The sequence below is a fragment of the Hetaerina americana genome, unplaced genomic scaffold (genome assembly GCF_022747635.1).
Source record: "Hetaerina americana unplaced genomic scaffold, ioHetAmer1.1.p SCAF_39, whole genome shotgun sequence".
Lineage (NCBI taxonomy): Eukaryota > Metazoa > Arthropoda > Insecta > Odonata > Calopterygidae > Hetaerina > Hetaerina americana.
The window spans coordinates 3,160,443-3,230,917 of NW_027286974.1; the positions used below are offsets into that span (position 1 = coordinate 3,160,443).

The 70,475-nt window shown below is 39.5% G+C and overlaps 1 protein-coding gene and 1 long non-coding RNA gene across 2 annotated transcripts; both read right to left on the minus strand.

Moving 5' to 3' along the window:
• Window positions 1-13,787: 13,787 nt before the first annotated feature.
• Window positions 13,788-17,975, minus strand: LOC139691728 (uncharacterized). Its single transcript, XR_011701673.1, has 3 exons — window positions 17,735-17,975; window positions 17,382-17,552; window positions 13,788-13,844 (listed from the first exon to the last, which is right to left on the minus strand). It is a non-coding gene; the product is annotated as an uncharacterized lncRNA (long non-coding RNA).
• A 24,623-nt stretch (window positions 17,976-42,598) lies between these two features.
• On the minus strand, window positions 42,599-59,454 carry LOC139691721 (uncharacterized). The gene is made up of 7 exons (XM_071589572.1): window positions 59,210-59,454; window positions 58,855-59,025; window positions 56,927-57,148; window positions 56,233-56,475; window positions 51,772-52,014; window positions 49,852-49,975; window positions 42,599-43,721 (listed from the first exon to the last, which is right to left on the minus strand). Exons 1-7 carry the CDS (start codon window positions 59,345-59,347, stop codon window positions 42,778-42,780), a joined length of 2,085 nt encoding a protein of 694 aa, XP_071445673.1. The 5' UTR covers window positions 59,348-59,454; the 3' UTR covers window positions 42,599-42,777.
• Between the last annotated feature and the right edge of the window lie 11,021 nt (window positions 59,455-70,475).

Below are 70,475 nucleotides of genomic sequence, written 5' to 3' on the forward strand. Positions count from 1 at the left end.
GGAAGAAGGTACTCAGAGATGAAGAGGGACTTGGATGTAGAGTGGGATGTTGGATTTTGTGTTTTGTTAGGAGTAATAAAATATTTATTTGGTAGTTGTGTGCATCCAAAAACCGATAGATTACCAAATAATAATAATGTAGAATTGAAGAAGGCTTTTGACAATGATGATGGCTTCTTCTATCTTGAACAAGATGTTCAAGATAGAAGAAGCACTTGGAATGGACTACAACGGCAGAAGAATAATTCATCAGCTCTACTAGAATCAGGTTAGAACAATGCAAATGAAAAATGGAAGGAAACTAGGTGCCAAAACAAACTAAGGAGTAAGACAAGGGTACAAACCTCTCGCCAGCGAATATCCAACGCATACATCTATGGAAGAGGCAATAACAAAAGAACCACCATAATTGTGTATATCAAAGGAGTAAAAGGATAAATGGAGAAGAAATGAAGAAGATGCTGCAGCCGGTTTGCACAGATGACATCCCAGTAGTGGCTGAAACGTCAGAGAGAGAGAGAGAGGAACTGCAGGCAAATCTATTAAGTGCTGTGGACAATAAGGTACTTCGGGGGATAATATGATATGAGCATCAACACGAAGAAAACTGAAAATCCTTGTGTATGCGGAAGAGAGAGGCTGAATGCAGGTATATCACAAATCAAAGGGACGAAACTATTAGAATCGAGTGGAATCATCATTGATCTACATACATACCTGGGCAGCAGCAGTATTAGTGACATGGGATGGAAGGCGTTCGACCGACATCAGACAAAGAATAACTTAAGGTAAGAATTCTAATTCATGAAGAAGAAAGAGGCGATTACTACTATGCTATTCAATACTTGAAGAACAAGGAAGCACATTAGTCAAGGCTTTTGTGTTTGAGTGTGGCGCTCTATGGATTGGGAGACTTGGAACATTGGAAAAGTGGACAAGCGAAAGAATAGAATAGACGTCTTTGAAACAAAGTGTTGATTATGAGAATGCTGAAGATATTAAATGGACAGACAAATTGAAAGGGAACGAGGAAGGATGTATAAAGAACAGAAGGGGATAGGACTACTATAACAAAGAACACTCTATATGGCAAAGAAGAAATAGATAATGGATTGGAGGCACATAAATGGATTGATTAAAGAAATGGTGTAATAAGAAGGAGAGGACATCCCACGAGGAAGACCAAGAGACATGAACATTACTTTGGATACGAATTAAGAAGGACGTAAAACAGATAAGGTTATAATTGAAATTAATAATTATAGAGTAGAATGGTGGGAGGGCTACAGTAAACCAATCATAGGATTGAAATACTGAGGAATTTATGCCTAAGGATGTTAAGAAAATGTTCGCGAAAACTTAGTTATGGATGAAGTTATGTATGGTATGGAGACATGGATCGTTTGAAGCAGAATGGATGTGGTTTGGATGATATGTAGAGAGGAAGGAAGTATACAGAGAATAATAGGGGCATATTGCACAGTAGGATGTCACTTTGCGTTTTTTAGGAGAGAGAAGAGAATTGTTTAATTGTTTCGTGTCCATTTTAAAGGTCCTGTCTCAATAAAAAATGAACAACAACTCCCGATACTTTCACTCGCCTTCCATACAGTTATTTCTTCGCGAAATTTCAAAAGGCCTGTGATTGATCATAAAGGTATGAGATTCGAGAAACATTTTACACCTAATTTATCACAAATAATGCAACGAAATATTTCGTTTTAGGCACAGATATTTTCTTCCTTCAATGTATACAACTGACCTCGTGTCGATTAGTTATCCAGACTTTCGTTGCAGGATTGCACTCCTTTTGAATGCGATTGTAGAACACAAACAAACACTCCGCACATCTATGCTTAAACAGCCGGAATTCCGTAAGCTTCTCCATGCAGTTACAACAAACCAACCAGGGATAACGAGCATCCTCGACAACCTATTGACACATTTAAAAACAAATATTAACAACAGAATGCTCCCAATGCCTTTATAAAACACATTCTGTCCAGAACATATACACCGATGAAAGATTAATTTCATCCAAGAGCTACAACATTCATTGATTCAAAAATATGAATCAACAAACACACTTACCATTACATTTATTAAATCCTCTATTGTCTTTTCCAACATGAACTCCGAACGAGTGTTCTCATCGAAAATATTTACCAGCTGTCCACCACTGTTTAAACACAATCTGCACACCAAAATATCCATTTGATCACACATTCTGGACCATTAAATTTTCGCCGGATGATTGACTAGACAAATTAACGTTAACTGTCAGGATTTCTTTGACATGTTACGTGAAGTAGCATTTAAAAAACTTATTACCCCCACAAATCTTCACTTTGTTTACGACTAATTACGCTCGTGAATTTCATTCGTCTTATGTTTTCTTTATTCCTTACGTATAGGGTCACCAAATATGATCGAGTCGTAATCACGCACAAACTCATTTCTCGTGGTAAATCATGCATCAATCATGAACTGAGCGAATAATAAGGGAAATTAACATTTTCTTTGACAAATTTGAGCTGATGGAGTATCACATGTTTCCTTAGAACTAAATTTGACAACGAAAATTACTAATTAATCAATTCGTTAATTTTTTTCTAAGATCGGGATCAAAATACTCACTATGTCAACTTAGAAGCATGATTATCAATTTAAATATGGACTGTCAGTAACATCTATGAAATAACATACACATATCATGAGGTAAACTGTGAATATTCTGTTCTTCCATGGCGGTAGCTTTCAATTTAACGTTCAAATCATTCTCGGAGCAATGACTCGGTCCGGCTCCTTTTAATATTTGAAACTTTTCATGAAGTCTGTTCGGATTACCGTGAACAGATTCGAGGTGTAATTAATCATTTCTTTTTTCATTGATATTGTAGCATACACTTCTGTTTAACTCGGTTTCAAGCCGGTATAGGAATTTTAATTCTTTGGCCTCAATCGCGGGATTTAATTTTTACTTAAATCTCTCTCGACTACAGCATCCCTGAGAATAATTTGTATGTGTTTAAATGTTTATCATAAAAAAAATAAATAAATCTAATGTGAAATTGCTTATTGAATTTTTTAACAATTTTACTCACGTAATATTTTATATTTTTACTTCTTTATTCGCCTTTTCAAGTTTCGAACATCCGTTCTAAAATTTCAGTTTTCTGAGATATAATTTGAAACAATCCTAATCTAAATAAAACAGTTTCTGGCATAACTTGGTGGAAATTATTCATGTTGAACTAAAAATTAAACCACTCGAATTTTCCACGTAGAAAACCTTTATTTACGACCTAGGTTTCGTTATGGTATAACATCATCAGATAAAAATACAGGTAAAACACAGTATACATACGATATATCTCTGGAGGGAGGGAGGAAAGCAAGGATTGATTGTGGTAGGAAGAGGGGACGGAGGAGGAGGATTGGTAATATTGATAAATTAGCAAGCTGGGAGAAGGAATTAATACAATTTCGAGAAAGGTTTCCTTGGCATCTAGTTAGTTGGCAGAGGAATGGGAGAATGGGTAATGCGAATGGGGAGAACAGTACTGGGTAGTTAGTGCGGTGATTAAGTAGCAGGCAGGGAGGGGTTACTACAATGTTGAAAAGGTTTTCCTTGGTATCAGTCTAGTTGGCAGATGGGCGAGGAAAATACAATGACATGGAGCATTAAGGGTAAAGAAAATCGTTGGTCAAAACATCCCCTCCGTAATCCATGCGCTGAAGTATTTCTAATTGCTCCAGTACATCGAGGCGGTGACCTTTCTTCTCAAAGTGCAGGATTTCGGGGATTAAATCGCTGCTGTGACCACAGTCTCTCGGGTGTTTGGCGAAGAGTGACGTGGAGATGTTTTTACTAAAGCATGCTCGGTGCTCCTTTATTCTCGTCTCAAATCTCCTTCCCGTCTGGCCTATGTAGGTATTCAATTGCAGTCTTTGCAGAGGAGTTTGTACACACCCCACTCTTGTGTATGGGTTTAACTTGGTCCCTCGAGTGGCATAACAGGTTGATTAATTTAGATTTATTGTATTAGGCCAGTCTCACCTTTTCTTTTGGGAGGATTCTTCGTACTTTTAATGACAAGAGGCCAAGAAAAGGGAATCTCCACGACTGTGGCTGGTTTTCTGCAGATGTGGAAGAACTATACAAGGCTAACTTAGCTAAAGGGGATAGTTTCTTGTGGTAAAGTTTATTAATTAACACTTCTCTATTCCCATTGTTCACCGCAATCTGTTTTATGATGCTGAGTTCTTTCTCGAGTGTTCTCTTTAGACATGGGGATAGAACATGCTCTGTGTACCATGGCGTGGAAAGCTGATAATTTTTTAGAGAAGCAGTGCCTAGAATTATGGTGAATGACTTCGCCTCTGTAACACTTCTTCCTGAAAATGGAAAAATCAAACCTATTGTTTTTAATTGTAGTAGCTAGGTCTAGAAAGTTGAGGGATCCATCTGCTTCTAATTCCTTTTAAAATTTTATATGTTTATCTCTAGAATTAAGGAAATACAAAGAACTGTCTAATTGTCTGTCCGATCCCATTGAGAAGCAGAAAACATCATCTACACATCTTTACCAGCAAAGGATTTTCTTTATGAGGGGATTCTCTGAGGACGATATTAGTTGCTCGAAATTGAAGGCCTAAACATAGGCCTGCATTGCAATCAGGGCACCAGTACACTTTGACCCTCCATTATCTTATGCTGAGCTCACCTTACATCTTCTTTGGGGCCTGGACTTCTTCCCGGTCGGCCGTATGTTTTAATTGAAGTGCCTCTTGACTGAAACACTCTCACTTGAATTTTCCCTATCACACATCCAATACTCACTTCATTTCCTCAGTCCAGGTGTTCTACTTAATTCTCTACATTATCTTCACTAAAAAAAAGCATCTTATCACTTTTGGAATCCATTTCGGGGGTTAATTACAAGGTTTTTTCTAACTTCTCTTCCTCAAGAAAGAAATCTAACAACTTAAACTGTGGATGGCCATGAGGTCTTCTGCCCTCACAACTGTTATGACGAAACAAAAATGAAAGAATGATGCATGAATGGTTACAGAGTAATTAGAAAGGGAGATCAGTTAAAAGAATCAAAATTTATTGCAGTTATCATTACAATTGCTTAATAATCTTCGAAATACATTCCTCCTGCATCGATACACTCTTAATTCGTCACCGTCTGCCACTCATCAAAAGCCCACAGCTGGAAGTCAATTTCCGGATAATACTGTTGAGAGCCTTTGTCGTCTCTGCTTGTACCGCACCTTGATGGAGTCCAACTGATATCCTTTGAGCTCTATTTTATTTGTGGAAACAAGATTAAAGTCAGGTGGAGACGTGTTGGGGCTGTAGGGGGGATGAGACAACGTTGCCACGCCGAATTTCGTCAGCAGCTGCTGTCTGTTTTTGTTCCTCGCTCAAGACTTTCGGCACCAGCTTCTCATCGCAAAACACTTTCCTCATCGCAAGATCCTCTGTTACAATGGTGTGGATAGTTACGAATGAAAGGCCGGCGGTCTCCTCACTGATAAAGGCGATGGTTAAATGGGCCTGTGTCAGTGCCCAAAACCTTATCCATTTTGGCCACCTGAGCATCGGTTCAAGCACCGCGTCGGGCATCCAATATGGTGCTCGTCTTCGATGAGTTCCCGGCCTTTATTAAACAATTTCTGCCACTCGAAAACTAATGTGCGGCTCAAGTCATGTGCGTAGTTACAGTAATCGCACATTGAAATGCAGTGTCATTCAGAGTTCTATTATTACTCAGAGAACTATTGAGTTTCAATCAAACTCCATTTGTAATTTGGTGTGGTTTTAAGCTATCATCCCCATAAGCCTTTTTTAATTAGTTCCGAGGGTCTCCGATGCAGATTTCCTGAGTTTAACACTGCACAGTGTTGTTCGACCGTGTGCTCCATATGCTGGCGTGACGACAGCACAAACAATCACACGACACCACAAACAATCACACCACATCACAAACAATCACACGACACCACAAACAATCACACGACACCACAAACAATCACACGACATCACAAACAATCACACCACATCACAAACAATCACACGACACCACAAACAATCACACGACACCACAAACAATCACACGACATCACAAACAATCACACGACACGACAAACAATCACACCACACCACAAACAATCACACGACACCACAAACAATCACACGACATCACAAACAATCACACGACACCACAAACAATCACACGACACCACAAACAATCACACGACACCACAAACAATCACACGACATCACAAACAATCACACGACACCACAAACAATCACACGACACCACAAACAATCACACGACACCACAAACAATCACACGACACCACAAACAATCACACGACACCACAAACAATCACACGACACCACAAACAATCACACGACACCACAAACAATCACACGACACCACAAACAATCACACGACACCACAAACAATCACACGACACCACAAACAATCACACAACACCACAAACAATCACACGACACAAAAATTCACCTCCTGTCTGAATGCATGCCCGGAGACGACTGAACTTAAGTGCGCCTGAGTGGTGGAGGACCCCTTTACCGAGCCAAACGGTCAGACCCTCATCCAACGTTCCCCGTTGAGGCTACAGAGGACCAGTCACGAAACTTACTGCACGGACCCTGTATGTTGCCTCAGCAGTCTTTGGGAGATGTACCAGAAAGTGTAATGAGAGGAATTCAATCGTTCATTATCTGCGCGTGTACCTTGCTGTGGTGTCTTATCAGGACGCTTTTATGTTTAAATGTTTTCGAACAAATGGAACACGTATGCCGCCTCTCCCCGGAATGCGTCAAAGTGTGAATCTCAAGCTGGTATTTGCGATTGAACCGTTTGGAACAAATTGGACATTCGTGTGGCTTCTCCCGAGCTTGCGCGTGTATACGCAGATGCGTTTTCAGTGATTTTTTTAGCGAAAATGCCTTTGAACATATCTCACACTTGTGATGCTTCTCCCCGCTGTGCGTCGATGCGTGCCTTTTGAGATCGCCGCTCTGACTGAATGCCTTTGCGCATACATCACATTTGTACTGTTTCAAACCGTTGTGTATCATCAAATGTCTCCTTAAATTCGCCTTCACCGAGAACGACTTCGCGCAAATCTCACATTTGTTCGGTTTAGCACCCGTGTGCGTCAGCATATGTCTTCTAAGATCGCCCCTGTGCGCAAAACCCTTCAAACAAGATGCACATTCGAATTCTCTCTCACCAGTGTGCGTCAATATGTGGACTCGGAGTTCACTCGGATACTGAAACTGTTTCGAGCAGTACTGGCATCGGTGTTTCTTTTTCACGGCGTGAACAGATGCCACATGTCCGTCCAGATCACTTTTGAACTCAAACACCTCCGAGCAGACGTCACAACCAAACTGTTTCCCGTCCGCAACGCGATCACGCATCAGGTGAGCTCTGAGAATATCCCTTTTTGTAAATACCTCGTTCGAAATTTGACACATCTGTAGAGGATTCCCCCCCTCAGCATCCTTCCCTGTACCATCTTGTCCCTGGACACCATCTGAAACAGTTGGAACAAGCAATGGGTTAGTCTGAAAATTACCAGTTTTGGACTTTTCCCCTTGTATATAGTGGAAACTTCCCCTAATATTTATTATTATTATTATTATGAAAAGTACACATGTGTTGATAGACAATGTTGGGTGGCACACAAGTCCCAAGTAATCACGAGAGATAATACATAAAACCAGACTTCAAAGCAGAAATCTCTTTAACAAAACAAGCATATCTCCATCCCATTTACATATGTTCATCAGCAAGAAATAAAAAAGATAAATTTTTAAAAAAATTAAGCTATTACATATAATACAATACACCACACATCAATCAAATTATTACATATATTCCTTACATCTTTTCTTATAAGTATACACTCTGTAAGAGGAAAGGGCTCGAATATTTTGGCAGTTAAGATTGTTCCAATCAACAATTGTTCTATTTAGAAAAGAAAACTTTTTTTTAATTTGTTCTCTGTGCCCGGCATTTTATCTTAAATTTGTGGTAATTTCTCCCTTTTGGAATTCGGGTTCCCCGCCTCTTTCCACGAGGGGGTGACCCAAAAGTAATGGAAATTGGGCTGCAGTGGTCGGGAGCATGAATTGGGGGAGACGCCTTTATTCGGCCAATCGTACATCAGGCTCATGCCAACATGCGTCAGTATATGCAGTGCTGTCGCTTTGACTGGATCGGTATATCCAATGAGATATGTTTCAGTGAAACAACTGTTTTCATTGCGGCAAAAAACATGATGGCGGATTATATCAAGAGCAACAATGCACTGCAGTGAAATTTTGTATTCTGTCGGGGAAATCAGCCACAGAAACTATTGTAATGCTCAAGACTGCTTATTTTGGAAGCTGCCCTAAGCAAAACCAGTCTACCAGAGTGGTTTACACGTTTTGAAAAAGGTGAAAGGTCAATTGAAGACCAACCCCCATTCAGGCCGACCTTCAACATTAAGAACTGAAGAAAACATGAACAAAATCAATGCCCTCATTCGTGAAGACCATTTCAGAACCATTGATTAACTCTGTGAGATGTCTGGAGTGTCACGGAGTTCAATTCAGAGGATTCTAGAGCAGATCTTCGACACACATATTTTATATACATATATATATATATATATATATATATATATATATATATATATATATATATATATATATATATATATATAAATATATATATATATATATATATATATATATATATATATATATACTCATATATAGAGAAACAGATATAAGGAAAAGGGATAGGAACACATATAAAGGATGAACACAATAGAGGTGGGGAAGGCGGAATCGAACGGATCACAAGAGTAAAAATATTTCCTTGACCGGGACTCGAACACCGGATCTTTCCACTTGCCGTTGGGGGGATGCTCTTAACCACTTGAGCTATCGAGGATAGTCAATTTACCCTGAGATCCGTGGGTCTAATATGTCGCCAAGCGCCCCGATTCTTTCAGCCAAGAGATGGCGTCAGGGGGCAGTTTCACCCACCAAAGGAGAAATAGACACGACACAAGAGGAAAGGACAGTGGTTTAGAACTCATACAACATCATACAGGAAAAGAACAGTGCGTTTCGTGGCACGCATAGCCAGAAGAAAGAGATGAGCCACATTGGCCAAATACACATTCACACACAAAATTGCATTGAATGAAGTTTTCAGAAATGAAAACCCTTTTTAATTATCTATGTTGGTTTTTGTCACTCGTATATCATCCACTGTATATTTATGATCTTGGGGAAATTAAAGGCTGATAACATTTTCTCACAAAGGAATCAGAAGTAAATAGTGGCCATTTATGTAAATGAATATATAAATGGACATTTATATTAATTTAAAATATATATATATATATATACACATACATACATATATATATATATATATATATATATATACATATACACATACATATATATATATATATTATCAGGTGTATTCAGAAAATAACAGGATTTTTATAATTTTGCGGGTTTGGATACTCCAATTGCCAAACTGTTTTTCATTATGTTAGTATACATGTCCCTGAAGTATGACAAAATTTTCAGTTGTGTTCAATGTTTACTTTGTCTCTGTGGCTGCAGCTATAAGGTAATAGATGTGTTTTTTAATGAAATTGTGGCAATTTTCGTTTTTTAAAACATATGGATCAAAGTAGTTTAATCATATTTTGCATGAAAATGAAATAAAGTTTAAAAAAGTGTTTGAAATTTCAACAAAAGGCCTGTGGTAATAATATATTAATGATGCAATGAAACGAAATGGCTTAGTAAATGCTCAGCTCCATCTTTTAAATCAAATTGGGAACTGCATGCCCCCAAGTGATTCAATGCATGTTGAGAGACAATCGGGAATTCTGACAGAGAGAGAGAGAGAGGGGATGTGAGACGGTTGATCCCCACCAACAAACAGTTCAACATCACCAGAAATCATTCCCCTTTGACCAGGGATTTTGAATCCGATTCCCTCAATTTCTGGTCGAGTGCTTTAGCCAGTAAAACTATCGAGGTGCCCTCTTGAACTCTGTTCCTTTAGAAAGCCCCCAAAAATTCTGAATTCAAGAGAGGACACCTTAACCCTCTTAGTGCGGCGGGCCGATATATCGGCTTTCGTATCCCTGGCGAAAAGTGCGGCGGGCCGATATATCGGCTCTTGCGTAGGCTTTTGTTTAAATCGTTGTAACTTATGGTTTTTTCTTTAATAATTTATGGTTTCTGTGCTATCGATAGGTTGAATTCCATAGAATTACGTAATTATTTTTTAAATTTTTTATTAGCAATTTTAAATTCTTTTAAAAAAGTATAATTCTTACCATAATTTTTCGTTCAGTTTTGTATATGTCAGGAAGCTCTGCCTAATTGTCTGCTCGTTTTTTTTTATGGTCTTTCCACTATGAGAGGCCACTGAAAGGCTACTAATTAATCTGTGATCATCTGATATCTCTTGAATGTGTTATGGTGTTGATATATAACTGATTATTCAGACTTTGTTGATACGATGGAAATGAGAGCACTGCTTTGTAATCATTTTGGTTTCTCTTGCCGTCCATCCTATCTAATCATTTGCGTCCTGTGTATTGGATTACATTGTCAGCAGTTCTCTGTGAGTGAGAACTTTGTTCTTTTCTGCCTTTAGATTGCAAGGACATTGCCGCAGTCTCAAGGAAAGGGGAAAAGTCCCAATTTGACTAAGGTGAGATCAGCCTTTTTCGATAAAATCGAACTATGCAGAGGCTGACAAAAAAATTTGCAATTCACTGGTTTTTCTTTATTTATTTATAATATTTTCTACATGTCTTCTTGATTCTTTATTACATTTAAATATCGTAGTTTAATTGAAAAATGTTTTTAAAATAATATTAGTTTTGTGTCTAAAAATCGAAATATTATTGCTAAAAAAATATTCTTCAAATTTATGATACTGTAATAATGACATTTGTTATTCAGATGATGTAAATGTATTACATCATTATTAACTACAATATTATATTTTAAAATAAAAAACTACATATGGATATCTAAACAAATAACTTCATAATGTTTTTATTTCTATGGTGATACATTTTCTTAAATTACACTTCGCACTTCTCACTAAGTACCCCTGGAATCCCCGCCGCACTAAGAGGGTTAAGATAGCTTAACTGGCTGAAAGAAATCAGACTGGACATCAAGAGAGATCCAGGTTCAAATCTTGGTCAAAGGCAAATGACTTTCACACCCTGAAATTATTGTATTGAAATGCAACATTAGTGGATGACTTCGTTAAAAGTTACTGTATTGTGGCATCTACCGCAGTTTCTTTGGAATTTGGGTATAATATAAACAGAATAATTGTTTAACAGTTGGCTCTTTAACCGCGTGGACCGCGGCATGTCATGTACGACTATGAATACCAGTGATGCTGTATGTATGGTATTTCATCACCTGTTCCGGCATCTACCGCAGTTTCTTTGGTATGACCAGAGAGTTAAAAGTGGCCCATTCCTTACCTTGTTCCTGTGACAGATCCGCTCTCAGGCATCCTTCCTCCTGAGGAATATCATCTTGACACTCTTCCTTAATGTCCACTTCCTCATTGAAGGACAAGCGTAATTCTCTGTCTTCCAAAGGTCCCTGGAAGATCAAAGCCATTACAAACACGAAAGATATCCAGGCAAAACACCCAGCAAATTCTCCACCAATATTCCCACTTTGAATTGGAAATTGTAAAAAGCTGTACGTTTCATATTTAAATCCGAAATAATAATATTATCATGCACCGGGTGCGTTCCAGAAGTAATGCAATTATTTTTTTCAATTTAATTTATTGAATAGATTTGCTCAAACTCTTAATGTTCTTCAAAGTACTCTCTCCTTGGGCCTCCACTACACATTTATTCTAACGACTCTGCCATGGTACCGGTATGTGCCCTGGAAGCCATCTTCGGGGACCTCTCTCGCTAAAGGTCTTCTAGTCACAGAACTTATTAAATCTCTTTTGCATGGACGAGGGGAACAGGATTGGTGCAGTGGCTATCATACTGGCTTCCTACCCGGAGGGCTTGGGTTCAAATCCCGGCGGTGTTGAGTATTTTTCAGTTAGGGTATCTCGATCCCTACTAGAGGTCACTTTGAGTGAGTACGCCGTCCGTCGGATGGGACGTTAAACTGTGTGACCCCTTGGCGCCTTTCATTATTAGAGTAGGCTAATGCCGACGCCGGGTTTCTCTCCACCCTTCAATCCTTTCCCGTCCATCCCCTGTGGCGCAAATGACCTCGACTGTCGGTCACAGCCTCCCCTCAAAACTACTACTACTACTGAATGGACGAAAAACATGTTCCTTTTCAGGGCTCTCTTAATTCGAGGGAACAAAAAGAAGTCGGAATTGGGTCGACATCAGGACTATATAGATGGATAGGGCGGGGGAAGGGGTGGGGCAGCCCTGTTGGCCTGACCTGGTGTTGTTTGAAACTAGGAACTAGCGGACTCATAGTGCATTGCGGCAAACACCTTAAGGCACACGCTTCGCGCACACTTTCCTCATCAATTCTAAATCTTAAGTAATAATTAAGAACACACGACTGTAAGACGTCATGTGCTCAGTTCAACTGGCACAAACCATCTTCATACTCAATCGACGGTCAGAGTCCCAACATTTGTGTCGAACTCTGTTGTCCAGCATTGTTCGTCGGTTTTTGCTGGATGAGCATTGGCTGTAAACAGAGAGCGTTGTTGTTCATTGTGGTCCTCTTATTCCTCCTGGCCCTCCTTAAAGAAGGCATTCTTTAAACCACCTTGACGCTTGAGTGAGAGTACGAAAGAGCAGAGTCCTCCCCCTTAAGTAAGTAAATCCTCACCAATCATTTTGCAACAGTCTCCTCAGCTCAAGAGATTTCTTTAAGTTTCAAAACACAATAACTTAAGTGTAATCGTTTAACTTTGCTCGACAGTGGATTCCATTTATTATTTGTGACACGGTCGGTATGCAGAGGTTCACAATAACTGATGTCCTGTCGCTTCCACAGATTGGAGAGCACTGAGACTGATTTCGTGGCAAAGTTTAGCAAACCTCCCACCACCTCCAAGTGGTTTGGTTTTACTCAGACCAATAGGTGCGGAGCAGGAAATGCATTTGCATTACTTATGGAACCCGCCCTGTAAGTTAATGAAAGCTCTTGCCACTCGTTCTAACCAATATGGTGTGGAATATACACTAATGGGTGCCTATATCAATACTTAAGTTTTCATAAATCAAGCCTATTGCATGTTCAATTACTGAAATAATTAACAATTTACGATTGCCCTGAATAGATACAGGCCAGTACTTTGTTTGCAAACTCTAATCAATGACATTCAGAAATGTATGTCTGTCCGTTCTTCTGAAATGCATTCATGAGAATGCAATGCTTTGGGTCGAAGAATGTGATCTCATTTCCTTATCAAACATCGTCCCTCATTGAAGCGGACACCTCAAAAGCAAACTCTGGATTGCACTGACAGATGGCCAATGCCTCTCCACCTCAACTTCCACTGTGCACTCACCATATTCCCGACTTCTTCACTGTCCGACCAATGGCTGCAACCCTCCTGCATTGATGGGACCATTGAGGAATCATTATCCCGTCCTGGAGATTCAGAGCACCCACTGGCAGTGTCAACCTCCTTCTTGACAACAATCATGTCATCTCGGACATCCACTGCCGTCCTGTCAACAGCCTCACTGGCAATTGGGTCATCACAACACTCTTTCTTGATTCCACTGGGCAACTGATGCAAAGCGTGAAAATGTTTCCAATTTATCAACATTAACATTTAAGAATAAGAACAACAGGGCAACATATTCATCTAGACAAACTTTTTAATGCGGGTTGAGGCAGAATGGATTCCCTAGTTTTCAAAAAATCACTGAATGGTGCAAAGGTGAATTATCAGAGTGGGAGTAGTGGCGTTAGCTGGCTGAAACAATGCCATTTTCAGTTGTCACCATGAAGTGGTCTACAGGGTCGCACCCAAAAGTGGTAGGACTGATTTTCTCTGGCGCGAACGGAGCGGTGGATGGGGGTCTGCCTGGCAGGGTAACGTGGAGGGGGCTCTTAGCAACAGACCGACACCAACCTCAGTTGACTGCGGGCTGTCGTTGAGTGAGGACACCGTTTTTAGTGAAGCACGTTTTTTGTCCGCGTCGAAAAACAAAATGAATCTGAATTTAGAGCAACGTTATTCTGTGAAGTTTTGTGCGAAACTCGGGAAGATGGCAACTCAGACCCTCGATATGATCAAGCAGGCTTATGGGGACACTGCCTTAAGCCGTTCCACAGTATTTGAGTGGCACAAGTTGTTTAAAGAGGGTAGGGAGCTCGTTGAAGACGACCATCGCTCCGGACGGCAAGAACCGACACGAATGTGGACAGAGTGCGGACACTGCTGAACACAGACCGACGCTTAACCAGTGAAGAAATTGCAGACCAGTTGGGTCTGTCTGCATCCAATGTCCAACGCATTATTTCACAGGACGGCGTTGCCACGTTGCCGCACCCGCCCTATTCTCCCGATCTGGCACCACCGGACTTCTTCTTCTTCCCCCTGATGAAAAGACAGCTCAAGGGACGACGTTTTGACTCGATAAAGGCCATTCAAGAGGCTTCGACGAGGGTCATCAACGGCATCCCCAAGGAAAATTTCCAGTGGATGTACGAGGGGGAATGGGAGCAACGTTATACTAAGTGTGTAGCAGCTCAAGGAGCATACTTTGAAGATTATTAAGTCGATGTAAGTATATCGCCAATGAAATTCTTGTAAAAAAATCAGTCCTACCACTTTTGGGTGCGACCCTGTATAAGTAAAAGTAAGCATATAAATTTTTCAAACAAAAAGAATGCAGAAAAGGAAATTTACACCCTCTTTGGAGAAAGAATTCCATGTACCAGTCAATGCAAATATTTAGGCATTTATTTAACCAGGGATCTCGGGGTGGGGAGTCCAAGTAGATAATTTGACAACACAAGAGGCATTTAAAGTATTGCATTGGGCGATGAGAAATTAAAAAAGGAAGTAGCGTAGCCACAAAAAAGGAAAATAAGCATTATAGGCCACTAAAAAAGTCAGTCCTACCACTTTTGGGTGCGACCCTGTATTATGCATCAAGGATTTGTCGTAGAAACATCCTTTAAGACCAATAATGGTATGGTTGCAAGGCAGAGGACACTGTTGTCTAGCAACCAAGGTCACTTTCACCTCTCAGGCACGTTAAACAAGCAGAATTATCATTACTGGGTGAATGACAACCCTCGCAAACTTCACCCTAAGACCTCTTGTCATATCCCTTAAGTGACAGTTTGTTGCGTTGTGTCCTCCATAGGCATTATTGGGCCTTACTCTTATGAATCTCAAGGTTCAACTGTTACTCTGCGCTATTGTGTGATGCTGGAGAACTTTTTACTCCCCAAAATGGGAGAGTATCTTGATCAACATAGGAAATGGAATGTAGAAGCATTAAATGGATTGACAAAGAAGAAGTATAAGCAGGCTGTAGAGAATATTTTATGGATGAGGGAAAAGAGCTGAGTACTATAAAGGAAAAATGGAAATATATCAAAAAAAGGAATTACCAAAGCCAATATCTAAATAAAGGAACAGTTAATTTGGAAAAGGACAAGGAAAAAATGGATCACTAATCATTATTATTAGGTAATCTACCGGTTAAGGTAGGTTTTTGGATGGACACAACTACCAAATAAATATTTTGTGACTACTAACAAAACACAAAATCCATCATCCTACTCTATATCAGGTCCCTCTTCATCTCTGAGTACTTTCTTCCTCCCTTCATCCCGTCCAACATCCCTATCCTGTTCCTTCCCTTTCCTCTTTTGCCCAACATTCTACCCTCTATCACAGTCTTCAACATCCCATTATTGCCAATCAATACCCCCTTCATCCACTTTTCATCTGCCTCCTCCTTAGTAACATCTCCCAACAAACCCATCTCTTCGCCCACCATACCAAGTACTTCCTCATTTGTTTTCTTCTCTGTCCATTTCACCTTCTCCATTCTTCATCCCACACACCCACATATCTACAATAGCCTCCAGTCTACGTCTATCCTCCTGCTTCAATGACCACGTTCCCATAGCCACACACATAGCTACGCTCCATATCAAAGTTTCTGACGAGTCTTTTCTTAACATCCTTACTCAAAGTCCCCGTCATCAACTCCCTCCTCCTTATAAAGAAAGCCTCTTTGCCTAATAGTGCAATTCTTCTCCTTACGTCCCTACTACTTTGACCGTGTTGGTCTCAAAACACTTCCGAGATACGTATAAACTGTTCTTCCAGCTCTAGTTTTTGCCCTCCTATTTTAATTCCAAAGAAACTGCGGGAGATGCCGCAACAGTAACTTTTAACGGAGTCATCCGCTAATGTGCATTCCAATGCAACAATTTCAGAGTGTAAAAATCATTCGCCTTGACTGGGACTCGAACCCAGATCCCTCAATATCCGGTCGAGTGCTTTAGCCACTTAAGCTACCGAGGCGTCCCGGTAGCTTAAGTGGCTAAAGCACTCGACTGGATATTGAGGGATCTGGGTTCGAGTCCCAGTCAAGGCGAATGATTTTTACACTCAGAAATTGTTGCACTCCTATTTTAATGTTTAACTTAGCCTTACTCTTTCTAGAAAATCGCATAACCTTTGTTTCATTAATATTGATTCTCATACCATATCTGTCGCACTGAATTATAAATAGTTACATAATAAACTAAATGTAAATATTACTTAAATAAAAAGAAGCATTATGAAAACGTTGTACGAGTACATGGAAAGCCTAAAGAATAAGGGTGATATTGGAGCACTATACAGGAAGGCAGACTGATTGTTATTTGTCCAATGTAATTGACGTAATACTTTTTGTCTTAATAAATAAATGGTAAAAAAAAACCCTGTCAGGAAGTTAGAATGGAAATTTGTTGGTTAAATTTTTCATTATAAAAACAATTATTTTCTCCGAGTCCCCATGAGTTTCATTGTAAGTTCTGGAAAGTTAAAGAAACTGCAATTTAGAAACATTAAAAAACCATTCTCTCGTAATTAATTATCCGAGGGATTAAAATTCAGAATTGCAACGGTTAAATCGTTCCCTTTAGGAAGACTGAGTATTTTCGCCACACATTAAATAATTGCAATTGATCTCAGTGACACGGGATTGGCTGTTCTGCAAATCAATCGATTAAGATGCAACAAAATATTCATTTTAAGCAAGAGATTTGTCCGTTACTGTAATTGTTTAATTTAATGGTTACAACTGACCTCCTCTCGATTGGTTATGCGGTCTTCCGTTGTAGGATTACATCCCTTTTGGATGCGATTGTAGAACACAAACAAACACTCGGCACATCGACGCTTAAAAAGCCGGAATTCCGTAAGCTTCTCCAAGCAGGTAGAGCACACTAACCAGGGATAATTTGCATCCTCCACAACCTATTAAAATATTTCGTAAGCAGACATTAATAACAGAATGCACGAAACTCCTTTTTCCCAAATATCAACATACTCTTATAAAACTGTGTACGAAATACATAAACCAATTACTAATTGATTTCACCAAAGATTTCCTATAAACATAAGTTGAAGAAGGAAGTCATACATAGAAAAACACTTACTTTAACATCAATTAAATCCTCTATGGTTTTTTCCAACATGAATTCCAATTTACTATCCTCGTCGAAAATATTGATCAACTGTCCACAACTGTTTAAACACAATCTGCAAAGTTCAAATTCGGTTTTATCACACATTCTGAACGTTTTAAGGTACTTCAAAGGATTGGTCTTCGAAAGACTGGACTGTCGAACGTTAATAGAATAATGGCATCTTTCACAATCAACTTGAATTAGTATTAAAAGTTACTAACAGCACTGACACACAAAATAAACAACCTAACAGCTGGGCACTTGCATTTCATGTTTCATCTGTTCCTTTCATTTGACAAGATCTTTTGATTTGAAGTACATCGATTGATACATGGATACGGGTCACATATATGAACGCATTTCTCGCGATGAATCAGATGTTATTCCGTGGCTGAATAAAGGAAAATCCCAATTTGTCTTTTTTGAGCTATTTATGAGCTGATGGAGCTGTACAGGCATCCATTGATATTAAATGGACTTCGAAAAAATTAATCATAATGTACTTGTTCCGTTCCCTTTCGTACGTTCAAGTCAAGGATTTGCAATGGCCTAGTTCACGTATTCAATATAGAAGAAAAAACAATGAATTTTTACATGCATCTTCTGTCGTAGCTAGAGAGTAATATGTAAATATTCCAAGTACTATTATGCCACAAATACTCCACTAATGCTATATTGTGATTCTCTCTTTCAAATTGATTCGTTCATATTTTTTGATCCATCGCCATATTCAAATGACTCATATGGAGAGAACAGAATACGGTGGAAAAACATAGAGCGCGGTAAAATCACTTGTGTTGTGGATTAATGTTGTGGTTGTAATGTTTTTGTATGTCCTTACTTATAGGTGGAAGGTATCACAATTTCACGTCATATTGTCCATTGCAACATAAAATGTTCAAAGTGGGCGATAAAATCGAGCTTGAACTCTGCAGATTGTGTTTAAGCAGTGGTGGAATTTTTACAAATGTTTTCGACGAAAAGATTCAATTGGAAATCAATTTGGAAGAAACTATAGAGGATCTATTAGGTGTAAAAGTAAGTTGAGTTTTATGAGTAACGTCTTGGTTTTTAAATTATGTGTGCTGTAGCTCTTTGATGAAACTTACCAGCAATCGCTAAATATACATTCCGTACGCTATTGGCAAAAAGTATCGTGACAACTGGACAAAAGGAGTTCTGAGCATTCCGTTGTTGATGTCTGTTTTTTTAAATATTTTATTAGCTTGTGGACGATAAAAGGTATTCCTGGTGGGTGTGTTCTGCCTGCGTGGAGAAGCTAACGACGTTTCGTGTATTTAAACGTCGATGTTCTGCGTGTTTGTTTGTGTTCTACAATGGCATTCAAAAGGAGTTCAATCCAGGAACGGAAGACCGGATATATAATCGAAAGGTCAGTTGTATTTGTTGAATTCCAAAGATATGTGTAAACAAGACATCATTTGCCATACAAGACTATTTCAAAGAAATTATAAGTTATTGTATCTCCAATTCCCTGAGTTGTGAATGATATGCTGCTATACACTTCATGACATCTAAATTTTGATCAGATTCGTCAACTGCTTCCGTATTAACTGTGCGAACTGATTATGCTGTTCCTAAACCTGTGTCTAACAATAATATACATCTATGATCTAACTAATACCGTAATGAATCACCCTAGAATAATTTTCCATGTATACCTGCGTGTATTTTGTGGTGTCTAAACCAAGTGTTGGTGATGACTAACCCCTGTCTCCTCTACAGAACTCAACTGCTTTCTCCCCGCGGTCATTTCTCGTGCCTAAACCGTAATAGTCCCCCTCCTCATCACCATCTCTTCCTTAGCCTACCGTCGCATTCCAATCCCCCATCACTATCAAATGTTTCCCTGCGGGAACACACGCGATTATGTCCTCTTAACTGTTCGTATAATATCCTAGTAGTAGTAGTAGTTTTGAGGGGAGGCGACCGACAGCTAAGGTCATTTGCGCCATAGGGGATGGATAGGAAAGGATGAAGGGTGGAGAGAAACCCGGCGTCGGCATTAGCCTACTCTTTACGAAAGGCGCCAAGGGGTCCGCAGTTTAACGTCCCATCCGACGGACGGCGTACTCACTCAAAGTGCCCTCCACAAAGCACCTCAAGTAGGGATCGAGATACCTCTGAAAAATATTCAACACCGCCGGGATTTGAACCCGCGCCCTCATGGTGGGAAGCCAGTACGTTAGCCCCCGCACCATCTCGATCCCCTATAATATCCTATCGACCTCTTCTTCCTTATGGTTGCTCGGTGGCATGTATACCTGAATAATAACCAAGTTCGTCGGTTCTGTTTTTATCTCACTACTAGTGATATTCTATCCGTTGCTTGTTCTATGTTTACTACCCTTCTTCCTACGTCTTTATTCAATATTAAGGCAACCCCTCTATGGTTCTCATTCCCTCCGCTGTATATTAATATCTATTAATTACCTACTGCTCCCCTATATGGTCCATGTCTGCCCTATCTAACCTTAATACCCTTAACACGATAACTAATTTTTTCAGTAAAATTGTCAAGTACAGAGTCCCCCATCTTTGGGACTCGCCCACTGAATCACTCCTTTCCTCGCTCTCGATTTGTAATCTCTCCACTCTACGTCTAAAATCCGATTTAAAACTCATGCATAACACCCTTAACTCCATTAACGACTGCCCTGAACTAATTTCCCTTATCAATTTCAGAGTTCCCCCCCGAGTTACCCCCGATCACTCTTTATTCCACCAACCCGTTCCCAGATTGTCCCTCACCAAACGTTCCCTTTTCTTCTGTCTCCCCGCTTTACTGAATTCCCTTCCCAAAAGCATTGACCCCCTCTCACTCCCAGCCAACACATCTATAAACCTTTCTCTGACACATCTCTCACACCTCCCTCAATAGTATAGTCTTGTTGATGTTTGTATGTTTGTGTCCTTATATGTTCCTGTTATACGTGTCACTGTAAATTGCCAATCCTGCTGTATGTGCACAATTTTTACTAAATAAATAAAATAAATAAATAAATAACCTATTTACCCTCTGCTGTATAAACTATTGACCCTCTGCCATTATTTAATTCTATTGTGTGTGCGTATTTTGTCTTAGTTTCCCAGTGGGATGAAGGAAGAGGTTGTTGATGAGGAGGAAATCGAGGTTGAAGACATTGACGGGTGGACGGTGGTTGTCCGAGATGATGCGAGTGTTGTCAGAGAGAGGGCTGACAATGACAGTGGATGCTCTGCTGCTGTGAAAAATGATACTTGCTCGTCAATTGTCGAATCAATGAATGAAGAGGATAGTTATTGTTTGGACGATGAAGAATCAGTGCAAATTGTAAGTATTAATTATTCATGACATGAGTGTAATTAGCCATTGTATATTAAATGCAGGGTCGTTCAGAGTTAAATTATGCAGTTTGAATGTCACTCGATTTGCAATATTACTCGGTAACTTGGCCTCGGTCATTATTCACTTCAAAATAGTATTTCTTTTCCCTTACAAGAGTGTTAACAGACAAACTTTTGCCAGAGCAGCCAAGGAGCTCTCTCTGGTAGGTGGATACCAGGATATATATAAGGGTAGTCACTCCTTCTCTTATTAAGGGTGCCGTGGGGACTGTAATAGGTGGGGTTGGGGAATAGTTGCGGTGCCATTTGCCAATAGAGAAGGTTTTCTTCTTCTATATCTTCGCAAAGAAGACATACACACTCGTTCATTTAGACTCTTCTCTTTTGTTGGTCGTCTGTCCAAAGACATTAAGGAAACATGACGAGTCTAGCAGTGTGGATATTTTTTGCATTGCCAAATTGTCAGTGATAATAATGGCGTGTGAGCTCTCTGACTGTCTTATCAATGTCTATACGATCTGCGAATCATGCAATTACACGTACCAATGGTCTGATTTCAGCACCTCACACACGGGTCAGGAAAACCTTTTATTCAAACCTTGTAGCAAGCTGGGATATCTTTGTTAGATGTTTTAATTTCTTTTATGTATATATATATATATATATATATATATATATATATATATATATATGTATATATTAAACAGCAATAAACAATATAGAAACACATAAAAAGATCACTCAAACATTATTTCTTGATCATTTCAATGGAATTCTGCTCCGTCTTCATCGGAAGAAGTAAGGTAATGACTCATGTGTGTGTGTGTATATATATATATATATATATATATATATATATATGTATATATATATATATATATATATATATATATATATATAGAAACAGTAGAATGAGTATTTATTGGCAGTTTGGCGGGATTTCGTCAAAAATCACAACACTTCCTCCAACCTTCTCCCCAATTGCCCCTCTGTCACCTTCAAACGTCCCGCCAACCTAGCAGATATCCTCAAATCCACCAGGCCACTCTCAAAATCCCCTCACACACCCAGAGCCATACCCACTCCATGTCATCAAGCAAGATGCAAAACCTGCCCTATTTTCACCACTCCACCCCACTCCATCCCACCATTCAACTCTCTCCCACCCTTCCCCTATTCCTCTTGCACTTCCAAGAATGTTGTTTATCTTCTTACCTGTAAACTCTGCCCGTCCTTTTACATAGGCCAATGTTCCACACCACTTAACATTAGGATTAATAACCACCGCGCCTCGTGCAATCCCTCCTCCCCGTCCGCGGGTCTCCCCATCCCTAACCATGCTTCCCATCATAATACCCCCTTTAACAAGTGTTACAATGTTTCCGTCCTAGCGTCCCTTCCCACATCCGATAACCCTATAGAATTAAAAACCCTTGAATTGGCATTCATTTACATCTGTATGGCCTATCAGCATCCGGGCCTCAATGTCGTTCACTGATGGGAGTGGCCTAAAATTGTTACTTCCACCCCTTCCCTCTCCCTTTCCTCTCCCCAACCATTCCTTTCACCCCTCCTTCACCTCCCGTTCTCCCCTTCCCCTGGCCCCCTTCCCTTTCTCTCGCACCCCTCACCTCAACAATTCCAGCAGTCATTACTTCTATATCTTCAGAGGAAGACGGATTGTTTCCGTCGAAATATCAAGAAAATACGTGTGAGTGTTCTCTTTTTTTGTGTTTCTATATTATGTGTTACTGTGTATTGTACTATTCGGCACTTCCATGTTACGTCTATGAAAGCATATATATATATATATATATATATATATATATATATATATATATATATATATATATATATATATATATATATATATATATATATATATATATATATATATATATATATATATATATATATATATATATATATATATATATATATATATATATATATATATATATATATATATATATATATATATATATATATATATATATATATATATATATATATATATATATATATATATATATATATATATATATATATATATATATATATATATATATATATATATATATATATATATATATATATATATATATATGTGGGTCGTGGTAGTCCAGGGGGTAGAGTGTTGGACTGCTGACTGGAGGGTCCCGGGTTCAATTCCCAGACAAGCACTCAGGGCACCTGCAGCTCCACCCAAGCTATTTTATTTTATACATATATAAACACAGATGTAGATTTTTAGAATATAGAGACACATGGAAAGGACACTCACAATATGTTATTTGACATTTCGGCAGCACGGCTGTCGTCTTCAGAATGGCGTTCTCGGAGGGAAGAGCGGAGAGGACATTTGTGGGGGAGAGGAGGTGGGGGAAGGAGAGGTAAAGGGACCAATAGGAAATGAACAAGGGGGTGGGAGGGGATATGTAGGCAGCCAATTGATGCATTCAGTGGGCTTGGTTCAGCCTGGGCGGTTTGAATGATTGGGCCACCCAGATATGCGCCATCTCGCGGGTTCTCCCCTCTCTATTATACTAGCAGATTTGGGAAGGGGGTTTCAATCACCAAAACGGAGAAGCAGTCTTCAAAAGATTGATTGTGGGAAGCAGTGTGAGTAGGGATGGGATAATTAAGAGAGGTGGGAGATTTGGTGGAATATCGGTGGTTATTCATGCGGAGGGAAAGTGCGGTCGTGCATTCGCCCACGTAGAAGGCAGGGCAGAAGTTACAGGAGAGGAGGCGATATATAATATTTTTTGTGGCGATAACTCCATAATACTATGGTAATTCCCACTATCCTTCCATCTCACCTCTTGGAATAACCTAAAATATCTATGTTTCCTCTCATTTTGTTATCTTCCAATTTCTCTTTTATTTAAACATGTTCCCAACATTCCAAGTTCCTGTCCTAACTGGTCTGCTCCATTTCTGTGTCTTCCATGTTCTCGCTTTCATTTTGCATGGATTCAGTGAAATGATGAGTCCATTCTGAAAAACCCACCTCCTAACATTAGACTCCCAAATAATAGTACGTATTTAATTGATTTTGCACGCAACCAATTAAACAACGGTCTGTTTCTTACTGTTAACACTTGTGTTTTGAAATGAATGAATCCAATATTTGGCGGAAGTATTATTTCATTTTTTTAAATTGTTTGGCCCAAAGATTTCGTCCCATTGTGATAATCCTAATTTTGAAATGTTGAACACCCTCTGTTTAATTGTATTGCGTGTTTGTGTTTTGTATTAGTTTCCCATTGAGACCATGGAAAAGGAAGTTGATGACGAGGGTATTGACGGTGAAGCCATTGACCGGAGGGAAGTGGGTGTCCGAGATGACGCAAGTGTCGTCAAAGGGAATGCTGTCGTCGCCAGTGGGTGTCCTTCTGCTGCGGGAAACAATGCTGTCTCGTCACTTGATGAATCGATGAAGGAAGTGGACATTCATTGTTTGGACAACGAAGAATCATTCCATTTGGTAATGAATATGTACATATTCAAGTCTAGAGTAATTGAAGTAATCGCACGTTGAAATGCAGTGTCATTTATTGTTCTATTATTACTCATAGAAATATTGAGTTTGAATCAAACTCCATTTGTAATTTGGTGTGGTTTTAACCCTCTTAGTGCGGCGGGACGATATATATCGGCTTTCGTATCCCTGGCGAAAAGTGCGGTGGGCTGATATATCAGCTCTTGCGTAGGCTATTGTTTAAATCGCTCTAACTTATGGTTTTTTCTTTCATAATTTATGGTTTTTGTGCTATCGATAGGTTGAATTCCATAGAATTATATAACACATTTTTTAATTTTTTATTACCAATTTTAAATGCTTTTCAAAAAGTATAATTCTTACTGTAATTTTTCGTTCAGTTTTGTACATGTCGGGAAGCTCAGCCTAATTGCCTGCTTGTTTTTTTTCTGAGTGGTCTTTCCACTATGGAAAGCCACTGAAAGGCTACTAATTAATCTGTGTTCATCTGTAATCTCTTGAATGTGTTGTGGTGTTGATATATAACTGCTTATTCAGACTTTGTTGATACGATGGAAATGAGAGCACTGCTTTGTAATCATTTTGGTTTCTCTTGCCGTCCATCCTATCTAATCAATTGCGCCCTGTGTAATGGATTACATAGTCAGCAGTTCTCTGTGAGTTAGAACTTTGTTTTTTTCTGCCTTTAGATTGTAAGCACATTGCCGCAGTCTCAAGGAAAGGGGAAAAGTCCCAATTTGACTCCGTGAGATCAGCCTTTTCAACAAAATCGAACTATGCAGAGGCTGAGCAATTCACTGGTTTTTCTTTATTTATTTATAATTTTTTTATACGTGTCTTTTTGATTCTTTATTATATTTAAATGTCGTAGTTTTATTGAAAAATGTTTTTTAAAAAATATTAGTATTGTGTCTAAAAATTGAAATATTATTGTTGCAAAAAAATATTCTTCAAATTTTATGATACTGTAATAATTACATTTATTTTTCAGATGATGTAAATGTATTACATCATTATTAACTACAATATTTTATTTTAAAAAAGAAAAAAACTGCATATGGATATCTAAACAAATAACTTCATAATGTTTTTTTCCAAAGATGATACATTTTGGTACCTCTAGAATCCCCGTCGCACTAAGAGGGTTAAGTAAGAAGGTGTAGGCCTATGGAATCTTGTGAATGTATTTGTGAAGGGGGCCGTAATGCTGAATGTGCTAGGAAAGTGGAAGGAATTTTAAACCGTACAGTTGACCTGTGGTTAGATGTAATCATACGAGGGTAGGCTGAAGTGTAATGCACACATGCCTGTAGAGGGTGAACAAAAACAAATAGTAAGGTCAGGCAAAGATTACATTAAAGTACAATTCTTTAAGTTTCTAAATCATATATTATTTATTTTCCCAACACAGTCACCCGTCGAACATAGTCGCCCGTCGTTAAGGCCAACACGCATTTCTCCCGACAACGTGTCACAAGTTTTGTTTCATTCCATCGCTGACAAACTCTTTTGACTCTTCTCGAATCCATTTTGACTTCTTGACAGCTGTGCCATCACCTCTTCATTGTCCGAGGTGTAATGATGATTACCCTTTGAGTTTAGTCACCCGTCGTTAAGGCCAACACGCATTTCTCCCGACAACGTGTCACAAGCTTTGTTTCATTCCATCGCTGACAAACTCTTTTGACTCTTCTCGAATCCATTTTGACTTCTTGACAGCTGTGCCATCACCTCTTCATTGTCCGAGGTGTAATGATGATTACCCTTTGAGTTTAGTCACCCGTCGTTAAGGCCAACACGCATTTCTCCCGACAACGTGTCACAAGTTTTGTTTCATTCCATCGCTGACAAACTCTTTTGACTCTTCTCGAATCCATTTTGACTTCTTGACAGCTGTGCCATCACCTCTTCATTGTCCGAGGTGTAATGATGATTACCCTTTGAGTTTAGTCACCCGTCGTTAAGGCCAACACGCATTTCTCCCGACAACGTGTCACAAGCTTTGTTTCATTCCATCGCTGACAAACTCTTTTGACTCTTCTCGAATCCATTTTGACTTCTTGACAGCTGTGCCATCACCTCTTCATTGTCCGAGGTGTAATGATGATTACCCTTTGAGTTTAGTCACCCGTCGTTAAGGCCAACACGCATTTCTCCCGACAACGTGTCACAAGCTTTGTTTCATTCCATCGCTGACAAACTCTTTTGACTCTTCTCGAATCCATTTTGACTTCTTGACAGCTGTGCCATCACCTCTTCATTGTCCGAGGTGTAATGATGATTACCCTTTGAGTTTAGTCACCCGTCGTTAAGGCCAACACGCATTTCTCCCGACAACGTGTCACAAGTTTTGTTTCATTCCATCGCTGACAAACTCTTTTGACTCTTCTCGAATCCATTTTGACTTCTTGACAGCTGTGCCATCACCTCTTCATTGTCCGAGGTGTAATGATGATTACCCTTTGAGTTTAGTCACCCGTCGTTAAGGCCAACACGCATTTCTCCCGACAACGTGTCACAAGCTTTGTTTCATTCCATCGCTGACAAACTCTTTTGACTCTTCTCGAATCCATTTTGACTTCTTGACAGCTGTGCCATCACCGCTTCATTGTCCGAGGTGTAATGATGATTACCCTTTGAGTTTAGTCACCCGTCGTTAAGGCCAACACGCATTTCTCCCGACAACGTGTCACAAGTTTTGTTTCATTCCATCGCTGACAAACTCTTTTGACTCTTCTCGAATCCATTTTGACTTCTTGACAGCTGTGCCATCACCTCTTCATTGTCCGAGGTGTAATGATGATTACCCTTTGAGTTTAGTCACCCGTCGTTAAGGCCAACACGCATTTCTCCCGACAACGTGTCACAAGTTTTGTTTCATTCCATCGCTGACAAACTCTTTTGACTCTTCTCGAATCCATTTTGACTTCTTGACAGCTGTGCCATCACCTCTTCATTGTCCGAGGTGTAATGATGATTACCCTTTGAGTTTAGTCACCCGTCGTTAAGGCCAACACGCATTTCTCCCGACAACGTGTCACAAGTTTTGTTTCATTCCATCGCTGACAAACTCTTTTGACTCTTCTCGAATCCATTTTGACTTCTTGACAGCTGTGCCATCACCTCTTCATTGTCCAAGGTGTAATGATGATTACCCTTTGAGTTTAGTCACCCGTCGTTAAGGCCAACACGCATTTCTCCTAACAACTTGTAACTAGTTTTGTTTCATTCCATCACTGACAAACTCTTCCGACTGTTCTCGAATCCATTTGACTTCTTGACAGCTGTGCCATCACCTCTTCATTGTCCGAGGTGTAATGATGATTACCCTTTGAGTTTAGTCACCCGTCGTTAAGGCCAACACGCATTTCTCCCAACAACTTGTAACTAGTTTTGTTTCATTCCATCACTGACAAACTCTTCCGACTGTTCTCGAATCCATTTGACTTCTTGACAGCTGTGCCATCACCTCTTCATTGTCCGAGGTGTAATGATGATTACCCTTTGAGTTTAGTCACCCGTCGTTAAGGCCAACACGCATTTCTCCCAACAACGTACGACTAGTTTTGTTTCATTCCATCACTGACAAACTCTTTTGACTCTTCTCGAATCCATTTTGACTTCTTGACAGCTGTGCCATCACCTCTTCATTGTCCAAGGTGTAATGATGATTACCCTTTGAGTTTAGTCACCCATCGTTAAGGCCAACACGCATTTCTCCCAACAATGTGTATCTAGTTTTGTTTCATTCCATCACTGACAAACTCTTTTGACTCTTCTCGAATCCATTTTGACTTCTTGACAGCTGTGCCATCACCTCTTCATTGTCCAAGGTGTAATGATTATTACCCTTTGAGTTTAGTCACCCGTCGTTAAGGCCAACACGCATTTCTCCCGACAACGTGTCACAAGTTTTGTTTCATTCCATCGCTGACAAACTCTTTTGACTCTTCTCGAATCCATTTTGACTTCTTGACAGCTGTGCCATCACCTCTTCATTGTCCAAGGTGTAATGATTATTACCCTTTGAGTTTAGTCACCCGTCGTTAAGGCCAACACGCATTTCTCCCGACAACGTGTCACAAGTTTTGTTTCATTCCATCACTGACAAACTCTTTTGACTCTTCTCGAATCCATTTTGACTTCTTGACAGCTGTGCCATCACCTCTTCATTGTCCAAGGTGTAATGATTATTACCCTTTGAGTTTAGTCACCCGTCGTTAAGGCCAACACGCATTTCTCCCAACAACGTGCGACTAGTTTTGTTTCATTCCATCACTGACAAACTCTTTTGACTCTTCTCGAATCCATTTTGACTTCTTGACAGCTGTGCCATCACCTCTTCATTGTCCGAGGTGTAATGATGATTACCCTTTGAGTTTAGTCACCCGTCGTTAAGGCCAACACGCATTTCTCCCGACAACGTGTCACAAGTTTTGTTTCATTCCATCGCTGACAAACTCTTTTGACTCTTCTCGAATCCATTTTGACTTCTTGACAGCTGTGCCATCACCTCTTCATTGTCCGAGGTGTAATGATGATTACCCTTTGAGTTTAGTCACCCGTCGTTAAGGCCAACACGCATTTCTCCCAACAACTTGTAACTAGTTTTGTTTCATTCCATCACTGACAAACTCTTTTGACTCTTCTCGAATCCATTTGACTTCTTGACAGCTGTGCCATCACCTCTTCATTGTCCGAGGTGTAATGATGATTACCCTTTGAGTTTAGTCACCCGTCGTTAAGGCCAACACGCATTTCTCCCAACAACTTGTAACTAGTTTTGTTTCATTCCATCACTGACAAACTCTTTTGACTCTTCTCGAATCCATTTTGACTTCTTGACAGCTGTGCCATCACCTCTTCATTGTCCGAGGTGTAATGATGATTACCCTTTGAGTTTAGTCACCCGTCGTTAAGGCCAACACGCATTTCTCCCAACAACGTGCGACTAGTTTTGTTTCATTCCATCACTGACAAACTCTTTTGACTCTTCTCGAATCCATTTTGACTTCTTGACAAGCTGTGCCATCACCTCTTCATTGTCCGAGGTGTAATGATGATTACCCTTTGAGTTTAGTCACCCGTCGTTAAGGCCAACACGCATTTCTCCCAACAACTTGTAACTAGTTTTGTTTCATTCCATCACTGACAAACTCTTCCGACTGTTCTCGAATCCATTTTGACTTCTTGACAGCTGTGCCATCACCTCTTCATTGTCCAAGGTGTAATGATGATTACCCTTTGAGTTTAGTCACCCGTCGTTAAGGCCAACACGCATTTCTCCCGACAACGTGTCACAAGTTTTGTTTCATTCCATCGCTGACAAACTCTTCCGACTGTTCTCGAATCCATTTTGACTTCTTGACAGCTGTGCCATCACCTCTTCATTGTCCGAGGTGTAATGATGATTACCCTTTGAGTTTAGTCACCCGTCGTTAAGGCCAACACGCATTTCTCCCAACAACTTGTAACTAGTTTTGTTTCATTCCATCACTGACAAACTCTTTTGACTCTTCTCGAATCCATTTGACTTCTTGACAGCTGTGCCATCACGTCTTCATTGTCCGAGGTGTAATGATGATTACCCTTTGAGTTTAGTCACCCGTCGTTAAGGCCAACACGCATTTCTCCCAACAACTTGTAACTAGTTTTGTTTCATTCCATCACTGACAAACTCTTTTGACTCTTCTCGAATCCATTTTGACTTCTTGACAGCTGTGCCATCACCTCTTCATTGTCCGAGGTGTAATGATGATTACCCTTTGAGTTTAGTCACCCGTCGTTAAGGCCAACACGCATTTCTCCCAACAACGTACGACTAGTTTTGTTTCATTCCATCACTGACAAACTCTTTTGACTCTTCTCGAATCCATTTTGACTTCTTGACAGCTGTGCCATCACCTCTTCATTGTCCAAGGTGTAATGATGATTACCCTTTGAGTTTAGTCACCCATCGTTAAGGCCAACACGCATTTCTCCCAACAATGTGTAACTAGTTTTGTTTCATTCCATCACTGACAAACTCTTTTGACTCTTCTCGAATCCATTTTGACTTCTTGACAGCTGTGCCATCACCTCTTCATTGTCCGAGGTGTAATGATGATTACCCTTTGAGTTTAGTCACCCGTCGTTAAGGCCAACACGCATTTCTCCCAACAACGTGCGACTAGTTTTGTTTCATTCCATCACTGACAAACTCTTTTGACTCTTCTCGAATCCATTTTGACTTCTTGACAGCTGTGCCATCACCTCTTCATTGTCCGAGGTGTAATGATGATTACCCTTTGAGTTTAGTCACCCGTCGTTAAGGCCAACACGCATTTCTCCCAACAACTTGTAACTAGTTTTGTTTCATTCCATCACTGACAAACTCTTCCGACTGTTCTCGAATCCATTTTGACTTCTTGACAGCTGTGCCATCACCTCTTCATTGTCCAAGGTGTAATGATGATTACCCTTTGAGTTTAGTCACCCGTCGTTAAGGCCAACACGCATTTCTCCCGACAACGTGTCACAAGTTTTGTTTCATTCCATCGCTGACAAACTCTTCCGACTGTTCTCGAATCCATTTTGACTTCTTGACAGCTGTGCCATCACCTCTTCATTGTCCGAGGTGTAATGATGATTACCCTTTGAGTTTAGTCACCCGTCGTTAAGGCCAACACGCATTTCTCCCAACAACTTGTAACTAGTTTTGTTTCATTCCATCACTGACAAACTCTTTTGACTCTTCTCGAATCCATTTGACTTCTTGACAGCTGTGCCATCACGTCTTCATTGTCCGAGGTGTAATGATGATTACCCTTTGAGTTTAGTCACCCGTCGTTAAGGCCAACACGCATTTCTCCCAACAACTTGTAACTAGTTTTGTTTCATTCCATCACTGACAAAGTGGTTCAATCCCACTTCAAAGTTTGGTGGATCAAGCCCACTTCAAAGTTAGGTGGTCCAAACCCACTTCAAAGTTTGGTGGTTCAATCCCACTTCAAAGTTTGGTGGTTCAATCCCACTTCAAAGTTTGGTGGTTCAATCCCACTTCAAAGTTTGGTGGATCAAACCCACTTCAAAGTTTGGTGGTTCAATCCCACTTCAAAGTTTGGTGGTTCAATCCCACTTCAAAGTTTGGTGGTTCTAACCCACTTCAAAGTTTGGTGGTCCAAACCCACTTCAAAGTTTGGTGGTTCAAACCCACTTCAAAGTTTGGTGGTTCTAACCCACTTCAAAGTTTGATGGTCCAAACCCACTTCAAAGTTTGATGGTTCAAACCCACTTCAAAGTTTGGTGGTTCTAACCCACTTCAAAGTTTGGTGGTCCAAACCCACTTCAAAGTTTGATGGTTCATTCCCACTTCAAAGTTTGGTGGTTCAATCCCACTTCATCCGCAATCCTTCTCATTCTGAGATGTCAGTCAACGTTTAAAACTTGATGTACTTTGGCCGTATTTTTATCAGTTCTGCTCATTGGCAGTCTTCCTGAGTGTTCATCACCCTCTGTGGTTTCGTGGCAATCATTGAATCTTTAGTGCCACATGAAAACCATGGTAAGATAACATGTTATCTTCTTTGTAGGCCTCTTGAGTCATTCTGAACATTTCCCTTCTGTTCTGTTTTTACACAAAAATTTGATTGAACAGCACTGTTTCAGAAGGTGCTCAATTTTGGATCCTCCAGTTCCTTGAGGGCATTTTGAAACAGACACACACAGCACTAACGGGATTTCCACTCCAGGGTGTCTCAGGCAACCTCTGATGCTTGGATCGCTTAGGCAACACCCCTGACCACCTGGCCCAGGCAGTGGCACCAATCTACGTGCATTCCGCTACTCAGGAAAAAATCCACCTACTGATTTGATACATGTTGCAGCTCGGTTAATCAAAGAAAAAATATGGCCAAGGATAATGTTTAAGCGAAAAACATTAGCTAGGAGAGGCAGTTGAATGAAAACCATAAACACTGTTGTTGACCTATTGACACTGCCATTGCCTTTGTAGGAAAATCGAATGGTATGGACAACCCATGGTCCACAATGGTACGTTTTAGACCAACGGTCCGGAACCATACCACATTCAAACTGTATCTGTTGCTTGGTTTACGTATGACTACTCCTACTAACATTGATAAACTCTTTACAAGGTGAAATTATATACTCTTTAAATAAACTGGAAATGTCTTTGAGTTTTATTTTAATATTGAGAATATCGTAAGTTTTAAAGCATGTGCTTATCTCAGAATGTACAGGGTCGCACCCAAAAGTGGTAGGACTGATTTTTTCTACGAGAATTTTATTGACGATATACTTACATCGACTTAATAATCTTCAAAGTATGCTCCTTGAGCTGCTACACACTTAGTCTATAACGTTGCTCCCATTCCCCCCCCGTACGCCCACTGGAAATTTTCTATGGGGATGCCGTTGTGATGACCCTCGTCGAAGCCTCTTGAACGGCCTTCATTGAGTCAAAACGTCGTCCCTTGAGCTGTCTTTTCACCAGGGGGAAGAAGAAGTCCGGTGGTGCCAGATTGGGAGAATAGGGCAGGTGCGGCAACGCCGTATTTGGCCAGGAGCCTGTAGGTCGACACTCAGAATTTTAGGCACCATCTTGGCGCACACCTTGCGCATGGCCAAATCCTGTGAAATAATGCGTTGGACGTTGGATGCAGACACACCCAACTGGTCTGCAATTTCTTCACTGGTTAATCGTCGGTCTGTCTGTGTTCAGCAGTGTCCTCACTCTGTCCACATTCGTGTCGATTCTTGCCGTCGACGGCCGTCCGGAGCGATGGTCGTCTTCAACGAGCTCCCTACCCTCTTTAAACAACTTGTGCCACTCAAATACTGTGGAACGGCTTAAGGCAGTGTCCCCATAAGCCTGCTTGATCATATCGAGGGTCTCAGTTGCCGTCTTCCCGAGTTTCGCACAAAACTTCACGGAATAACGTTGCTCTAAATTCAGATTCATGTTGTTTTTCGATGCGGACAAAAAACTTGCTTCACTAAAAACGGTGTCCTCACTCAACGACAGCCCGCAAGCAACTGCGGTTGGTGTTGGCCTGTTGCTAAGAGCTCCCTCCACCTTACCCTGCCAGGCAGACCCCCCTCCACCGCTCCGTTCGCGCCAGAGAAAATCAGTCCTACCACTTTTGGGCACGATCCTGTATGTGTTTTTCTATGACTCGACAGCCTATGAACACCTTTTTGAATGCGATTTATCAAGTATTTCAATGTGCTTCCTCTTAAACAATCCACGTGATGGTGCCTGTAATAACGGAAAAGTAACTACACATTGTTAAAGGAGTAATTGTTGTAATTTTCTTTGAGACACTACAATGAATTCAACTGACTTGTAGCATCATTTGGTCTGAAGATGTTGTTAAAGAGTTATTTTAAAAATTGAAGTCTGTGGTAAATTACAAACTCATTTAATAATATGGCCAACACCACCAATTGAAACCTGAAGAGATAAAGCATAAACAAACTACTTAAGCGTACGACCCTGTCCAATGAATATGGAATCTGAGGCAATAAAAACTTCATTTTACTTTAAATTTAGAGCCTATCATGATTTTGTTGAATACGAGGTCTGTCCAATAAATGCATGAACTGAGATCATTATTTTACGTAGATTTTGTCCCCTTCTTCAAGGTACTCTAGTACTTTGAGCTTAGTACTAGTACTACAAAGTATGGGGACATTCAAAGTCCCGTTAGCTAGCGACCTAGATGCAATTGAGACTTGGTGCGATACATGGCAATTGGAATTAAATTTGAAGAAATGCATTGTAATGCATTTTTGGGAAAAGGAGTAATTCCCTCCCCATTCAGTTACAAAGTGATACAAACAGAAATCCCACGGGGGTAGATTCCTATTAAATACTTGGGGTGAAACAATGACTTCTCACGATCTGTCCTGGGGAAAGCAGATACGAGAAATATTTGGTTGTGCTGATAAAAAATTGGGATTTGCAAAAAGAGTGCTGGGTAAATGTGATCAAAAAGTGAAGGAACGATGTTTCCTTGCCCTCAGTCAGCCCCCACCTAGAGTATCGTATGTTTTGCCAGTATATATGGGAGCCTGGAAGAGATAAATTTAATTTCGGAATTAGATCAAGTTCAGCGGAGGGTGAGGGCTAGATTTACCTCAAACATTGTTATGACCAACGCAGTAGCATAACTTCTTTGCTAGGAAATTTAGTCTGGGATTCCCTTTACACAGCGACGTTTACAATATAGATTAAACTCATTAAAAACATTTAAAGATGGGTCCTTTTCCGATGACATCAAGAACATGATATTAACCCCAACTTATTACATAGGGCGGAGGGATCACGAATATAAGATTAGAGAGATGATAGACTGTAAGACAGATAGGTTTAAATGGTCATTTATTTCCAAGAGCAATAAGAGACCAGAATGCTTGTAATCGAAATCCCCCCACTAGTCCGCTTGTCCTAATAAGTATTAACCTACAAGGTAAGGACTGCGCATGGTTTTATATATATATATATATATATAGTAGTATTAAGGGGAGGCGACCGACAGCTGAGGTCATTTGTGCCATTAGGGATGGAGAGGAAAGGATGAAGGGTGGAGAGAAACCCGGCGTCGGCATTAGTCTACTATTAATAACGAAAGGGGTCACACAGTTTTAACGTCCCTTCCGACGGGCGGAGTACTGACTATAATAATAATAATAATAATAAATTTATTGGTCCTGTTGATATGTTAGTACGTATATAGGCCTTGTCAAATATACATTAAAATAGTAGTACATATTACAAGATTTAAACATCATACAGCAATATTAACATTCATTTAAACAAGAATTCTTTTACATTGTAAAAACAATTGTCAAGTAAATATTTTTTTAATTTAATTTTAAAATACACCAGTCTTTGCTCATTTTTTATTTCTATTGGCAAATTGTTAAATAATTTACAACCCATATACGTAGGCCCATTGCTGAACATAGAAAGTTTATGAGAACTTGTTATATAATTGGATTTTTTTCTGGTATCATAGTTATGCACATTTTTATTTGTTTTTAAGTTAAATTTACCTTCAAAAGTTTTTACAAATAATATGGATTCATACATATAAATGCAGGATAGAGGCATAATCCTCAGCTTTTTAAATAGGCCTCTACATCTCTCTTTTTGACTAGCATTACAAATTGTTCTTATTGCCCACTTTTGGAGTTTAAAAATCCTCTCAGGTGGAGGGGAATTTCCCCATGCCACTATGCCATATTTCAATCCGCTATAGACATGTGCATAATATAGACTTATGGCTGTGTCAGTATTCGTAAGTTTTTTCATCCTTCTGATTAAATAACAACCAGAGGCAATTTGAGATGCAAGATTATCAATGTGACTATCCCAACTAAGACATTCATTTAAGAACAAACCAAGGAATTTAATACCTGTTGTATGTCCTAGACTAGCGGACTAAAAGTACTCTCCATAAAGCACCTCAAGTAGGGATCGAGATACCTCTAAATAATATTCAACACCGCTGGGATTTGAACCTGGGTGGTATGATATCCATTTCACCATCTCGATCCATGTATAAAATAAATATATTTATATATATATATATTAAATATATATGTGTATATATATATATATATCTATATACACATATTTTAGGAGATTCCCCCCACCTTCCCCCATCCAATTTGAAAAACCCTAACCCCCTCATCTCTTACCCTTTCCTCCTGATGCTGCACCCCCTGCCACACACCTTTCTGGTGCCTCGCAGGGTATTGATTTTAGATGTAGTACTCTTAATTTGTAGGCAATGCCATCTTATTCCATCTTCTCTTCATTCACTGTTTAGTAATAAAGCACCACCCTTTGGAAGTCCTCCTCTTTAAAGGTAGTCTTAAGGCTCTTTTTAGTTATCTATTGTGTCCTTCCTTTGCTTTATTATGTTGTCTCTCTTCTCCACACATCATCTTGTGCCCTAGAGATACACACAATGTCCCCCTATTATCACATTTCAATGCATTTTATATTGGGAATATATGAAAAAGTCTCGAAAGGGGCAAAGATCTATAATAAGAATTAGGAGGATGTATGTTCAAAGGATCAATGGTGATAGAAATTTAATACTCCAGAAACAAAGGCAAACTATCTAAATGCTCTGATGTATATTGTGCTGCTGAATGGTGCATTGATCGTGGTGCGTGGTGTTTATCTAAGGATCCAGTCCATCATGATCAGTAATTAAAGTAGAAGGGTGTTGGAGCTGTTGATTTTCCTAAATTGAGTTCTTCAACTATTATCATTCGGATTTCAGTTTATTATAATGATGATCGGAAAGAAGGACAAAGGGACCATTGCACACACAATCAATGTTGTTGTATCGATGTCAAACACATCTATGGTGGTATTGAAGCTCATCCAGCCCTTGTATCATAATCCATTGTGGCATCTTACCTCTGCCATCTCTAGTAAAATAAGGACAAGTTAAAAAATAACCGGGTACGGGTATTTTCTCACTTGACTGCTGTTAATGTTTCCGCTTATCCATAACAGATAACTATTATAAAAAGGAATGTATTGCATAAATAGAACGGACATCTCTTTAGCGATGATGTGGAAAATGTATTATTATTACCCCTATCGTACTACGGCAGGAGAGATCATGTCAATGAAATTAGAGAGAGATTAATTGTGAAACAGATTCAAGGTGTTCATTTTTTCCATGAACGATAAAGGGTTCAGAATAACTCTGTTTGACTGCAGTAGGGTCATATTAAGGTTTGAAATTAGTCTGGTGTGTATTCAACCCCTGCCACACACACCCTGTAACGATGCCTTGAAGGGTACTGTGATATGAAAATGTTACTTATAGTCATTTTCATTGTGAATTTCAGTTACTAACTTATGTGTGGTACTTCTATTTAAATGTCTTTTTATGAAAATCAACGGAGATATCGAAAGCAGACTTGTCAAATGAAATTCTTGTCTTTGGCACAACATCTGCTGTTTCTAAGTGTATCTCTGTATGACTTCTTAAACGCAAAGGGTGAACATTGTTCAGTTGTATGCCCTGTCGAAGAGAGATATTTTCACTTTCAAAATGGTGGACAAGATCCACTCACATGACATATGGAGATTAGTGTTTTGGATGAGTCAAAGTTCACGAAGCAATCGAGAGGTCAAAAGCACGCATTATCAACTGACAGATCCTGTCGCATTTGTTCTCATTGGAGAAGGAGCATTGCAAACAATCGTATCTTCGATTCAGAGGGTTATTATCCACTTCTCAGTTACAATCCAGACAAGTTTCTGCGTCAATATACAAAACTGTGTACGAAACATCGATACACTACTCAACTCCCGGAAGAGACGAAGTGAGAGTCTTGAAGCAGCGTCAAAATATCGTCAATGTGGCTCTGAAGAAGGCGAAGTCGGTGAAATCAGCCAATAAGGTGATCGCCGTGAATTTATTAGGATGTACGCTGAATCATCTAGATCTGATAATTTCTAAAGAAAGGACAAGCAAAGTGTGGAAATTACAAGATAGTCAATGAAGATTATCCCACTCACATCCCCAAAAACTGATGCCATAACCTTGCCTTCAAGATGAAACGGTCTTCGCCTTCTTTGGAGCCAGTTCTCCCTTTTGATTCAATCATTGTTTTGATTGTTCTATTGTCTCGGGTGTGAACTAACGGACCCATGTTCCATCCATGGTTTTGAAACGGCCCAATAATTCTGGTTTGTTGCTGTGAAACTTTGCTAAAACACTCAATTGACAACATCTTCACGACACTGGCTTTGCTCGAGTATGAGCAACCCATATTGCACACAGCTTTCTCCTGTCCAAATTTACAGTTAATACTGCACTTTTCGATATGTCTGCTAGCACTTTCAGTCAACGATCATCTAGTATCACTTCTGTAGATTTTCTTCACTGTTTCTGGAGTCGTCACCTCATTTGGTCGACCATAACGCGATGCTTGTCTTGAAAGTTTGTACGGCCTCGTTTTAAACTCTGCTACCCAATTGTATTATGTATTACTGTTGTATAAACGAGGGAGCAGACTCACTTCCAGAAGAGTGGAATAATCCAGTTCAGCTTTGACTATATATTGGTTGTTTGGGGGCAGAGAGGCCTTTCATTCAATTAGTAAAAGTATATTGTATCACATGTAACAATGACCAATTTTCTCTCCATTGTCACAAATTAACTCGTAAACATACACTATTAATGGCTGCCAAACAAATACTAAACAACATGGCATCTTCAAACTTGAACCATATGCTTTATATAGATTATGTACGTTCTAATACAGTGATATATTTAAAACAACTACCGCCATCTCTAGAAATCAGGCCAGGTTCTGATGGGATAACCCACGTACATAAATTGTGCATTGTAATTGCACCAATTGAGTGATTACATCCAAGGAAAAATGCCCAAATTTGGAAAAGAAAAAGAATTCTGTTTCATTAAGGTAAAGCATCGTTAGTGCAATTTTGATGGCAAACATTGTACAGGGTTCATCAGGAAAATAAGTGTACTGACTCCTGGGCTGGGCGCGCCGCTCCAGGCGCACCCAGCACCGCTCTGACGGGCTGCAATTGAAGGGGGGTATTTTGGCAAGCGACGCTAAAAAAGGCAGTCGGCTCTGAGCTGTGGTGTAGTGAGGAGCTCTGTTAACGCGAACCTCCACGCTCGACCCACGTCACGGAACGCGATGCCGAAGCAGCGTTATTCCATCAAATTTGCGGTAAAGCTTGGGAAATCGTCTACCGAAACTGTCGGTATGATTAACCAGGCTTACGGGGAGTCAGCCATGTCCAGAAACATGATCTTTCGGTGGCACAAGATGTTCGTGGAGGGCAGAGAAGAGGTCGACGACGAGTCTTCGAGAGGTTCCCGATGATGCCTTCGCGGGAGCGTTCCAGGAATGGGAACGCCGCTGGAACAAGTGTATCTACTCACAAGGATCCTATTTTGAGGAATATTAGCTTAAGATATGTCAAAGTGTAATAAATTTTTTTTCCTGAGCTCAGTACACTTATTTTCCGGACGAACCCTGTATTGTGGTTCCAAGGGGCAAGCCCAGGGGAGGGTAAAAGGAAGGGCGGAGGAGGGATATTTCTCGCTTTTTAAGTGCTAATGAAGGGGGGGGGCGGTACAGCATGGTAGAACCTTCCCTCTTGGTCCGTGAAGAAAGACGGTAGGGAGTCAGGGCTTCTCACCTTGGACGGGATAGCATGGGTTAGCACCGGGGAGGGGGGAGGAATTCCTAAGAATAGGGACAAGGGATCATGTAAGTCACGAATGTCTTGGGAAGGGGATGGAGAGGAGGGTGAAGATGAAAATTGGACTTCATTGATGAGGTCCAAGTCCTTGCGATGTATGATTTCTAGTTGTTCCATGTCATCGAGCTTCTTCCCTTTATCCAGGTTTATCCAGGAAATCGTCTACCGAAACTGTCGGTATGATTAACCAGGCTTACGGGGAGTCAGCCATTTTCAGAAACATGATCTTTCGGTGGCACAAGATGTTCGTGGAGGGCAGAGAAGAGGTCGACGACAAACCACAGCCTGGACGCCCATCAACGACACTCACCGACGACAATGTGAGAAAAGTTCGCGATGTACTGAACTCTGATCGTCGTCTTAGTGTTCGGATGATAGCAGAGCAGTGTAATGTGCCAAAAACAATAGTGCACGAGATTCAAACATCTGGCGAGAAATCAAAAACATCTGGCGGTTGCATCACGATAATGCGCCGTCTCACACCGCGCTTGTCATGTCGGACTTCTTGGCCAAGCACGGCGTGGCAATGCTGCTGCACCCGCCTTACAGCCCGGACTTGGCACCACCGGACTTCTATATATATATATATATATATATATTTAGAAGTCCGGTGGTGTATATATATATATATATATATATGTGTGTGTGTTCCTATCTCTTTTCCTTATATCTGTTTCTGTATATATGAGTATATATATATATATATATATATATATATATATATATTGGCATCCCCGGACTTCTATATATACTACCTTGATCAAAAAGTTCCCGGAATTAAAAATACAAGTTTATTCATCTAAATCTATATTTTCCCCTTCAAAGTAATCCCCATCGATTGCAACACACTTATGCCAGCGCTTGATCCAATCCTCAAAACATTTTTTATATTCGGTTTTCGGTATGTCCATCAGTGCTTCCTGCGATTTTTCCATTACTTCCTCTCGGCTGCTAAAACGCGTTCCCCGTAATGGTTTTTTAACTCGATTGAACAGAAAGAAGTCACAGGGAGCCAAATCAGGTGAATTCGGTGGCTGTTGGATGGTATTTGTTGCATTTTTTGTCAAAAAATTACGAATAATGATAGCACTGTGCGACGGTGCGTTATCACGGTGCAAAATCCACGAGTTTTCTGCCCACATTTCTGGTCTCTTTCGGCGAATTGCTTCACGCAAACGTCTAATAACGCCCAAATAATACTCTTTGTTTACTGTCTGGCCTTCTGGCAAAAATTCATGATGCACTACACCGTTGTAATCCATGAAAACCGTCAGCATTGCCTTCTTTTTTGACTGAAAACGACGTGGTTTTTTTGGTCTCGGCTCATTTGGTGAACGCCATTCACTTGCCTGATGTCTGGATTGCGTGTCGTACTCATAAACCCACGTCTCGTCTCCAGTAATGATCCTTTTGATGAATGTGGGATCGGATTCAGCCTCGCAAATCATGTCTTTTGTGACGTCAACACGGTCTCTTTTTTGCATGAAATTGAGGTCTTTTGGCACCAACTTTGCTGCTACACGACGGAAACCCAAATCATTAACCACAAGGTCTTGGGCGGATCCATAGGCAATGTTCAAGTCCTCCGCTATTTCTCTGATGGTTAATTTGCGGTTATTGACCAACATTTCTTTTACTTTATCAATTTTTTCACCGACTTTCGATGTCGATGGTCTGCCACTGCGTTCATCATCTTCGATTGACTCACGACCACTTCTGAACCGCTCGTGCCACTGGTAAACGACCGTTTTTTTAGAGAATCGTTGCCGAAACACTTATCCAACATTTCCAACGTCCGTGCGCCACTAAATCCGTTTTTTACGCAAAATTTAATACAATTTCGTTGTTGCAAATTTAAATCCATTTCTGCAATTGTAAAAAATCGCCAACACACACAGAGATAGATGTACTCTTGGCTACGTAACTTTTGCAAATGTCAAGTTATGACACTAAGATTTAAAGGGAATATCAACAACAGATGTACCAATTTAACAAAAAAAACAGAACTCAAATCGGAACGATGGGAGCGCCACACGGTGGTTATTCCGGGAACTTTTTGATCAAGGTAGTATATATATATATATATATATATATAGAAGTCCAGGGATGCCAATATATATATATATATATATATACTCATATATACAGAAACAGATATAAGGAAAAGGGATAGGAACACACACACACACATATATATATATATATATATATATATATATATATATATATATATAACACTTTTTGAAAGTCCCACGGACTCCCTTCTGTCCTGAGTTCTGTCCCTCTCTTCCTTGATAAAGGTGGTAACGACCACCGAAAATTCGAAAAATAGTGAGTCTCTTTTTTGTGTGTTTCTGTGTTTTTGTCTGTGTCCACTAGTGCTAATTGTTATACATATATATATTCACATAGAATTAGATATAAATAAAAGGGATAGGAACATACGAGGAAAGGACGAACACAGGAGTGGTGTGAAAGGCAGAATCAGGCAAATCACAGGCATAAATATATTTTCCCTTGACGATGACACTGTATCTGTCCACTTGCCATTGGGGCGGACGCTCCCCTCATGGAGAGCATCCAATAATATATACATTGAATAGTTTAAAATTCTGTAATTATTATTGTCATATTACAATTGGAATATACATTCCTTTTCTCTTGGAAACCATCACTCGAAAATGAGAATAACTATGGAGATTGTTTAAATTTTTACACAAATCCTTTATTATTCCTTTTCGACAGAGTGACAGAATTGATGGAGGAAGAATTTCTGATGATATGGATCAATCAATGGTCAGTATTTCCGGTGCACTTCACGTAAATGCCGTCACGGTACGGGAGACGAAATTTAATTCCAGAAGGAAAGGGAGGACACTTTCAGTCGTTTACAACTTTTTCATTGCAGTTTTGCACAGAGTGTAATTTCATGTGCTTCGAGAGGGTGGATTGGCGTAGGAACTGTTTGGGACATAACTCACATTTCAGCCGTTTCCCTTTGGAATGTACCAAATTATGAATGTCTAGGCTTCTCTTATGACGATAACTTTTCCAACAGACTTTACATTTGAAGGGCTTTCCCACAGTGTGAATTATCATATGAGAAACCAGATGGTCTTTCCTTGAGAAACATCTACAACATAGGTCACATATAAACGGTCTGTTCACGGGATGCGACAGATTTTTTCCCATGAGATGTTTTCTCTTAGCGAAACCATTGGAACATAATTTGCATTGGTTCTTCAATCGAGGAGTGTGCGTCGAAATGTGTTTACTGAGGTCGTACTTCCTGCAGAAAGTCTTAGAACATTCATTACACTTGAATGGCCTCTCGCCAGTATGTGTCAAAGTGTGCTTCTGTAAATGTTCCTTTCTAATAAATCCTTTCGCACAAATTTCGCATTTGAACGGTTTTTCGTCCGTGTGAGAGTACATGTGATGTTCTAAAGTTTGTTTAGTGCCGAAATTCCTCGAGCAAATCTCACACTTGAAAGGCTTCTCACCAGTATGTACCACCATGTGAATTCGTACGTCACATGGATATCTAAAGCGTCTGGGACACTCCGGACACTTGTGCTTTCTTTTAACAGTTTGCCGCCTCGTCTTTGCATGTGCAGTCTTCACATGTCCCTCAAGCTCACTTGGGCACCCGAAACTCTCGTTGCAATTGACGCATTTGAACTGAATCTTCTTCGCTTGGTGGACACGCCTCATGTGAGCTTCGAGTGCGTCCTTTTGCGGGAATATATCGCTGCAAATCAGACATGTGTGCGGAAGATTTCCTGTCTCATCCTTCCCTGCGTTTTCTTGTCCTTGGCAACCATCTGAAAGAGAAAAGATCACAGAGTGATTCGGTCCAGCAATGGAGGGCTCAAAGCTTTTCAGATTCATGTAGTATATAAATATAAATATATACATATATATATATACATATATATACATACATACATATATATATATATATATATATATACTATATATATATATACAGAAATAGATATAAGGAAAAGGGATAGGAACACATATAAAGGACGAACACAATGGAGGTGGGGAAGGCGGAATCGAATGGATCACAAGAGTAAAAATATTTCCTTGACCGGGACTCGAACACCGGATCTTTCCACTTGCCATTGGGGGGATGCTCTTAACCACGCACAAGAGGAAAAGACAGTGGTTTAGAATTCATACAACTTCATACAGGAAAGGAACAGTGAGTTTCGTGGCACGAATAGCCAGAAGAAAGAGATGAGCCACATTGGCCAAATACAGATTCAAACACGAAATCCCGCCAAACGGCAAATAAATACTCATATATACAGAAACAGATATAAGGAAAAGGGATAGGAACACATACAAAGTACGATGCTATGCGTGCCACGAAACGCACTGTTCCTTTCCTGTATGATGTTGTATGAATTCTAACCCACTGTCCTTTCCTTTCCTTGGGTATTGTCTATTTCTCCTTTGGTGGGTGAAACAGCCCCCTGACGCCATCTCTTGGCTGAAAGAATCAGGGCGCTTGGCCACATATTAGACCCACGGATCTCAGGGTAAATTATGTTTCCTCGATAGCTCAAGTGGTTAAGAGCATCCGCCAGGCAAGTGGAAAGATCCGAGGTTCGAGTCCCGGTTGAGGAAATATTTTTACTCTTGTGATCCGTTCGATTCCGCCTTCCCCACCTCTGTTGTGTTCGTCCTTTATATGTGTTCCTATCCCTTTTCCTTATATCTGTTTCTGTATATATGAATATTTATTCGCCGTTTGGTGGTATTTCGTGTTTGAATGTGTATATATATATATATATATATATATATATAAAGGAGAGTGTTTGTTTGTATGTATGTAATTTGTTTACTTTTTTGCTGTCATAGAAACAGCATTTTTCCAACTATGCCAGCAGGATACTTTTGCAAGAATACTATTATATTCAGAATTGCCGAGATATTATACGTGGAATACATCAAGGAAAGTCTTTTGTAGAAGAAAAATGGGCAACTTCGATCCTGAGAATAATATTTATTCATGTGACGCATTGGGCCGAGTCTACACAGTCCATCCTAACAACGCCGAATGTTATTTTTTAAGAATGCTTCTGCATACCATTAGAGGACCTCGCTCATTTGCAGAATTAAGAACGGTAAACGGAGAAATATGTGAGACATTCAGAGAAGCTTGCCAGAATTTAGGGTTGCTAGAAGGAGATCAACACTGGGATGACTCATTGCGAGAGACCAGTTTGATTTCTCTTCCAGGACAAATCTGAATTTTGTTTGCCATCATAATAACCTCCTGTAATCCATCTAACCCAGAAACAATATGGGAAAAATATAAAGAATCAATGAGCGAGGATATACTGGCCAAAGTTCAAAGTGAAAATCCTACATTGGATATTACGTTTAACTCCGACATTTTTAATATAACTTTGATTATTTTGGAGGAAAAGTGTATCACCATGGTTAACAAGACTTTAGTGGAACTCGGTCTTTTTGCACCTGTACAAGATCAACAGGGTGTATTTTATCCAGATTATATACGTGAAACTAGCTACAATGTCTTAGACTTAGAAGCATACATCGCGGATAAAAAGCCACTTCTTAATGAAGATCAGAAATTCGCGTACGAAACAATAATGGATCAAGTAGATAAACAAGAAGGCGGTATCATTTTTCTTGATGCTGCTGGTGGCACGGGAAAAACATTTTTAATTAATTTAGTTCTCGCTGAAATCAGGGTTCATGGAGAAATCGCTCTAGCCGTTGCATCTTCAGGTATTGCAGCGACATTAATGGAAGGAGGAAGAACAGCCCACTCTGCCCTTAAGTTGCCACTTAATATTTCCCGACAAGAAAATCCCACATGTCATATAAATAAAACAAGCGGCCAGGCACAAGTTCTTATAGAATGTAAATTGATAGTATGGGATGAGTGTACGATGGCTCATAAAAAATCTCTTGAGGCCCTCAACGCAGCACTTCAAGATCTTAGAGGAAACTGCAGTTTAATGGGAGGAGCTCCTGTGTGGAGACCTCCGTCAAACTCTGCCTGTCATTCCAAAATCGACTCCAGCCGATGAAATTTATGTCTTTTTAAAACATTCTGTTCTATGGAATCATGTCCAAGAAATTAGCCTTAAACAAAACATGCCAATGCTCTTAAGAGATGGGAATGCTGAAAATTTTGCAAATAAACTTTTGGAGATTGGAGAAGATAGATTAGTTATTGAAGCATCTGGTATGATAAAATTGTCATCAGATTTATGTGTATCGGTGAAAACTGTCCGCGATATGATACAAGCAGTCTATCCTAACGTTAATCAAAATTATAAAAATTTAGAATGGTTGCGAGAATGAGCCATTCTTGCTCCTAAGAACGATGATGTTAATGAAATTAACAAGGAGATACTAGCCATGCTGCCAGGAGACGTGATTGAATATAAATCGGTTGATACCGTAGTGGATGCTGACGAAGCCGTCAATTATCCAACGGAATTTCTAAATTGACTTGATCCAGCTGGATTGCCACAACATCGCCTTATACTTAAAGTAGGATCTCCAATCATTTTATTGCGAAATTTAGATCCACCAAAACTCTGCAATGGGACACGATTGTGTGCGACAAAATTAATGAAAAATATAATCCAGGCAGTCATTTTAACTGGAAAAGGAAAAGGCGAAATAATTTTTATTCCACGGATACCTCTAATCCCAACTGATCTTCCCTTCAACTTTAAAAGATTACAGTTTCCAGTCCGGGTAGCTTTTTCAATTACCATTAATAAATCACAGGGACAGTCTTTAAAGTTTTGTGGTGTTGATCTAAGATCGCCATGTTTTAGCCACGGGTAACTTTATGTTGCTAGCTCCAGAGTAGGTTCGCCTAAAAATTTATACATTCTTTCTCCTGGATATGAAACAAAAAATGTAGTTTATTAACAGGTGTTAAATAAAAAAGATTCTTAAATTTGTATGAAGTAGTGTATTATTGTACTTTATAATTTGTTGTTTTTATTTATGTAGTATATTTATATTATTGTTTCCCCCTAACCCGTGCAAAGCCGGGTATTCAGCTAGTAAGGTATATAAGTTGCCTTTCATATAATAATGAATTAAGGAGGCCTTTTTTAAGTTGTCCTCCCCTATGTAGAGTACTAATACTACCCTTTGGGATCTCACACACTTACCCTATCTCCTCACTACCAATTTACAACTATACAAAACAATTTTCAACGTCTTTTCTTTTTATTATATCGATTCAGAGCTGCCTCATCACATTCCCACCTTATTTATTATCTCAATCGTCAACTTCAATAATCGAGTGCTTCAGTTACCCTTGGGGGCTTGCTAAAAGGCTCAAACGATGACCCATATACTCTTAAAAAAACTTAAAAATGTTTAAAATTCAATTATAAAGTCTAAGCTGCCAAAGATAAGTACATATATTATTGATAAAAATCTATATCTAAGCACAGTTCTTTGCATTTTTATATTTTATTAGTTTAACTCATGGTTTGTTTCAATTTTCGTTCCATATGCCTTCTTTCCTCCAGATGATCTTCTTAATAAGTCAATTGTCTAGTGAAAGTACTCAGAGATGAAGAGGGACCTGATATAGATTAAGATGATGGATTTTGTGTTCTGTTAGGAGTAATAAAATATTTGTTTGGTAGTTGTGTCCATCCAAAAACCTACCTTAACCGGTAGATTACCTTAAAATATATTATTCTTCTTTTTTTGTGTTTCTATATTGTGTATTACTGCGTATTGTACTATATATATGTATGTAAATCATAAACACAGTAGTAATCAACCTTTAACGTTGGTTTGGTAGGTGATGATAGAGTTCTTACCCAGTACCAAGCCCTATTATATATATGTGGATCGCGGTAGTCCAGTGGGTAGAGCGCTGGACTGCTGACCAGAGGGTCCCGGGTTTGATTCTCAGGCAAGGCACTCCGGGCACCTGCTGCTCCACCCAAGCTAAAGTGATTTTTAATATGGTACCAGATCTTCCTGGGAAACCATACCTGCCACAGGGATACGAACTGGCCCCCCTTAATACCCTGATGTGTGAATTTTCACACGCTGTAAATAGGGCCTAGTACTGGGTGAAATCTACTATCACCTACTAAACTGACCTTCGGGTTGATTACTCTGTTTATGGTTTTTATATGTGTACCATTTTTATATATGTATGTATATATATATATAAACATACATACATATATATATACATATATATATATATATATATATATATATATATATATATATATACATATAAAATATCTTCGAAATGGAACGCTCATCGGCGACACACAAATATATAAAAACACAGATGAAGATTTTTAGAATATAGAGACACAAAGAAAGGACACTCACAATTTGTTATTTTACGTTTCGACAGCACGGCTGTCGTCTTCAGAATCAAACACAACAACAAATTGTGAGTGTCCTTTCTTTGTGTCTCTATATTCTAAAAATCTACATCTGTGTTTTTATATATATATATATATATATATATATATATATATATATATATATATATATATATATATATATATATATATGCATACATACATAAAAAAACCATAAACACAGTAATCAACCCACAGGTCAGTTTTGGTTTATGTTGGTAGAGTCCACCCAGTACTAAGCCTTATTTACGGCGTGTGAAAATTCACACATCAGGGTATTAATAAGGGGGGCCAGTTCCTTTCCCTGTACCGGTTATGGTTTCCCAGGAAGACCTGGTACCCGCAAAATCACTTTAGCTTGGGTGGAGCTGCAGGTGCCCAGAGTGCCTTGCAAGGGAATTGAACCTGGGACCCTCCGGTCAGCAGTACAATGCTCTACCCACTAGACTACCATGACCAACACAAATATATATATATATATATATATATATATATATATATATATATATATATATATATATATATATATATATAAAGAAAAGATCAAAAATGTATTAAATATTTCCTTGAACGAGACTTGAACACAGGATCTTTCCACTTGCCATTGAGCGGATGCTCTAACCACTATCTATCTACTAAAGCTATCGAGGAAACGTAATTTACACTGAGATCTGTGGGTCTTATATATTCTACCAAATGTGCCGATTCTTATTTGGCCAAGAGAATGCATCAGGGGGCTGTTCCACCCATCAGAGGTAAAATTGACAAGTCACAAAGACGAATGTTGATGATTGCTCTTCCCCTCAGGACAGTTGGTAAGAGCAGTCATAAATGTCTCGCTTCTTCTCTTCGTATTTCAAAGTGGCTCCCAGCATTATTCCCCCTAGAATGACTTCTCACACTGGCATGTTCCAATTGTAACAATTTTTATGACAAATCTGGCAGTTTGTCTCTGGACTATCGAATTCTTTACGCCAAATTATCTCCCAAGGATCACAAACACTCACGTTAAATTCAACAAATGAGTTCTAACTAGAGCAAAACAATATCTCTTTTTAACTTTCTCATCACATTTCCCAACCACAATCCGCTTAACGAAGCAGAGTTTCTTTAAAGCGGATCTGAGCATATTTTTCTGATATGTGCTCCCCGTGAAAGGCATGGTGTTAGTGTTCTACCCTCCCAAATACTTAACTTGATCGGTGATAGTTAGTAGTGATCCCTCTACTTTTAAGTTTGAATGGCTAATATAATATGTATATGACGAAGGGTTAAATGGAAGAAGGGACCATTTGGTCTCAATTTCGCCCAAATAAAGACCAATATCTATCTATCTATCTATCTACTTCATATAATTGGTAAATGCTAAGCTATATCTTCCTATAAATCAGGAACTGCATGCTGTCAAGTGATTCAATGCGTGGTGAGATACAATCAGGAATTCTGAGAGAGAGGAGACTGAGGATATAGGACAGTTAATCCCCGACAGTAGTATGACAGTTGAAAGAATGAAAACACAGTAGTCCTGAGCCCCCCTTACCTTGTTCCTCTGACTGATCCGCTCCCAGACATCCTTCCTCCTGAGGAATGTCATCATCACAATCTTCCTTGATGTCCACTTCCTCATTGAAGGACAAGGGCAACTGTCCGTCTACCGACGGGCCCTGCAACAACATAAAGAGACAAACATGAAGTACGTCCAGGTACGAGGCCTGCAGCCATGTGTACCAATGCAAAACATTGGGCAAAACTCCCACCATGCATTCAAACATCGATTTTAAGTTGTACACCGATGTACCATTGATATTAAAACCTGATATAATAAAGGGTGCGTTCTGTAAGTAATGCAATTGAATTTACCGCACTGCAGCTATTTTTTGGAGTGCGGTCAAACCACTTGAAATATGTGGGAGGGGGACATTAGGCTTAGCTGCTAAACCAGTCTCAGTGCTCTCCAAGCCGTGGAATGTGGCAGGACGTCAATTTTTGCAAACCTCTATGCACACCGACCGTGTCAGGAATAATAAATGGAATTGATGATTGATCAACGTTATGCGATTACTAAAACTTGAGCTAAACTGTATAAAAATCTCTGTTGAGAGGAGAGGAGAGACTGTAACAAAATGATTTGTGAGGATTACTTTAAGGGGGACTTTTCTCTGTCTTCCTCACTCAAGTTTCGAGGTGGTTGAAGGCCTTTAAGGAGGGCTGGGAATAGGTTAACGACAAACAATGCTCTGGGCGGCTGTCAAACCATAAACCGACAACAATATGGCTCGCGTTCGACAATTGTTGGACACTGACGGTTGATTGAGTATGAAGATGGTTTGTGCCAATGAAATGAACTTGTCATCTTACTGTTGTGTCCTTTGCAGTGTTACTGAAGATTTAGCAAATGAGTAAAGTGTGCGCCAAGCAAGTGTTTGCCTCAATGTGCTACCAGTCAGGGAGTTCTTGGCCTAACACCAGGTACCAGTGCATGACTAACACCAGGTACCTTATCTATAGTCCTGACGTCACCCAAAGCAGACTTCTTTTTGTTCCCTCAGATTAAGGTAACCCTGAAGGTCTTACGTCCATAGAAGAGATTTAATCAGCTCCGTGACTAGAAGACCGGGCAAAAGGTCCCTGAAGATGCCTTCCAGGGCACGTACCAGTACCATGGCAGAGTTGAAGGAAAAATTGTGCAAATGTGAAAGAGTACTTTGAAGAATTTTAAGAGTTTCTGCAAATCTGTTAAACAAATTACTTACAGAAATTTCTGCATAACTATCAGAATGCATCCTGTACGGGCATCAAATTCCTTTAATGTCGATTACATTTATTATTCGTTACACAATTGGCGCGTTGAGGTTAACAATAACTAATGTCTTGTCACTTCCACAGCTTGGAGAGCACTGAGACTTCTTTTGTGGCAAAGCTTACTGTTTTCAGTGCCTACTCGTAGAGGTTCGATCCAAGTGCAACCAATACCAATGGTGTGGGAAATTCAATTGCATTACATTTGGAACCCTCCAGCATTCATACACACAACTTATATGTCATCAACTGTGCACTGTTAATCTTAAGAAAAGAAAAGGTTTTGCCACAAGTTCTCAAAAATTAGCGAAAGAATTAAGAGTAAAGGTTGGCCAAGTCAATACTCAAGTACACAGCAATGACTCCTGATTTCAATTATCGAATTATTCAATTAATATTAACAATAAGCAGCGAGCAAAATGGCAAACCTATGACTACAATCTCAAGTCATTAAACCAATACAGAATAACGTTTCCCTTCTGAAATGAGAATCCCATGTCTACGTACATTGGGTCGGAAGATATGCTCTGATTTCAAACCAATTCATTACTTACATTTTGAGAGCGATATTCAAACGGCAAAGGTTTACTTTGCATTGCACTAGTTTCAACGTGAAATGGAGCTAATTGAACTACTCAGATCATGAACATTGTGCACTGACCAAATTCCCCGCTTCTTCACCGCCCGACCAATGACTGCAATTGTCCTGCATTGATGCGACCATTGTCGAGTCAACATCCTTCCCTGGAGCAACAGGAAGTATCCCGCTGGCGGCGTCAATCTCCTCCTTGACAACTGCCATGTCGTCATCATCTCGGACGTCCACATCCCTCCTCCTGTCAACAGCCTCACTGGCGATCGTGGCAACACCAAACTCTTCCTTCAACTCCTCACCACGACGACACTGACGCCAAAGCATAATAGACATACACGTCACCATTCAACAACGACAAAAGGTAAAAACAACACCACTTCAATTTGAAATCCACCTGGGCACCAAAATCACATTGAGACCAAAACTATGCACGTAATACTGGCTAGAGAACATTTTGGGAGTATCCATAGGAACTGCAGTGGAGATGCCGCAACAGTTGGCTCTTTAACTGCGTGGTCTGTGGCGTGTGGTGCTCGACTACAAATGCCAGTGAAGTGACATTGTATCTATGTATGGTATTTCTTCACAACATCTTGTTCCTTTAAAAAAGCCCCAAAATCTCAGAGTTTAAGTGAGGATGCCTCGATAGCTTAAATGGCTAAAGCACTCAGACCGGATAACGAGTGGGATCCCAGTTCGAATCCCAGTCAAGAAATGATTTTTACACTCTGAAATTTTTGCGTATTGAAAGTAAGTCATTGCCAGATACCAGTAACTCATAGGTTATATATATATATATATATATATATATATATATATATATATATATATATATATATATATATATATATATATATATATATATATATATATATATATATATATATATATATATATATATATATATATATATATATATAAAAGTATATATACACAAATAAAATAAAAGAATAAAAGTATATTTACATAAATAAAAGAAAGTTGCAAATCATGTTAGATACACCATTTATTACTCGGGAACGGCTAAACCGATTTTAATGATGCTTGGTTTTTCAGATACGACTCATTCCAGCAGATTGGAATAACCATTAAAATATTATTTAAGTATTGCATCGTAAAATATCCTATCATATTGCAATATTGTATTGTAAAATATCAAATCGTACCGCTTAATTGAAGAGATTTCGACGTAAGAAGTAAGGTGATGGGGTTCCTGGTGATCCGGATGTGCATTCTACTAACGCTCTTCTTTTCCATCATTCGTCTCGGAATGAAAATTAAATTTGTTGCGATGGTTTGTGGGAAAAGAAATTCCACGAAAGTGGCTGACCACAGCCTCTCAACCAGAATAACATTCGGTAATAGTTTGTGGGAGTTTTACTTCCTTGCCAGTGACCAACTATAGACACACAGACACCCAAACCCAAAGTGGAATCCTTCACAGGGTTATTGGAACTCCATTAAAGATACCTGGGTTTATGAGCACATTAAAGGTATGGTATAGTAAAACACCATATGTTAAATTGAAGAAATTTCATCATTGGAAGCAGGGCGACCCAGTTCTCGATTAAAATATCGTCAAACTATTGTATTGTAATATTGTATCGTAAAATATCGTATCACATCATATTCATCAAAGAAATTTTAATGTCAGAAGGAAGGTGAAGCCCTTCCTGTCATTTGGGACACGACAATGGCTACAGAAACCACAAATGGTTGAGTGAGCGAGCAATTTTGGTAGCTAAGAACAAAGATGTGTATGACTTAAACTTTGTACGAGGGTCATCCGGAAAGTAGTACCCGTTCGTGAAATAAAGACACAAAAGTAAATATTAACAAACATAAAAAATTTTATTTGAAAGAGGATACTTTAAACTACTTCTCAACATAATCTCCGAGCAAATTAAGGCATTTGTCATAACGTGTGACAAGTTTCTGTATTCCTGCTGCATAGTCCTTCGCCGCCAGCTCATTGAGATACGCGAGGGACCCATCTTGCACAAATTTTTGCATAATGCAGATGGTGTTTAACAATTTCATGAACAATTGTTCGAGAAACATTGGGAAAATGCTCACAGATGTCATCAATTGTGACGCGCCGATCGTTCCTCACGAATTCGTCAACTGAGCTCACCAGTTGGTCTGTAATGACAGACGGTCTCCCCGAACGCTCATCGTCGTGTGTGTTCCCCCTCCCCATGTTGAAGTTGCGACACCACCGCCGAACAGACGACTCGTCCATTACATTGTCTCCATACACCTCCTTTAATTGGCGATGAATATCACATGGGCGAACGTTTCTTGCATTGAGGAATTTAATCACTGCCCTCACTTCACAACTGGCGGCGTTCTCAATTTTTTTAAACATTGTAAACAATCACAGAAACAACACAGGCAATGCTAGTGTCACGCAACTTGGCTCAGAGAAGGCAGACAAGCCACTGAAGCTATCCGACCTCGTCCAGCGGCTACTCGCGTCGTCAGCACTTCATGCGGCACGAACGGGTACTACTTTCCGGATGACCCTCGTAATTCAGAACCAAATCAATGGTGGTCTGGATTCAATCAAAACTATTGACTTTGTAACAAACGAAGACAGATTCACCAAGTTTCAACCTGCTTTTTTAAACTCCTTGGATGTGCCTGGCTTACCAATGCTCAATTCACAGCTGAAGGTTGGCTCCGTGGTCATCATGCTTCGAACCCTAAACCAACCAATACTGTGCAACGGACCGCGTTTGTTGATAAAGAAAACTGACCATCAATGTGATTCACGCAACTATACTCAGAGGAAATTTCAACGATGTGGAAGTCCTCACTCCGAGGATACTTATAATCCCAAACAATATGCCCTTTGAGTTTGAATGAATACAATTTCTAATTCGTGATGTATTTGCGATGAAACTTAACAAATCACAAGGCCATTCTTTGAGTGTACATGGTCTGAATTTAGAAAACCGACATTTTTCTCATGGTCAATTATATGTATCAGGTTCACGTGTTGGTAAACCATCCGTTTTATTTGTTCAATAAGAATTGCTTCATAAGAAAACAAAAAATGTCGTAAATCAGAAGGTGCTTGACTCAAGAGATTAAACCCGAATGCATATATTTGTAGACTGAATGAAGAAAATATCTTTCTGACAAGCCATTGCAATACTTGCTTTGATAGTTTTATTGTATTTGTTTCCCTTCTACTATTTTAACTAGTCAAATATGAATAATATCGGTATAGCCGTCCTTGATTTATAAATGTTGTAACTAAACTGTTCATTTTTAGGCAGTACGAAATTTGCCGAGTCAGGTAGTATGTGTATGTACACACACACATATATATATATATATATATATATATATATATATATATATATATATATATATATATATATATATATATATATATATATATATTTAACAACTTGGACAGCAACAAACAATATAAGAACACATAAAAATATCACTCGCATGTTATTTCTTGATCAATATATATATATATATATATTGTGTGTGTGTGTGTGTGTGTATATAGTTATTATATATAAATGTATCATATATATATATATGAATGTGTGAGTGTATATATATATATATATACACGAGGGTCATCCGGAAAGTAGTACCCGTTCGTGCCGCATGAAGTGCTGACGACGCGAGTAGCCGCTGGACGAGGTCAGATAGCTTCAGTGGCTTGTCTGCCTTCTCTGAGCCAAGTTGCGTGACGCTAGCATTGCCTGTGTTGTTTCTGTGATTGTTTACAATGTTTAAAAAAATTGAGAACGCCGCCAGTTGTGAAGTGAGGGCAGTGATTAAATTCCTCAATGCAAGAAACGTTCGCCCATGTGATATTCATCGCCAATTAAAGGAGGTGTATGGAGACAATGTAATGGACGAGTCGTCTGTTCGGCGGTGGTGTCGCAACTTCAACATGGGGAGGGGGAACACACACGACGATGAGCGTTCGGGGAGACCGTCTGTCATTACAGACCAACTGGTGAGCTCAGTTGACGAATTCGTGAGGAACGATCGGCGCGTCACAACTGATGACATCTGTGAGCATTTTCCCAATGTTTCTTGAACAATTGTTCATGAAATTGTTAAACACCATCTGCATTATGCAAAAATTTGTGCAAGATGGGTCCCTCGCGTATCTCAATGAGCTGGCGGCGAAGGACTATGCAGCAGGAATACAGAAACTTGTCACACGTTATGACAAATGCCTTAATTTGCTTGGAGATTATGTTGAGAAGTAGTTTAAAGTATCCTCTTTCAAATAAAATTTTTTATGTTTGTTAATATTTACTTTAGTGTCTTTATGTCACGAACGGGTACTACTTTCCGGATGACCCTCGTATATATACACACACACATTCATATGTACATATATATAATACATTTTTATATAATAACTATTTATGCATACATTTTGAGAGCGATATTCAAACGGCAAAGGTTTACTTTGCATTGCACTAGTCTCAACGTGAGAGGGAGCTAATTGAACTACTCGGAACATGAACATTGTCCACTCACCATATTCCCAGCCTCTTCACTGCCCGACCAATGACTGCAATTGTCCTGCATTGATGCGACCATTGTCGAATCAACATCCTTCCCTGGAGCAAGAGGAAGTATCCCGCTGGCGGCGTCAATCTTCTCCTTGACAACTGCCATGTCGTCATCATCTCGGACGTCCACATCCCTCCTCCTGTCAACAGCCTCACTGGCGATCGTGGCAACACCAAACTCTTCCTTCAACTCCTCACCACGACGACACTGACGCCAAAGCATAATAGACATACACGTCACCATTCAACAACGACAAAAGGTAAAAACAACACCACTTCAATTTGAAATCCACCTGGGCACCAAAATCACATTGAGACCAAAACTATGCACGTGATATTGGCAAGAGAACCACTTACTTAAAATATCGACAATTTTGCACTATAACTGCTTTGCATCTGCCATTTATGAAGGGAATGCAGGTGTTTACAAGGTGGTTTACAAGTTTACAATTTGCGCTTTACAAGGTGATACACTGTTGGGAGAAATGCTTTACCCTTAAGCGTGACTATATTGAAAAATAAATGCATGATTTTGAAACTTAAAGAATTGTATTTTAATTTTATTTCTTGCCCGATCCGGCTATTTGTTTTCGTTTGCGCTCTACGGGCAATTGTGGCTTACTTTAGAGTTCCTTCCCTCGTCCATCTTATCCACTCACCTCAATGCCCACTGCATTGGAAACATTGGCATCAATCCGCACCACCCACGTACCCTCTGTTTCTTCTGCCGCAACCGGTGCCGTGAGAACCAAATGATGACCAACTTCCATGGAATTACTCAATGCCCACATCTTATCTGACGTACCATCGATCGAATCCTCTGCAGAAAATTCCACATCCGCGTTGTCATGGCTTCCAACATCACTCTCCACCTTGCAAACCTAAAACACAGTATTCAACCGGAAGGTCAGTTTGGAAGGCGATGGCAGAGTTAACCCAATACTTTGTGGTTAAACTTCCAGAGATACGTATTAAACTGTTCTACCTGCTCCAATAGTTTATGCCCTTTCCTATTTTAATGTTTAGCTGAAGCCTTTGTCTTTCTGGAAAATCGCATAACCTTCGTTTTATTAATATAATGATTCCCAACCCATTTCTATCGCACTGAGTTTCCAATTCACTCAAAAATGCTTGCAACCCCTTGGCTGACTGACAAACTAAAGCTTGGTCATCAGCGAACCTTAAGAATTTCTCCCAACAAAACCCCTCTCTTCGTCCACCATACCAAGTACTTCCTCGTTTGTTTTCCTTCTTTTGGTCCATTTCACCTTCTCCATTCTTCATCCCACACACCCACATTATATCTACAATAGCCTCCAGTCTACGTCTATCCTCCTGCTTCAATGACCACGTTTCCATAGACACAAATAACTACCCTCCATTTCAAAGTTTTCTAACGAGGCTTTTCTTAATATCCTTACACTACAACGTCCCTGTCAACTTAACTCCCTCCTCCTCTCTGTGAGAAAGCCTCTTTGTCTAAGGGGATCGAGATGGTGCGGGGGCTAACGTACTGGCTTCCCACCCTGAGGGCGCGGGTTCAAATCCCGGCGGTGTTGAATATTTTTCAGAGGTATCTCGATCCCTACTTGAGGTGCTTTGAGGAGGGCACTTGGAGTGAGTACGCCGTCCGTCGGATGGGACGTTAAACTGTGGACCCCTTGGCGCCTTTCGTAAAGAGTAGGCTAATGCCGACGCCGGGTTTCTCTCCACCCTTCATCCTTTCCTATCCATCCCCTATGGCGCAAATGACCTTCGCTGTCGGTCGCCTCCCCTCAAAACTACTACTACCCCTCTTTGTCTGATAGCGCAATTCTTCTCCTTACGTCCCTACTACTTCGACCGTGTTGGTCCAAAACACTTCCGAGTTACGTAAACTGTTCTACCTGCTCTAGTTTTTGCCCTCCTATTTTGATGCTCAGTTTAGCCTTGTTTTTCTAGAAAATCGCATAACCTTTGTTTTATTAATATTGATTCTCATCCCATATCTGTCGTACTGAATTATAAAGAGTTAGAAGATAAACTGAGGTAAATATTACTTAGATAAAAAGAACCATTATGAAAACGCAGTACGAGGCAATAGAAATTCTAAAGAGTAAGGGTGAAATTGGTGCACTATACAGGAAGGCAGACTGATTTTTATTTATCCAAAGTAATTGGCGTAATAATTTTTTGGAGTAAATAAATAAATAAAAGGTCAAAATCCTATTGGGAAGTATGAAGGTTTTAATAATTCTTCCAAAAAATCAATTTCTTGCTCAGTGCCCAAATGATTTCTTTCGTCTATTATTCTAAGTGAAATAAACTGAATTCTAAACACGTTTTAAAACCACATAATTACGTCTCGTGATAAATTATATGAGAAATTAAATATTTTTATACTTCAATGTTTCCATTTTTCTCTGCCGGAAGAGATTGGAGTATTTTCGCTGAACTTTAAAATGACTGCAAATATATCATAATGATCGGAGTGAAACACGAAATGGTTTTTCTCCATATTAATCAAAGAATATTCAACGAAATATATCCTTTTTGGCCACAGATGTCTTCGCTGTTGACATGGTTTAATTTAATGGATACTACTGACCTCTTCTCCATTGGTTATCCAGTCTTCCGTTTTAAGATTATATCCCTTTTTAATGCGATTGTAGAACACAAACAAACACTCAGCACATCGACGTTTAAATAGACGGAATATCGTGAGCTTCTCCATGCAGTTAGAACACACCATCCATGGAAACCCAGCTTCCTCGACAACCTAATAACATATAAAACATACATTAACAACAGAGTACACGAAACTCCTTCTGCCCAAATATCACTATCTTTCCTCCTCCCGACAGAGTACGGAATCTATCACCAAATTACTAATTAATTTAACCGAAGATTACCCACAAGCATATAATTACAAATAAGGAATTCTGGAGTAAAACTAAACTTACTTTAACATCTATCAAATCCTCAATAGTCTTTTTCAACATAAATTCCAAATTGGTATTCTCGTCGAAAACATTGATCAACAACAGTCCACCGCTGTTTAAACACAATCTGCAGAGTTCAAAAGCGGTTTTATCGCACATTCTAAACTTTTTAAATTACTCAAATACTGGATAACCTAATTTGAAAAGTATAAAGGCATATTTCAATTATTTGAATCGGTATAAAACATCAACACGGCCCACACGACGTAAACAACTTAAGCCTGGAGCCATCGCATTTCATTCTTCCTTTGTTCTTTTAATTCGTACATTACAATGGGTATCAACTCATATGGATCTTATTCTGGGTCACACATTTGAACATATTTCTCGGATTAATCATATGTAATCACATAACTGAGTTAAATAAAATCGGAATCAGTCGAGACGTTTTTTAGGTGACGGAGTAATCAAGGTATCCTAAGAACTTAACATCGAATGAATGAATAAATTCTTCAATTTCCCGTTCATTCATTTCGAAGATCCAGGTCATAAGATCCACAATATGTATTTATTAAACGGGAATAGCCCTTATGCACAAAGAACGGCAAGAAACATATATTGATTCCATAATCGTAGAAAAAACATTTACCCACGGGTGCAAATCACATTGGGTTACATATTCTTTATTGAGAATCGAAACATAATATTGAATTGCAGAGGAATTTTATTTACAAAGCATGAAACACATTTTCAAGATGGTATACTAGTACGCAAACACCTATTTATTTGAATTAATGTAGACAAAATATCAATAAATGGATAGAGAATATTAGAAATATAGTATTTGTCACAGGCCAGAGGTCTTGTAGAAGTGTTCCCTTTTGATTGACAAAGTCCTTTCTTTCCTCCACTGCCTTCAGAACGTTTTTTATTTTTCAAGATCAATCCATCGATTTAATGATTTGCAGTGTTAAATAGCTCATTGTACAAATAAACCATTTCTCCTTTCCATTCCATGAATAAGGTTCGATGAATGAAACCATAGATTAAACATGGGCCAATTACTTCACACCTGAGACAAAAGAACAATCAAAACAATTGATTCAAAAGGGAGAACCGTCTCCAAAGAAGGTGAACACCATTTCATCTGCAGACCACGTCTGTGGCGTCGGTTTTTTAGGATGCGCATGGGATAATTTCCCTTGACCATCTTGAGAAATTAAAAACTATGAATGCCGTGTATTATGCGAACTTATCGCAACGTTGTGAACGAAGAAATCAAGCAAAAGCGGCCTCATTTGGTCAAGAAGAAAGCGTTGTTTCATCAAGACAACTGAAGACAATAAATAGTTTCTCCTCTCAATTGAATAAGGTTCGATGAATTGTGTTATTAGGTGAACACTATCCGGTTTTATCTTGATTAGCGAATGAAATCTAAAAGAAAAGTCGATTTTGTTAACTTTAATCTTTGTTAGTAAATATTGTCTACAAAACCGTATTATATTTTTTTTAAGATCAATCAAGCTTGAAATCGATTATAGACATACCTCGTAGAGTTACTCATTTCTAGACATTCCTCGTACCCGTAGGTTTTCGGTTTAACTCATAATATATTAAGTTTTTCCATTACATGAGCAATAAATCCACTAAGAAACTTAATTCCGCGTCAGTTCATTCAAAAACAGAATAGGGAATCTATTTTTCCACCATGAAAATATGAGGGAAGGTGAATTAAAACTCTAAATCAAGAGTAATAAAATGAAAGAATTGAGGATGTTTATCCACTAAGAAGATTGAGTTTACAAGAAGATCAATTGGAACTTTCTAGAAGGAGAGAAGGCATGAAGAACAAAAGATTTAAACAAACTATGAACTGCACAATACCTTAAGATGTAGGGCAGGGCCATTTTTAAGAAAACGCAAATTAGTTCAATAGTTTCAGCCTCAACTTTGTGGAAGTTCATTTATTAAAACGCAAATTCATTAATTGTCTTGTACTGTTCTTAAAGTATAAGAAGTCACGGCATATCTTTTTACGAGAATCAATTCAAATTTAAACATAGTTAATCCAACTTAAATGCTAACATTTGATCTCACTATCTCGTCAATTGATTTACAAATAAAAGACATGGACTGGAGGCTATTGTAGATATGTGGGTGTGGAGAAGAATGGAGATGGTGGAATGGACCGAAAGAAGGAAAACAAATGAGGAAGTACTTGGTATGGTGGGCGAAGAGAGGGGTTTGTTGGGAGCTATCATATGGAGGCAGGAAAAGTGGATGAAGGGGCTTTTGATTGGCAATAGTGGAATGTTGAAGACTGTGATAGAGTGTGGAATGTTGGGCAAAAGAGGAAAGGGAAGGAACAGGATGGGGATGTCTTGGGATAGGGAATAGAAGAGTGACTTCATGTAGAGCAGGATGCAGCATTTAGTGTTTTGTTAGGAGTCACAAAATATTTATTTAGTAGCTGTGTCCATGGAAAAACCTACCTTAAGCGGTAGATTACCTTATAATAATATCCAACAATTCGATGGAAGGAATGGATACAGTTTTTGTGAGGGATCAGGATGTCCTTCCACCGATATTATAATTATCCTTTATGTTTTTCGCCGCAAAGAAAGCCCTCTAATGTTCTGGGTGGACAGATGTCTTCCCAACTCACACAAAAGCGTCTTTTCTTATCTCAGTTGACACGCGACTCTCTATTGATCCACACATTCAATCTGTGTTCACACAGAATAAATTTTGTAAAACTCGAGACGACATTGTCCATCTAATGGCGAAAATCCTTGGAGGAATTTCTAAATCACACGATGGCAACTCGAAAAGTAAGGTCTCCTGTTCATGAAAACCAAATTTATTCTCTCATTTTGGGTACGTGCATCGGAAGTTGTGCAGGGAGTGTTTTGATGGCCGGGAGAACGTCCTACGATGAGCAGCGTTCGATGGGGCGGCCGGAGTTTGCCATTGGAATCAACAACGGTGGCTCCAATTGACGAGAAGGTGCGATATAACCGGAGAATTACCTTTCATTTAGATAGAGGAAGTCCTTATTGAAGAGTGGCGACTTCTTCGTGTACAATATTGATTTCATTCTAGCAATTTAAACAATTCGGCCGAAAATGCGTTCATCTTTTCACAATATCAGAGTTTAAACAGAGTCATTCAGCCTTTCATCAACTCTGATAGTGCCGTATTTATTTTTTAAGGCATCTAAAACTATGTGCAATACATAGTTGTTAATCGTAATATGACTGTAATGGTGAATGGCTGTTGGGGAATTGTCGCGGTTCCATTTGTAGACAGGAAGGTCTCCTTATTCTTTGCAAAGCAGACAGACGGACAGAGATTTATTTAGACTCAAGGAAAACATCTGTCAACAATTAACTGAACATTCAAAATGGCCGAAATTTTCAGCATAAGGGAGAGACAGGAGTACCAACATAATGGCACAAAAAATCGACATACGTAAACCGAGACAGTTCAAAATTCTTGATACTTTTTGAACATACCATGTACGTATAATTTTAGACTATAGATAAATAAATAGATTTGGGTTATGGTTTAAGTTTTGAATTACCACTTTTTAAATTTGAGATGGATTTCAAAGCGATTTTGTATTCCAATTTAGATTTCGATTGAATATGTTTCGATTTTTTACCATTACGATTTATCTATTTTCCATGAGAATTCACATGAACCTATACTTTTTCGTGAAATACCTCATGGAGTCAGTCTTTGGTGTTTGGTGTCGGATTATTGCCTTGGGGAGTCACTTGGAGCGGAGGCGAATTCAAGAGGCGTGGGAGACCATTGGTGATGGCATCTCGGAGGGAGAGCACCAACGAGAGAGGTCACGGCACCACGGAGACTGTGGTTCGAAGCTTCAGGCGTCGCAAGGTTACAATACTAATCTATCCAATATATATATATATATATATATATATATATATACACATATATAAGGGTTAACTGAGGCCATGAAAACTTCCATAGTCTTGTCCATACATATCAATGGTTTTGCTGCTGACCCCTTCCTATTCAAAGTACTCCCTCCATTCGTAGTAGTAGGGCATATGCCTTCTTCTTACGAGGGAGGACCCAAAAAGAAAAGGAATGTTGTTATAGATTCTTTAGTTCTCAATACATTTACATTAAATTAAGTTCACCTTCAAAGTATTCCTCATTGACCACAACCCACTTCTCCAAACGATGCTTCCATTGTTGTAAACATTTCTGAAATTCATTATTTATCGCGATGTCCTTTAGGCGATTCTAGCGATTTTTGTTTTGCCTCCTCCTCCACAGCGTCAAAACGCTTTCCTTTCGTGTCCCTTTTGAGTCTGGGGAACAAAAAGAAGTCACACGGAGCTAATTCCGGTGAGTAGTGGGTGGTGGACAATGGATGTCATGCCGTTTTTTGACGAAAACTGCATCACGGAGAGGGCGGTATGAGCCGGCGCGTTGTCATGATGGAAGAACCAGCATATACCTCCTTCTTATATTCTGCCACAATTGCTGCCGGTCGATCTGGAGGTGGACGAGGAGGAATTGGTGTCGTCGATACAAGGCGTGTCCGTTGGTGCCTTTGGCGGGACTCACTTTGAGCGGAGTTGCATTCAAGAGGCGTGGGGCACCATTACTAATGGCGTCTCGGACGGAGAGCACCAACGAGAGAGGTTCCAGCACCATGGAGACAGTTATTCGAAGCTGCAGACGTCACAAGGTAATGTACTAACCTTTCTAATATATATAGGCGAACTGAGGCCATGAAAACTTTTAGAGTCTACTATACATCGATGGTTTTGCTGTCCATTCTTATTCGAAGTACTCCCACCTTTATTCGTATTCCAGGCTATCCATGCCTTCTTCTTCTTGTATTCCATCTTCTCCTTCTTTAACATTCCACTGTTTATTGAAGCACCTTCCTTGGAAGTCCTCCTTCTTAAGGCAGCAGTTAGGAGGCATTCTAGTAGTTTCCTCGAGTCGTTTCTTCGACTTATTGATTGCGTCTTCATATTGTGCCCAGTGAAACAATGTCCACAATTATCACATTTTAATGTATTTTATGGGAATATATGAAAAACTCGCAAAGGGGGCAAGATCTATGATAAGAATAATCAGGAGGATGATCAAAGATCAAGGTATGTAAGGTACGTAAGTATATATGAAACCGAAATGAGTTGTTCAAACGAAAAGTGAGAATCATAGTTAAGAGAATTCGTATGTTGGTGAATTAATACACTTGTACGATAGGAATTAAGTGTTGTATGATTCACAGTGGAAACAAACCTTTGAAATGAGTTGTAGGAAGAGAATAGAAAGCGTTGGATTGCGAATTATTTAATATTTACGTTTGTAACCATGAAAGAGTCGCCCATGGCAACGCCGAGTTTGTTTGGTGAACTTTCGCGACAACCTCGGTACTTGTGAAGGAATGGGCTTTTTGGACAGTGGAACAACAGATTTTGACGATAATTATTCACAGGTGGGTCTATTTAGAAGTGTTCATTCATTGTGTGCGTCGTTCGCACGAAATAACGACTCCATATAAATAAGCGAAGATGAATCACAGTTGTGTGTGTGTGTGTAATGTGTACCGTAAATGCAATTACGATGCGAATAGACTGGTTGTTCAGTAGGGTGTGTATGTGTGTATCCTGTGGTGCTAGGCTTCTCCTCACCCTCCTGGTGTCCTCGCCGGGTGCATACTTTACGCACCATGCCGGGCACGAGACAACATGCACCCGCTACGGTAGCGCTTCACATCGACTATCGCCCGAACCATAATTGACTTGCCGCGTTGATTTGAATTGCGTTTCGGCTTCTCGTGATCTCAAATTTATTAGTTTCCAAAGAACCGACTGCTTGCATTAAACGCCTTCTCAGATATCATTTATTTACTCCTTAAATTAAGTGCAAAAACCGTAGACGGACATATTAATAACGATTATAATAATACAAAACAAACTTACGCTTCTTCGCAAACAGAGTTCGGTTTCCCATCGAAACAGTGTAAATGGATTCATTCCCATCTAAATTGATTCCCATCCTTTCCTTTCAAATCAAAAGAAACGTTTTAAGAAAAATGACGATAATATGGGAATATGTGGAATATATAACTATTCTGCGTAAATGATTAAACTATGTTGTGAATAAAACGTATCATTCCAAAATAGTACTCGTTTTCACTTATACTAAGAGCGTACACCCATAGACTATTTGGCCAGAGCAAAATAGTTCATCATTGGCGGATGTGCAGAAGATATCTTTTGGCCAATTGCCAATCTATATTCTTCAGTTTACAATAGTTTAATGGTGTCACGTGTGCACTATCAATGTCTTTTCTGTAGTAATGCGTTATCTGCGTATCATTGCACTCGCACACTTTTAACCCGTCATTCTGATGAATTCAGGACTTCACACAACGCAATGAACGTAAAGGGAATTCAAATTTATTACCTTATTACTCTTGAAGCACCAAAAACTTGCACGTAATTCCGGCGAGTGTTTCATTTCCTCGGTTTGTTTTCATTGCAGTTTCAAATCAAATGGTTTTAGGGTCGATATCATTGCAATTTGATCTTAAAAAAAGTTAACTTTTCAAAGGAAAGGGACGGAAATATGGGAAAATGTTGTACATATGCATGTGTATATATAACTGTGTTCATGATTACATCACGTTGTGTAATGAACGCCGTGTTGCCATAGTGATCGAATTGCGTTTGTCAATTTTCCATCACTGAATGAACGACAATGGCGCTCTGGAAATCACGGGAGGACATTGATATATTTGCGACGACGTTGATACTTGCATTGACTTACGGAAGAAACAAGTCGCGAATAAAAACAATCAATAATAACTTCAGTGGCTTCGTAAAGAAGCAATCCATGGCACAACCACATGCCCTACAACTTTGTTCGGACCGCCAACATTTAATTATAAGAAAACGGCCCTTATACGTAATATGTTCAATAAATGAGCGAACTCTTGACCAATCTGGAAGGCCATGACGCCGGCGGACTATATAGCCCCTAGCCCACAGTATAGCGGCGCTAGTTTGGCCTAATGCGGAGCCGTCTTTTGTGCTTTGGCGGATCGTCGAGCTGTGCGTATGGTATGCCCAGTTATAAGTTGGTTTCTGGCCTTGTCCTTATGTTTTTATACTGTTTGTCGACAAACTAAAGCTTGGTCATCCCAGCAAACCTAACTGATTTTACGAATTCTCCACCGACTTTCATTCCTACCTCCAGTTCTTCCCATAATGCCTCTTTGATCATTTCCTCTGCATACAGGTTGAACAGCAACGGTGATAATGGGATACACCCCATGCCTTACACCTCTTCCTAACACTGCCCAACCTGACTCCCTGTTTCCCACTCGCACCTGAGCAGTCTGAGACATGTACAGGTTGCAAAGATTAGCCTCCTGTCCCTATTCCAATCTATTTTCTATTTTCTGCAGAATACTCATTAGTTTTTCCCAATTCACTCTATCGAACGTCTTTCTCCTATAATCATACGAAACGGGCAAATACCTCCTGGTTGTGTTCTATATTCCTCTCGATTAATAATCTCATTACTGCAATGGCATCACGCGTACCTCTCCCCTTCCTAAACCCAAACTGATCATCCCCTAAGTAATCATTTGCCCTACTCTCTCTCTCCTTTTGTTTATGACCCTGAGAACAACTTTAGCTGCATGGGATATCAAACTTATCGTCCTGTATTCCTCACATGATGTAGCCTTTACCTTTTTATTGGAATAGGAACTAAAACTGATCTCACAAAGTCTCATCCCTTTTCCTTGTGATTAATTGAAAAGAGAATTGATGAATCATGAAAACATTCCTTTGAAACACATTTAATAATTATTCAGAGCATTTTCCAAATAGATATGAGTTCATTTATATTTCTCTCCAAGCCATTTTTATCTTTTTGCCCAAAACCCGACGGACAGGTTTAGATTTTTCAGAAAATGGAAACAAATTTTGTAGAAACTACATAAATAATCAGTGTTAATGTATTTTAAAGGTAATATCTTCGTGGATTGCACCCTTCCTTCAGTAATGGGAACCTCAGACATTACTAACCAAGCTAAATTGTGATTTTTGTCCAGGAAGATGCATGAGAACAGTGAAAAGGGAGTTCAACAGTAGGATTTCCAGTTCTGGCAAAAAAAAGGTGTTTTTGCCCAAACCGGAACTTCCATGATCCCGCAAGCCATCCTACTCACCAGACGTGGTTCCATCAGACTTTTATTTGTTTCCAAAGTTAATGCAACAATTTCAGAGTGTAAAAATCATTCGCATTGACTGGGATTCGAACCCAGATCCCTCAATATCCAGTCGAGTGCTTTAAGCCACTTAAGCTACCGAGGCGTCCTCTTAAACTCAGAAATTTTGGAGTCATCCGCTAATGTGCATTTCAATGCAACAATCCGTTAAAAGTTACTGTTGCGGTATCTCCCGCAGTTTCTTTGGAATTTGTCAAAGGGAAAACACCATAAGCGTTTAAAGTTGGATTTAACCTCGTGGACTGTGGCGCCTCGCGCACGACTACGAATGCCTGTGACATTGTATGTACGGTATTTCGTCACAACATCTTGTTCCTTTAAAAGCCCCAAAATTTCAGAGTTTAAGAGGACGCCTCTGTAGCTTAAGTGGCTAAAGCACTCGACTGGATATTGAGGAATCTGGGTTCGAATCCCAGTCAAGGCGAATGATTTTTACACTCTAGAGTTGTTGCATTGAAATGCACATTAGCGGATGACTCCGTTAAAGTTACTGTTGCGGTATCTCCCGCAGTTTCTTTGGAATTTGTCCAAAGTTAATATTTACCTTTGAAAGGGTGCCGATTCGATTCTATTGCGGACATTAAAACTAATTGTATAGCGGACCTGAAGAGGATCCCTATAAGGTGGCTTACCAGGCAGGGTTTGGAGAACTGGACGAAGAAACGTTGGCAAAGGCATTTTCTTCAGCCAAGGCATGTTGTACTTTGAAAAGTTCGATGAAGCTCTGTATCCGTCGAAATAAACTAAAGGTATTGAAATCAGTCCTGTCTTTTTTATGACCAGACCTTGTATGCATACATGAATGTGGTTACCGTTCAGATTTGTGCTGACAAAATAGGAAAGTGGTCGGGGAAATAAGTTTTTGATTAACGCACAAGAGATATGAAAGATGCAAAGCTCAATACGGAAGGGTTTAATGAAATTAAGAATACAAAGTAACTTTCCACTGTCCTTTATTAGCGTACGACCGGTTTCAACGCTCAAGCGTCATCATCAGGTACAAATTAAACAAGCCGCAGTGTATTTATATATACCAATCATGAGGGAGAGGAGGGGTGGGTGAGAGAGGGGGGGACGAAGAGGAGGCCAAAGAAAATGGAGTTGCGATTGGCGTTGATGTGGAGGGGGAAGAGGGGTGTTAAGTGTCAGGACATTGTTTGGTTGGTTTAGAGTGGGGTGGTTTGTCGGGTCAATCTGTGAGGGAAAGGGGTACTTTCAGGATTGGGGAGAGGTATTCAAACAATAAATCATTAACCACATGACCCGTTTTTAAGTTCTTTCTGATTTCAAATTCTTCCCACTTGTCCATCCTCATTCCTTAATAACTATTGTGTAACAGTTCTGGGTTGAAATCACTCCCATGGTTAATTCCCATAAATGTTTAGCGAAGTGTGATTGTTTGAGTTCACAAGTTCTAAAACAGCGTTTGTGTTCCTCCGCCCGTGTTTTTAATAATATCCCCGTTTGACCTATATATATATATATATAGGTCAAACGGGGATAACTTCTGTGAAATTAAACCGTAATATGGGAGTTTTCACCATTTGTAACCTATTTCCTCCGTATTAATAGGTTTGAACAAAAGATTATATGATTTGAAGGAACATTTTCCTTGTAGCATTTTGTCAACTAAATTTTATTTGTAACCATTTTTCATTGCCAAACCTTTAATCTTTTCGAGTTCTTTAGCAAAATTACTTTTGGAAAGGGGGATAGCTGACAGTTTGTTTAGAAGGAAATGAAAAGTGGAAAGCTAATGCGATATGTGATGACGGGAGTTGGAGGGGATGACGTGGTCTGTGGCGGTACTTTTCCGAAAAATTGCAAAATCAAAGTCCCGTCCCTTTTTCGACACTGTGACATCTAAAAAATTTAATTGATTATTCTGTTCTTTCTCACAAGTGAACTTGATACTTTTTTGCATTTGGAATTCAGGTTGTTCATAAACTTATCTAATTGTCTATCAGTGCCTGTCCATATAGCAAAGATATCGTCTACATATCGAAACCAACAGTGAATATTCTTGGTACAAATTGAGGGGTCGCTGAATATTCTAATTTCAAAATCGTCCATGAACAAGTCAGCAAGTAGTGGTGATAACAGTGACCCCATGGCTAATCCATCAACTTGTTTGAAGAAATCGTTGTTAATTTGGAAATAATTTTGTTCCACACACAATCTCAAAAGTGACATGAATTCGCTGAGGAAGGGTGGTTCCGACCCAGCACTTTTCAGCACTCTTTCCACCACTACCAATGCTTCCAAAACCGGAGTATTTGTGAAAAGGTTTTTGACATCAAAAGACGCTAGGATATGTTTGGAGGGTGGGGGACCTTTCTTGGAGTGCTGTGCACGGAAATCACTGGAATTTATCACTCCTAACTTAGATTGGAAATATGTCAACTCTCTGAAGAGGGAGTTCAACAGGGAGGCTAGTTTTCTTGTGGGGGCGGATACACTGGAAATCACTGGTCTCATGGGAATATATACTTTATGAATTTTAGGAAGGCCAAAAAATCTGGGAGCCCTCTCGGCTCCCAGATATTTCTCCTCGGATACATCACTATTGCTTTGTAAATTTCACCTTGTTTGAGGATATTAAGGGTGGTTTTTAAACAGTCGATAACTATTCTTTGGAACTTCGTGGTGGGGTCATTTGGGAGTTTCACAATTTTTTCACTGCTGATAAAGTCATAACACTTTTCAATATAGTCACTTCTATTCATCACAGCCACTGTGTTGCCTTTGTCCGCTTTTTCAACGATCGGATTGTTGTCTTTCAAAACTTTTTTGCACGAGATGATCGAAGATAGCTCTTGACTCTTTGAAACAATTGAATAAGGACGGGTTTATTAGGAAAGATGCTTTATTGACACACAGAACAATACAAGCAGCAGATCAAAAACAAGGTCTATCATTACTTTCCTACAATAGTTTTACAACACCCATTGAAACTTGCAGCACCTTTGCAACTAATACAACTAAAGT

Excerpts from the sequence above, each read along its gene's own strand:
- LOC139691721 (XM_071589572.1), bottom strand. The coding sequence starts at position 59,347 with ATGTGCGATAAAACCGCTTTTGAACTCTGCAGATTGTGTTTAAACAGC. Across the intron at positions 59,026-59,209 it reads AGGATTTGATAGATGTTAAA|GTTGTCGAGGAAGCTGGGTT; the intron begins GTAAGTTTAGTT and ends ATATGTTATTAG. Across the intron at positions 52,015-56,232 it reads GTGAAGAGGCTGGGAATATG|TGTCGTCGTGGTGAGGAGTT; the intron begins GTGAGTGGACAA and ends CTTTGGCGTCAG.